The 72089-nt window shown below is 41.1% G+C and overlaps 7 protein-coding genes and 1 pseudogene across 7 annotated transcripts; 1 reads left to right on the top strand and 7 right to left on the bottom strand.

Annotated features, from left to right (window-relative positions):
- Nucleotides 1–7577: 7577 nt before the first annotated feature.
- LOC115800190 (olfactory receptor 2AT4-like) lies at nt 7578–8504 on the bottom strand. The gene is given in 1 exon segment (XM_030757440.1): nt 7578–8504. A coding segment is annotated over 1 exon segment (927 nt).
- A 2448-nt stretch (nt 8505–10952) lies between these two features.
- On the top strand, nt 10953–15253 carry LOC115800188 (uncharacterized). The gene is made up of 4 exons (XM_030757439.1): nt 10953–11176; nt 11702–11765; nt 12029–13198; nt 15152–15253. The coding sequence occupies exons 2-4, from the start codon at nt 11763–11765 to the stop codon at nt 15251–15253; spliced, it is 1275 nt and encodes a 424-aa protein (XP_030613299.1). The 5' UTR covers nt 10953–11176; nt 11702–11762.
- Nucleotides 15254–19799: 4546 nt separating this feature from the next.
- LOC115800187 (olfactory receptor 2T27-like) lies at nt 19800–20750 on the bottom strand. The gene has a single exon (XM_030757438.1). The coding sequence runs from the start codon at nt 20748–20750 to the stop codon at nt 19800–19802; it is 951 nt and encodes a 316-aa protein (XP_030613298.1).
- A 10002-nt stretch (nt 20751–30752) lies between these two features.
- LOC115801169 (olfactory receptor 13C2-like) lies at nt 30753–31697 on the bottom strand. The gene has a single exon (XM_030758900.1). It carries the CDS (start codon nt 31695–31697, stop codon nt 30753–30755), a length of 945 nt encoding a protein of 314 aa, XP_030614760.1.
- Nucleotides 31698–46156: 14459 nt separating this feature from the next.
- Nucleotides 46157–47104, bottom strand: LOC115801020 (olfactory receptor 4D6-like). Its single transcript, XM_030758709.1, has one exon. The coding sequence runs from the start codon at nt 47102–47104 to the stop codon at nt 46157–46159; it is 948 nt and encodes a 315-aa protein (XP_030614569.1).
- Nucleotides 47105–51360: 4256 nt separating this feature from the next.
- On the bottom strand, nt 51361–52308 carry LOC115800186 (olfactory receptor 13C2-like). The gene has a single exon (XM_030757437.1). It carries the CDS (start codon nt 52306–52308, stop codon nt 51361–51363), a length of 948 nt encoding a protein of 315 aa, XP_030613297.1.
- Nucleotides 52309–55361: 3053 nt separating this feature from the next.
- On the bottom strand, nt 55362–56281 carry LOC115800185 (olfactory receptor-like protein COR3; annotated as a pseudogene).
- Nucleotides 56282–64347: 8066 nt separating this feature from the next.
- On the bottom strand, nt 64348–65313 carry LOC115801037 (olfactory receptor 6N2-like). Its single transcript, XM_030758736.1, has one exon. It carries the CDS (start codon nt 65311–65313, stop codon nt 64348–64350), a length of 966 nt encoding a protein of 321 aa, XP_030614596.1.
- Nucleotides 65314–72089: the final 6776 nt, after the last annotated feature.

The raw sequence follows: 72089 nt of genomic DNA, 5'->3' as shown, positions 1-72089 counted from the left end.
TACTGACCAACAATAAATGGAAGAAGTCTAATTAGACACCAGTTCTCGTGTGCATTTCCCCCGATTGTGCCTTTTGTGAGGAAGCCTTTTGTAATAGGCTGTGGCTGGTCAGTTTTGTCAGTAAATGTGTATGCAAAGGTCCTAATAAGCTGATTGAGTGTTTCTAAATTAAAATATCCTTTGGAAATCAGATTTGAAAGGCACAGAGACAACTCAACTGGGACTATGCACTCCAGAAGATCATGCAGGAGGTCAGGAGGGTAACCTTTGATTACATGGAAGTACTCCAGTTTTGCAGTCAAAGGGCACTCTTTTCTCACACCATATTTTCTACCAAGTTCTGGGTCTTCCCTAACTTCCTGCACTTGTATGTCATGCCTGTCTTTGTCTCTGACCTCAAAGGCACTAGAGCGCACCTCTTGTTCTTGAATGTCACTCCTACTTGCCATGCACACTCTGCAGAATTTATCAACAGAGAAGCTCTCGCTGAATCCTGCCAGTGCGTGAGCCCCTAGGTTGTCAGCAGCTACATACAAAACAGTTCCTTTCACACTTGCACCTAAGGCCTCTATGTAGACACCATTTTTTTTCTAGTGACATTATATCATGAATAAGTGGGTCCAACACTTTAGCATAACCATATTCTTTTACAGTGGTTGTGTGGCATATAAGGGTAAGTTGAATACAGTTGAGTGATGCTCTATATTTTGCTGGCATATTGGCAATCACCCAATAGACAACACACATCTTGTGCTTCTTCTTTGATGTTCCTAATGGATTGGCCACTTCAAAGTCATCAATGTACAGCCCTTTTTCTGTTGTTTTATCCTCGTGAGTTATAGGGTGAACACGAGATATGTGTGCTTTAAGGCTGTTTAATGACTTAAATGTGCACAAACAGTCATGGTGCAAACAAGGAACTGGTATTGTTTGTGTGTAACTTCTGTGTTTTAACCGAAAGTGTTTAAATAGCTGCGCCCTCTTCCCACTAATGAAGCCACAATATTTACACTTCCACTCCATCTTCAGTTAGCTAAAGATACAATACATATACTGAGGAAACTGTATATGTATTGTAAACTTCTGGAAAGGACAATTTGACAGGACTGTTCAAATGTTGCTCCAGGTATCTGGCTCAGCTCAATTTCCATTAGGGGTCTGGGAGCAAATAAAAAAAAAAAACAAGAAGAAAAGCTTACTGTTGGTAGCTAGTGCTATATAACATTAGCAGTGAATATGGCTAACGTTTGCTAAGAAAGTGTTAGGCAAAGGTAGCTAGTTAAATATCTTGCTGACTTAATAATTACGCTAGTTACTTAACCTATCAGTTGACATACAACCAGCGTAGGTCTTAACTTACAGTTTTGTCACTGAATTCTGGTCATTCAACCAAGGCTTCAAATGTGGGTCGGACAACTTGTGTACTTCAGTGAATACTTCATCTTCGCTCCCTCCCGTCTCTGCTCTGTCACACGGTTCAAAGATCATCAGTCCAGTCTGTTGAAACTGGTATAAATTAGATCTTTGGTGGGCACAAAACCGGGTGATATTAAATTGTTTGAATTTAAACACATAATCACAATAAGATAGATCATTAAAAAAGTGGTCTACTCAGAATTATTGATTAATATTGTGAAATGGCAGATGTTTAAGTAATATGGACTCGGTTCATTTAAGTAGACGCTATTGATTGGACTTAAAAACACAATTACAATGGGAAAGGACACGAAACAGTTCAACTTACTCAGCATTGACAAGTAATGTTCACATTCTGGGCAATTTTAAGTAATATGCACTCAATATTTTTAAGTGGAATCCAAATCTGGGTTTACAGTGTATATTTATGTTCCATCCATCCATTCTCTTCCGCTTATGCTGTTCAGGGTTGCAGGGGGGCTGGAGCCCATCCTAGCTGACATAGGGTGAGAGGCAGGGTACACCCTGTACAGGTCATCAGCCTGTCGTGGGGCTAATACAGAGGGACAGACAACCATTCACACTCACATTCACACCCGTGGGCAATTTAGAATCACCAATTAACCCAACCCCAGTAACTGCATGTCTTTGGACTGTGGGAGGAAACCAGAGTACCCAAAGAGAACCCATGTGAACACTGGAAGAACATGCAAACTCCACAGAGAAAGATCCCAGCCAAGGTGGAATCAAACCCAGGACCTTCTTGCTGTGAGGCAGCAGTGCTAACCACCATTCTGCCCTATATTTATGTTATTATTTATATATATATATATTTTTTTTTTTTTTGTACTTCTGGCGCCGCGCGAGCAGGCAGCCAGTTTCAGCAGCTCCGCACTAATTCCGTGTTTTTTCTCATTTTGTTTAGTATTAGATGTGTTTTTGTGTTTCTGTATCTTCTGCTCTTTTTCCTCATGATGGAGCAGACTTTTTTCTGGAAAACTTTGTTTTTATTTACCCTTTTTATGGTGTTTATGTTTGGAGACTGCGAGAGTGGCCACGCTCCTATTGTTTACTCTCGGGACCAGCTGTTCTCCATCGGGCGCTCCGCTGTGCCTACTCCTGCAGAACGACCTGATATTCCCCGCGAACTGAGAAGGAAGAGACGCGGGAGACGTGCGGGCATAGGTCGTCGTTGCCAGGGGAGAAGGTACAGGCCCGTCATCCCGTCCATCATCATGGGAAACGTGAGATCTCTTCCCAACAAAGTGGACGAGCTGGCGGCGCTAACGCGACATCAAAGGAGCTACCGGGAGAGCAGCCTCATGTGCCTGACGGAGACGTGGCTAACCGAGCTAACCCCGGACTCACACATAAACATGGACGGCTTTCATTTGATCCGTGCCGACAGAACCAAGGAGAGTGGTAAGAAGAGGGGCGGGGGTCTGGCTGTGTTTGTAAACGATAGATGGTGCAACTCCAGACATCTAACCATCAAAGAGACGCTCTGCAGTAAGGACATTGAACTGCTCGCTGTTGGTATGAGACCGCACTATCTTCCTCGGGAGTTTTCACATGTTATTGTGATAACTGTGTATGTGCCGCCCTCTGCTAACGCTGCTGCAGCCTGCGATGTCCTCCATGCTACTACCAGCAGACTCCAAACACAGCACCCACAGGCCCTCTTTCTGATCTCAGGGGACTTTAACCACGTCTCCCTATCCTCCACTCTCCCCACCTTCACCCAGTATGTCACCTGCCACACCAGGAATACCAACACACTGGATCTACTGTATGCCAACATCAAGGAGGCATACAGCTCATCACCTCTGCCTCCCCTGGGGGGCTCAGATCACAACCTGGTTCATCTCCAGCCTGTGTACAAACCCTTGGTACACAGAGAACCAGTTGTGACACACACAGTGAAGAAATGGTCTGAGGAGACTGAAGAAGCTCTGAGAGACTGCTTTAGCTCCACTGTGTGGGAAGAGCTTTGTGCCCCTCATGGGGAGGACATCGACAGCATCACGGACTGCATCACTGATTACATCAATTTCTGCATGGAAAACACTGTGCCCACCAGGAGGGTACGGTGTTTTTCAAACAACAAACCCTGGATCAACTCTGAAATAAAGGCTCTCCTGAAGGAGAAGAAGAGAGCCTTTAGATCAGGAAATAAGGAGGAGCTGAGAGCCGTGCAGAAGGATCTGAGAAGGAAAATCAGGGATGGAAAAAACATCTACAGGAAGAAGATGGAGGACCAGCTACAGCAGAGCAACATCAGTGGGGTTTGGAGGAGTTTGAACTCAATTTCAGGCCACAAACCAAGCCCTAGGGTTGTGGGAGACTTAGAGTGGGTTAACAACCTGAACCAGTTCTTTAACAGGTTTGACCAGCCACCCACCCCTCCCCCAGCCCAGTCCCCCCTGCTGTCAGCCCCACCATCTTTAATGACTGCCAACCTTTCTTCTTCTTGGGACCTCACACCTCTCAGCTCTCAGCCATCACCCACCCCCTTCACTTCTGAGGACTCCATCTCACAACCCCCATCCCCCACCTCCATCTTGTCCCTCTCAACTCATCATGTGAGGAAGGAGCTACGTAAGATCAAGGTGCGAAAGGCTGCTGGTCCAGACGGCATCAGCTCCAGGCTCCTGAGGTGCTGCGCAGATCAGCTGTGTGGCATCATGGGATACATGTTCAACCTGAGCTTGAAGCTGGGGAAAGTACCACAACTGTGGAAGACCTCCTGTGTGGTACCGGTACCAAAGACCAAACATCCAAAGGACCTTAGCAGCTACAGGCCGGTAGCCCTGACATCGCATCTAATGAAGACCCTCGAGAGGCTGGTCCTCAACCATCTACGCCTCATGGTGTCGTCTTCGTTGGACCCGCTGCAGTTCGCCTACCGGCCTGGCATCGGGGTGGATGACGCCATCATCTACCTCCTGCACCGAGCTCTGACCCACCTGGAGAAGCCTGGAAGCACTGTGAGGATGATGTTCTTTGATTTCTCCAGTGCTTTTAACACCATCCAGCCAGGACTTCTGAGAGACAAGCTGGAACTGTCAGGAGTGGACCACCACATCTCCGAGTGGATACTGGACTACCTCACTGACCGCCCACAGTACGTGAGGACACAGGGCTGTGTCTCTGACAGGCTGGTCTGCAGTACGGGGGCCCCACAGGGAACTGTGCTGGCACCGTTCCTCTTCACCCTCTACACTGCAGACTTCTCCATCAACTCCCCACGCTGCCATCTGCAGAAGTTCTCTGACGACTCTGCCATAGTTGGCCTCATCACAGGTGAGGATGACTCAGAGTACAGACAGTGGACTCAGGACTTTGTGGACTGGTGCCAGCGGAACCACCTCCTGATCAACGCCGCTAAAACCAAGGAGCTGGTGGTGGATTTCCGCAGGCGCAGACCCACCACACGGACACCGGTGAACATCCAGGGAGTGGACATTGAGATAGTGGACTCTTATAAGTACCTGGGTGTTCACCTAAACAATAAACTGGACTGGACTCATAACACTGATGCGCTCTACAGGAAGGGTCAGAGCAGACTCTACCTGCTGAGAAGGCTGAGGTCTTTTGGAGTGCAGGGGACACTCCTGAAGACCTTCTATGACTCTGTGGTGGCATCAGCCATCTTCTATGCAGCAGTATGTTGGAGCAGCAGCTTGTCTACAGCTGAGAGGAAGAGGATAGACAAGCTCATCAGGAAAGCCAGCTCTGTCCTAGGATGTCCTCTCGACTCAGTGCAGGTGGTGGGAGACAGAAGGACTCTGACCAAAATAACATCACTGATGGACAAGGTCTCCCATCCCATGCATGAAACTGTTGCTGAGCTGGAGAGCTCCTTCAGTGACAGACTGCTGCATCCTAAATGCACAAAGGAGCGTTACCGCAGATCCTTCCTCCCAGCAGCTGTAAGACTTTATAACCATCACTGCTCCCAACAAAAACCACAATAGCCTACACAATGTAGGATAATATATAATATACTGTAAATAGTCCGGCCTGTTAAGGTTCAACACACAGGCACATCATGTACATTGTATATAGTGTTATTATTAGTAGTATTAAGGTTAATATTGTTTGTTGATTTTATATATATTCTTTTCTTAATAGTGTGAATTATTATATCTTTATTTATATTTATAATAACTGCGGCTGCTGTTACACCCAAATTTCCCCTCTGTGGGACAATAAAGGCTGTTTCTTCTTCTTCTTCATATTTTAAGGCTTCATAAACCCTTCCCAGACTTCTATAAACTTTCCCACACTCTTAGTGCAACTTTAATGATGAATTTGATTAATTATGTAGCTGTGCAGTACTGATGAAGTACTGGCGATGAAGGTGGTGCAGTATCTTTGCCCTTCGCCGTAACATCCATGTCCGCTAAAGTTGTAGGTGTAACATCTCTTCGTCCGAGTGATGAACATAGTTATGGGGTGTTAAATAAGGATATAATGCAATATCCTGCAATATAGTGAAAACTCTGTGAAACAGAATTAGTAATATCTTTTTAAAAAATCTGTGATGCAGTGAAGCTGCAATAAGTGAACCTGATATAGCGAGGGACGACTGTATATTGTTTGCAATAAAGCAGCTATTCTCTGCAGCTATTCTGGGCACCCTGGGCACAGACTTTTTGACCCTCTCCCCTCAGGCAGGAGGCTACGGTCCATATGGACCAGAACCTCCCGCCATAAGAACAGTTTCTTCCCCTCTGCTGTTGGACTCATGAACAATTACCCTAAGACTGTTACCACCACCCTCCACAAACGCTGATGACCCTATGTCTATGCACCTGTCTGACTGCACTGATGTACATATTAGTGGAATATAGTCTACATTCTTCTATCTTTTAATTAGTCTCTGCACTGTATATTTTGTAATTTTGTAATATTGTGCTATAGTTATAGCTCTAATATCTCTGTATATTTGCAATTTGTATACTTGTATATTGTCTTATAGTTTTTATACTTATTTGTTTTTTTTTCTGTAAGCACGAAGTACCGCAGCAATTTCCTAATGCTGTGAACCTGTTCACCCATATGGCAATAAAACCTTCTGATTCTGATTCTGATTCTGATTCTGATTCTGATTCTATTGGTGTTATATTCCTCTGTTAGTAAGTTCTCAAGTATTCACCTGACCTCTGCTGCTTTTCTGTGTCTGTTCTTTTCACGGAGCGTTAAAAGAACAGACACAGGTTCAGTCTGTGCACCACGGCTGAAAAAGCCAACTGAATATTAACTATAGAAAATAGATTGAAGATAACACGTTTATTACACAAGCATATTTTTATTTGAAAGTTACAACAGGAAGTGGGATTTGTATTTGATCTGTACTTTTAATAACATGTAAACAAGATTAAACTAGTTGAGTTGAATTTATTATATTAAGGTAATAATTAATGGTGACAGAAGCCCTTAATCCCAGATATTCTCACCACCAAACTGCACACCCTAGCACCCCCCCCCCCCCCCCCCCCCCACACACACACACACACACACATATGGTCCTGAATAAAGGACTTCTTAACCAAACAGCCCCAGACTGTGAGACTTGGCCCCCATCTCTCCTCCACCCGCACACTGAGCACTGGCTCCCCACAGGGCTGTGTGTTGAGCCCCCTCCTGTACTGCCTTTACACCCATGACTGCAGTCCAGCCCACAGTAACCACCTCATCATCAAATTTGCTGACCACACCACAGTGATTGGACTCATCTCAAGGGGAGATGAGGCAGTCTGCAGAGAGGAGGTCCTGAAGTTGACAGCCTCGTGTTCAGAGAACAACCTGACACTGAACACCATGAAAACCAAAGAAATTATCATCGACTTCAGGAAGCACAGGACTGTTTCATTTCATGTATATATTTTTTTTTATACATTCTGTTTTATTTTATATATATTTTAAGAAGTTCTATTTTATATTTAGAAAGTGTGACTTCCTACTACATGGCATTGAACAGGAGTGGGCCTCCAATCTCTTCGTACATTATGTATAATAACAATAAAGGCATTCTATTCTATTCTATTTGATAATTGTATAGAAAAAATGTTTTTAATATTTTTTAAAGCGGCATCAGATCTTTGAGTAAATAATACCAAGAAAATTAGAGTACTATCAGGAATGGTTTTGACACACTAGTTGAATTTGCTTTAACAAAACAACTTTTGGAGATGTTTAGAAATTTCATTCATTTTTAGGCCGTAAACAATTGGATTGCAGAGAGGATTATATATTATTATTTGCACTGTCATTACAAAACGTGCAGTTTTTGAAAAATCTGATTCCAGTCTGGCTATAATCATATCATAAGTTAGCAAACAAGAATAGTTGATTAAAACAAGCAGGTGCGGTAAACAGGTCTGTGCAGCTTTCTTCTTGACTTCTCCAGAATGCTGATAAACAGTTATAATTATCTTAGTGTATGTAAAAATTATGAATAGCATTGGGAAAAATCCAACATTCAATAAAACAAATGCACCGTATATAGAGAGTGCTCTCAACATCACACAGTAAAGCTGGATGACTGAATTATTACAAAAAATGCCTTTTAAAGTAAAATTACAGAGCTTGTTATCAATATTGAGTATGACTGGAACTGCAACATGACAAGCAGGCAACAACCAAGCTGAAACCAGCAGAAAAATGACAGTTCTTTTTCTCATTATGGTTGGATATTGCAGAGGTTTGCATATAGATACGTATCTGTCATAGGCCATGGCTGCCAACAATAAGAATTCTGAGCAGCTTAAAGAGTAAAACACAAAAATCTGAAAGAGACAGACTTTATAAGATATGATCTGTGTTTCAGACAAAAAGTCAATCAAAAGCTTTGGATAGATATTAGTGCTGAAAAGAAGAGAGTTCAGTAACAAAGCTGCAATGAAAACATACATGGGCTCATGGAGGTTTTTGTGTATAACAATAACGCATATGATAGATACATTAAAACAGATTAAGAGACTATATGCTGTAAACAGTATAAAAAAATAGAGATACCTGTATCTGTGCACTTCCACATGCCCACCAAGAATTAGATATGTCATATTTAATCCAGGATTCATTAAAAAAAGATTCTTTTAAAAAATTAAACCACAAAGAAGATTAAAAAACTATAACTTTGACAGATCTTTTTAATTGTGCACATTGACTTTGCTCTGAAATACACTTGATGTGTATTAATCTTCAGAATTCATAATGTGAACTGCTCAATGTTTGTACCATGGTTTTATCAGACTATATCATCCTCTATGGATCCTATTAATAATGAATGAGGATCCTAAAACTCTGGGGATTTCAAGTCACAGGTAGGAACAGTGGGCCCAAAACTCTTGCTCCTGAAAATGGAAAGAATCCGAATAGGGATGCATTTGATACTTGAAAATAGTGTTTTTTCAACAGCTATGTTTCTCTAAACAATTTGTCTTTAGACCTATTATAAGAGATACAAACATACCATATAAACACTTTAAAATTGGTGTCTCACGATATGCAAACACTAAATTTTGAGCACTTGTATTTCAGCTTACTGAAGCTGGATATGTTTTTGTTTCCACATGCCTTGTAGAAAATAATTCTCTTACACTGCTGCCAGGTTCAGTGTGTGCATAAGTGCAAATAGTAATATGTGTTTTGATATGGATGGGTTATTAATAATGCTAACGTATGGGAAGTGAGGGACAAGATTTTCTTCATTGCTGCTGATTAGCTAACATTTGACAGAACTTTGACAGGAGTCAGACAAAATGTGTTCATGCGTCCCTTAGGCAATGACATTTTCATTGTATGCAGATGATACCCAACTTTATCTATTCATAAGGCCAGATGATACACATCAGTTAGTTAAACTGCAGGAATGTCTTAAAGAGATAAAGGCCTGGATGATCTCTAATTTTCTGCTTCTAAATTCAAATAAAACTGAAGTTCTTGTGCTTGGCTCCATAAATCTTAGAAACATGGTGTCGAACCACATACTCATGCTGGATGACATTACCTTGGCCTCCAGTTACACTGTGAGTCATTTTAACCAGGATATGTCCTTCAATGCGCATATTAAACAGATTTGTAGGACTGCTTTTTTGCATATACGCAATATTTCTAAAATTAGAAACATCCTTTCTCAGAGTGATGCTGAAAAGCTAATTCATGCATTTATTACTTCTAGGCTGGTATATTGTAATTCATTATTATCTGTCATGGCTGGGGGCTAATGGCCCCAAGCAAGCAGAAATTCCAGGTTAGAGTTTGACAGTGTTTATTTTACAATGTGCAGAGGTTGGGGGGTCCACTCTGACCCTCTCCTGTGATGGTCCACGGTTCCAGAGCTCACGTCTCTTTATCTCATCTGGAATGTTCTTGACTCCTTTCACTCGACACCTGAGTATGAAAAATAAGAGGGCAAAGATTAGCAAGATGGTGAGTAATGTACCAGGAGAACTTGAAGGAGCGCTGTCCACACTGACTGTTAACGGCAACGATCCAGCAAAGACTAACTGCAACCGGCCAGCTTAAAAAGGAGACCCGACGAGCCAGAACAGGTGTGTCTGCTTATGGCAGATGACGAGGGTGACGAGAGAAAGAGACAGAGAGAGAGAGAGAGAGAGTGCACAGGAGGGTGGAGGGACCATGACATTATCAGGCTGTCCTAAAAGCTCCCTGGAAAGCCTTCAGCTGATTCAACATGCTGCAGCTAGAGTACTGACAGGGACTAGAAAGAGAGAGCATATGTCTCCCATATTGGCTTCTCCTCATTGGCTCCCTGTTAAATCTCCTCACATACAAGCTCTTGAATAATCAGGCCCCATCTTATCTTAAAGACCTTGTAGTACCATATCACCCCAATAGAACACTTCAGGATTTAGGAAACTGTCCTTTTTGATAAAGCTTATAGTTAGGGCTGGATCGGTTACCATCCCTTAGTTATGCTTATTTATGTTGCAATAGGCCTAGGCTGCGCGTTTCTTTTTATTCACCGCTTTCTACTCTGTTTATACACCACCATGCATTTAATCATTAGTTATTAATCTCCGTCTCTCTTCCACAGCTTGTCTTTTGTCCTGTCTCTCTCCTCTCTCCTCCAACCAGTCACAGCATATGACTGCCCCTCCCTGAGCCTGGCTCTGCTGGAGGTTTCTTCCTGTTAAAAGGGCCTAATCAAATGTTAGAAGCAAATTTATTTTGTCTCATATCCTCCAATCAGTCAACTTGGAATGAACATTTTCCATGGCACTGCTCTAACCCCTTTAGAGGCATCTTTTGGTTATCTATCACCTCTATTCCTAGCACAAGAAGAGGAACTAGCAGTTCCCTCAGTGTAGCATCATCTTCGTTGTTGTTGATTTGGAAGCAAACCAAAACAACACTTCTAAGAACAACAGATGGGAGCAAGCATCTGGCAGAGCAGTGGAGGTCCCCAGCCCTGACATCACTGAAAAAATGGGAAAAGGGGGTTGTTCATTTTGTAAAACAAATTTATGTTAAAGTATTATGTTTTTATTGTGCTGTTTCCCTAAACATGATTCAATCATGAAACATCCTTGTAAATAGTCTTGTTGTTAGATGGACATGTTTCAATCATGACCACATTACATGAAATAGTTGCAATGTATGGAAAAGCTCCTCCTACTTTTTTGATACTAAATTACCCCTCCCAATCCTTTGCCCGGGAAAAGCAATTATACTGCAGAAGAAGAAGGCCCGATTTTATCAGTGCTGCCTGGAACTTTAAGGAGGCAAGGTGAGTCTTGTTTTTTCATTGTTTTAATTTTATAGTTTATAGTATGTAGACTATTAAAGTCGATGCTGTGTTTACAGCGAAAGGTGCACCCCACCACACCACACGCTAACGAATAAACGTGTGGTGCACCCCACCACACGTTTATTCGTTAGCGTTAGCATGTAAGCTAGGCTATGGCTAGACTCTATATTAGCGTTACATGGCGCCTCACAATTAATTTCAAGAATGCCTAATTCACTTTTATCATTCCGCCCTGCTTTGACCCACCTTGTGTGTGTGTAAATCAGTTGTATCTGAATTTAAGCAGTGCTTTAAGTTGGTTGGTAATCACCATTACTATACCAGCACTTTAAATATGCCATACTGGGACTTTTTTCCCACCGTGGAGGTTGCACCCACACGTGCTCGCTCTGGCCCATCACGGTGTGCTCTTGTCGCATGAAGATGAACGATTAACACATGGTAGATTGCGCCCTCTTTTAATTTCCTATAGAATAAATAAGTGCAAATATTTTTTTCTTCCAGGTGCTCTGCTAGAATAATGCAATGAATGGCAAGCTTGCCTGTTTCAAAGGCTCTGTAGTCTATGGTACGTATGAGTAGCTGGTTTTAAAAAAGTCAAACACAATAATTTTCTTTAATGAATAGGAAAACAAATGGATTTATACTGGTTTGTGACTCAATTAGCTATCATTAACGCACATTTTAACTAGTTTTGTTCTGTTTATTAAAGAAGAAAGGTAAACACCACCTTAGATTAAACTTTAGTTTAGCCTCTTTTTGAGAACAATGTTAATTCGTAACAACAACAAGCCTTTAATGATTCTTCATTGTTTTTCTCTCTCTCCACAGTGGCAGTGTAAGGGGTGCCGGGTAGAAGTATCAAGTAGGTCTGAACTTCTAAGACACTACAAAGTTAAACATCCTCACTTTGGGCGCACTGCTAGATTTCCATGTACATACTTTTCTTGTCCATGCACATTTAAAACATGGAATGCATTAATTTGCCACCAAAGTAGACTACACAGAAATGTAACACAAAAAATTCACTCAACTTTTACCTGTCAACTTTGTGATTGTAAGAATTTGGCAAACGAAATAGAATATTTTAGTCACATCAACACATATTTAAAAAAACACGAAAATGTAAAATGTATGTTTAATGGTTGTAGTTTCCAAACATGCATTTATGGTACTTTTAAGTCTCACAAAAGTCGCCATCACACCCCACACACACTTGAGGATTTTATTCCAGGTGTTGTAAAAAGCACTCGTTTAGCTACACCTTCATTTCCAGAAATATCTGATTTCCAGGAGGAGGATCAATGTGTAGAAGGTGCTCAGTGTGTGGAAGTGGACACGTTTGACACACAAGAGGGAAAAAGGCTACCTAAAGACCACACTGAGCAGCAACTAGCCACAGCTTTATTACAGCTGGAGTTTTTGGTACAAGTGCCAGGTATTGCAGTTGATGAGTTTTTACAGGAACTTAATTATTTACTCAACTCTGCCTCAGTTCCCACTGGTGTTGTAAGAGATATACTTGAGCGTCATAAGGTCCAATTTACAGATGATTTAGTTAAGGATATTATATCAGCTCTTTGTGCATCCAATCCAGTTTGCAGAGCCATTGAAAAAGGGGGATCTCTTAGCACTGTGCATAGAAGGTTAAAATACTACAGAGAAAAATTTTGTGTTGTTGAACCAGTCACTTACCTTCTTGATAATAAAAAAGCAACCTTTCAGTATGTTCCAATATTAAAATTATTACAACAAATTTTAAATTGCCAAGCTATTCTAGATAAGGTTATTTCAAATCATAGAGGGAAGCGTGAGTTTATTGTTGACTCCTCCTATGAATTTAAATCTCCAGAGGATGGCAAATATTTAATTGAAAACGGGTTATTGAATGCAGATGAAATCAGGATTTCTATTCGCCTGTATGTGGATGAATTTGAGATTTGCAACCCTTTAGGCACTTCTAGAAAAAAGCAAAACTCTGTGGTGTTTATTGGGTTTTGGGTAACCTGCCACCAGGATCTCATTCAGCTTTGTCCTCTATTTATCTTGCTGTCCTTTTCAAAAGTGTTGACGCAAAAGTCTATGGTTTTGAGCAAGTGTTACAGCCGCTCCTGCAAGATCTTAAAACCTTGGAGACTTATGGTGTGTTTGTCCCTTTGTTGGGCACATCTTTTAAAGGTACAGTTCAGTGTATTGTTTCTGATAACTTAGGTGCGCACACTATCGCAGGCTTTGTTGAAAGTTTTTCAGGTGAGTTCTTTTGTCGATTTTGTACAGCTAAGAGATGTGATGTTGAATCTGACACAGTTGCTTGTGGTGCTTTTAATCTGCGGACTAAAGAACTGTACAATGAACATATAAAAATAGCTCTGGAAACAAATAATCATTGTTTCGGAGTTAAAAGAGAGTGCATTTTTACCAAACACCTCACACATTTCCACGTTCTGACCGGTTTTCCTCCTGATGTAGCTCATGATGCATTAGAGGGTGTTGTGCCAGTGGAGTTGGCTTACTGCTTGTCAGCATTAATTTCAAAAAAGTTTTTTACTATTGATAATCTAAATAAAGCAATATTGGCCTTTCCATACAAGTGGTCAGATAAGACAAATAAACCTCATATTGTGCCACAAAATTTGTCTGCTCGCAAAACTGTGGGGGGAAACGCCCACGAAAATTGGAGTTTGTTGAGGTTTCTCCCTTTTTTGATTGGACATTTAGTACCTGAAAATGAACCTTCATGGTTGGTGTTACTGGATTTAAAAGAGATTATTGAACTTCTTGTTGCCCCAACACATACTGATGAATCCATTTCATATCTTGAAAGCAAGATAACTGAACACAGGCAAAGATACAAAGACTTGTTTCCAGCTGCCAGACTTTTACCAAAGCACCACTTTCTTGAACACTACCCTTATTTAATAAAGTGTTTTGGTCCTTTGGTTACACTCTGGACACTTAGGTTTGAAGCTAAACATAGTTACTTTAAAAAAGTTGTGAAACATACTAGTTGTTTTAAAAACATTCCGCTGACTCTAGGCACCAATTCATGATAGCATTTCACCTTAACTCGCCCTCCTATGGTAAAACCTCTCTTGATGTACCTAGTGTGTCCTCATTTCCAGTGGATCTTTTGAATACAATTATTGCTTTGGCTTTAACATCAAAATATCCCGATATAACTGAAGTCAATCTGACTAAGAATGCATCTGTGAATGGCATACAGTACAGCACAGGCATGATAGTTGTTCAGGGGTCAACTAGCGGCATGCCAGACTTTGCTGAGATTGTGCACATGTGTGTCATTAAAAATGAATTGCTCCTTATTGTGAGAATGCTATGCGGATGGTACACTGACCATTACAGAGCCTTTGAAATAACCCCATCACCAACCAGAGAGACAAAGCTTGTGCATTTAACTGATCTGGGAGACATCTATCCACTGGCAGATTATATTGTTGGAGCAAGCCGAATGGTGACCTTGAAAAGACATATTGTTGTTAAAGGTTTGTTACATTGTATTTAACATGTAGGTATGTTATGATAATTACTACATCAAGGCTTAAGTCAAGGCATTGTTAACTCCTTGCACTTAGCACCATTGAAAACTTTAATCAAATACTATAAAATCTGCACAACTCTGTTCACTGCAGGCACACAGCAGTGACATGAATTGGATTGGTTCTTGGCATATTTTTCTCTCCAGATATGTTTTTGAGAATAATGTGAATTTATCAGCAGATCAGATCTTTTGAAAATCTCTAAACACTAAAAAAAAATTTATATAAAAATCCTGATATATATATATATATATATATATATATATATATATATATATATATATATATATATATATATATATATATATATTTTTTTTTTTTTTTTTTTTTTTTTTTCTCCCCTCCCTTTTTTTAAGATTGTATTTAACACTTTGTTTTATGGTTTGTGCTTTTTCAGACTGAGAATAATGGCTTCACCCTGCATACTCAAAGTCATATTGGTGGACAACACCTGCCAGAGGCTAACACTACCATGTGGACTTCCTCAATCTGTGAGTGAGCTTATGGAAGAAGTACAGCGCCAGTGTGGACTGACCTACACCTTCAACCTACAGTTTATGGATCCACTCTTTAATGATGACTTCATGAATCTGACCTCAGTATCTGAAATACAAAACAGAGGCACTATTAAGGTGGTAAATCTGTCAGATCCAACCATTTTACAGTCACCTGTTTCATCTGCTGGTTGTCGTTCACCGTCAACTTCAAGTTTTTCTGGTGTGAGTTGTCCTGATACAGACATTCTTTCTTCAACTGAGTCTCAGTCTGAGCCATCCACTTCAAGGTCATTGTGGCCAGACAAGTTTTGTGTTCCTCAGTTTTCCTTTGACTCTGAATTAAAACTTGACCGAGCCAATGCAGAATATAAAGAAAATGGGACACTTCTGACTCCAGATAACAAACTTTTGTCAAACATTCTCGATGGACTTGTGCAAGAAATTGTTCATTATGGACTTTATATAACCGACAACCAGTTCAACAGTGTGGGTGAGGCGCTCATACTAAAGCATCCCTGTCTGTCAGAGCGAGCCTCAGTAAGTGGGTATGCTGGTTGGAAACATCGCTTAAAAAACAAGCTTTCAATTTACCGAACTCAGTTACGAAAACTTGGTTGTCACGAAGTAACTGTCAATGCTTTGAGCCACAAGCCACAAGGCAAAGGCCCTGCTTTTGCCATTAAAAAGCCAAGGCGCTCTGAAGTGAACTATTGCCCCCCCTATCCCACAGGAGAGACTGAGGAAACTTTAGAAACACTTCGAGTGGAACTTATAATGGATGTAAAAAAGAGGAACGGCAAAGAAACAGTGCATCGAAAAATGGACAAGACGTTCTCATACAGAAGATTAGAGGTAGTTCGGTAAACACCCATGGTACAAGATTCCCAGGAACGGTGGCCTGCGCTCTTTGATGTGTTTGAGGTTTGTAAAATGGTGATGAAATGTACTGAATTGAAGTTGGTTCAGCCAAAAAAAATATTTGTTGTCTATTTTTTCAGATAAACGCTGAATTCAAGAGAATCACCACTCTGCCACTGCAGTCCCGGTTCCTCTCGCAGCTAGACATTCTGTCTTCCAAACTTATTGCTCTCTATAAAAAAAGAGGTGGACTAATAGGCAAACACCTAAAAAGTATAATGGACCAAATGACTGAAGTAAGATGAAAAAAAAAAAAGATTCATTCATTTTTTGATTAGGAAATGTAGTAATTTCAAATCTGTCCACACATCCTCTAGGAAGATGTCGACCATGGGCGTGAAAGTGTTCTGAAGGGCCTTTGTGTGTACCTCAATGAAGACCCCGAACATCTGATACGACAGCATGTAGTGAGTATTATGAAACTGCTAGAATTTTTTACATTTCTAATAGTTGCATGACATTTTTAATTATTTATTATACATATGATAATTATTATATCTGGCAACACTGATTACTGCTTCCTATAGACTGCATATATTGCCGAAAGGACGTTTATCTAATGTGAAAACGTAAATCTGTCAATATGTGTTTGATAACTCTGGCTTTCTCAAGAACCCGGATGTGTGGCACAAAAATCTGAATTTTGTAACTGAAGTTGAATTATTGAACGGAAAGTGAAAGTAGTCCATTAAATCGTTAAATTCAGTTTCAAACCAGTGCATTCAATTTCAAATTATGCACATGCAGATTTAATCTGAGCAATTCAAATTCAGTTTCTGCTGGCACAAGTTTTTGTGATTTATCATCTAGATCAATTTTAAGTAGTTTACATACTTTTAGCTTTTCTTAAAATTTGACTAATTATTGGATAAAGTAATTTTTATCAATGCCAACTAAATCTGAAAAAGTTAAATATTGCCTTTTAAGCTAGTAATGTTTATGTGAATGAGTGAATTTTGCATTTAGCTCATGGTCTGGAAGCTTTAAATTTATTTAAATCTTTTTTTTTTTTTTGTCAGGGAGTAAGTGATACAGCCTTTGAAGAATCAGTTGAGGAAACTACTGTGGGGATCTTCACGGTGAAACAACAGGAGGCGCAGCCTACTCCAGACGATGTAGGAATTATCCTGGAAGGCCAAATTGTTATCCAGGATTTAGACAATGTTCCTCTGGCTGTTGCACTACTGTTTGGCCTCCTGTATGCTCTAAATATGGATTATCCTCATCAACTCAGGTATACCTTTGAAGTGATCCAGAAACTGATCATGGAGCTAGATGGTGGCACACTTTCAAAGAAAGTCCAGGTCCTGAAGAATAGACTCAATGAGTAATGCTGGCCAGTGAGCATGACCAGCTTATTTGAGGACTTGTCCATTTAAGTTGCTTTTCATTGTTCTCATGTTGTTGTAAACAAACTTTTAAATATGCTTAGTTACTTAAAAAAAAAAGGCGTTCTGTAGAAAGAAGGATTTTCATTGTTTAAGATGTGTTTAGCTGCACTCGATATAATTTTCACATTTTACCAACTGAAAACGTTTGTAAGAAATTGTGCAGTAAGGGGTATGGTGTTCCATATAACACCCCAGAAAGTTGGCCCTTTATAAAAGATAGACATAACTTTGATTTGCGGGTCAATCGTTTGTGGAAGTCCATTTGAAATTTTTATTTATTTATTTTTGTCAGACTCACTTTTGTATCGGTATCTGAACAGAGAGGTTATGTGGCATGCACTTTGTTTTTCTACTTTATGTCAGTGATCCTTGGTTTGTCTGAAAACCCTGCTGTAAACTGTTAGGATGTAGACTCATCTGAATGTTGACTATTTTGTATTAAAATGTTTGGCTTATTGGAAAATGTTATCAGCTGTATTTGTTTTATTCTTGCTACAGTGTACTACTTTCAAAAGGTTTAGGCTATGTAAGATGGATTTGATAGATTAACACCAAATCTATATTGTGATACATTTTAGGTTGTTACCACATAACTACATTGTAAGTGAAACATTTAAATTAGTTGTAATGTCTAGATAAAAAACTACATAATATATTCAACATGAAGTAAATTTATGTTACAAGTATAAAAGATTCATATACATAAAATGTGACAGAAATGCATGATATAAACACACTTGGATTAGGATATTTCAACATGAAATGATTAAAAGTTTACAACATGAAATGATTAGAAGTTTTCAACATGAAATATTCACAGTCATTTAACATGTATATATTATGCTGGGATTATATAATGAAGTTATAAAATGAAAACATAATCTAATTGCGTGCAACCGATGTACATGTTTCAATTATATAAATCCAACAGACTTTTTTTTTCAGTGATATACACCAGATTAGAAAGTTTGGCTTTCCTCTAAAGATTTGCATTTAACTCTTTAATAAAGAGTGTATTGTTACCGATATGCTCAGAAAAATTCAGATGGATTGTGAAAGCCGAGAAATTGTGCTTTACAGCCAACATGTGGCTATTACTGTAATTTTACACGAAGCCTGCAAGAGGACATAACCCCCTTACACAGAGTGTGTCAGCACCGATATGATTCATGTTAAAGACTATAAGACCATATATATATATATATATATATATATATATATATATACATATATATATATATATATATATATATGGTCTTATAGTCTTTTCAGGAACTCCCACAGGCCACCATCTTTTAAACTAGGAAATTCTAACTTTTTCTTTTTGCGGTAACATCCTGTGGTAAAATTACATAATTTATGCTGTAATTCACTGGAAATGTATGTAATGTGCTCTTGTGCCAAGAGTTTCTTAAATGAGAACACTTTGTTACAGTGCTTATATTCTTTATTATTAGGTAATAGGTACACAGACAGTAAAGTTAACAACTTGAATTTACAGCCTTGCAGCAGCATGGAGTCAGGCCAAGAACAGATATATAAAAACAACAACAGCGAAAAACAAACAAAAACAAAAATGCATTAAAGAAAACAAAATGTGACACATTATAAATATTAGTCTTTTGTTTTTCAATTCACATCAATGGTCACTCAAGACAATTTCTATTGCAAGGTAAAGAGCCGACAGTATTAGAGAGAAAACCTCAGATGAGTAAGACTTATTGTGCCTGAAACTTGAACACTAATGAACTCTCTATATGTTATACCAGGAACAAGGCATTGTGGAGGGATTAAAGGTTACCGCTTGTATTTTGTGGGGAACAAAATAACATTGGAGCTTATGCCTTAGAGTGCCTAAATAATAGAGAAACTCACATAGCCATATGATAAGTATGTAAATAGGTGAGTATAATTAAAGAAATCTTAATAACAAATACACTAAAATCAGTATATAGCAAAAAATATAACAACCTCAAGCTGAAATTTGTATTTTGCATGCACTATAAAGAAGTTCTATAACTGTATATCAAAGACACAGAAAAGAATACATCAGCACTGTAAAACACAATACATACATGAAAATAATAGATAAAAAACCATGAATAACACAATATGATAATACAATATAACTCGTGAAAATTTAGAGTCCAGGACTGGTTTGACTGCAATCATAACACATTATTGATCTATATTACTTGTGAAGACTTTTTTTTGTACTGAAATGATTATACTTTAAACATTATTTTTGATATATGCTGAGTTTGCATTTACAGAATAACTTCTTGAGGTGTTTAGAGATTTCTCTCATTTTTAGTCCGTATATGATTGGATTAAAGAGTGGATGATACAAAACCAGTTGTAAGCTCATTATAAAACGTGCAGCTTTGGGCAAATTAATTTCCAGTCGAGCTATAATTATATCATATGAACACAAACCTGAAAAACTTACTAAAACAAGCAGGTGGGGTAAACAGGTCTGTGCAGCTTTTTTCCTGACTTCTCTGCAGCTTCGATAGCAAATTACAAATATCTTTGAGTATGTAAAAAGTATGAAAAGCAAAGGAAGAACTACAGTGTTAAGTAGTATAAACACACCATATATGATATATGTTGCTCTTGAGGTATCACAGTAAAGCTTGGAAATTGCATTATTACAAAAAATTCCATTCAAGGTAAAGTTGCAGATTTTATAACTGTGACTCATTACAACTGATGGGAAAAGCTGGCAAGCAGGTAGAAGCCAAGCTGAAACTAGCAAAACTGTGACAGTTGTTTTTTTCATGAGGGTTGGATATTGCAGGGGTTTGCATATAGACACATACCTGTCATAGGCCATAGCTGCCAACAGAAAGAACTCTGAACCAGTTAAAGAGTAATAAATAAATGCTTGAATGCTGCATAGTGAATGAGTTGTGATCTGCTTGTCAGATAAAAAGTCAATCAGAAGTTCTGGGTAGATGTTAGTGCTGAAGATAACAGAGTTCAGTAACAATCCTGCAATAAAAATATACATAGGCTCATGCAGGCTTTTCTTAATCCAGATGAGACATAATATAGTTGAATTGCTGCAAAGTATTAGAATATATACTATAAACATGATGGCAAAATACAGAAATCTGTATTTTTGCAAGTCAACATGCCCACCAAAAGTTATATATGTCACATTAAATTCATCATTCATTTGCTCCATAAAAATTAAAGCTCACTAAAGCAGGCTGGATAAAAAAGTCACTCTGTGAGCGCTCTTCAAAAATACAGCCTCTCTGAATCTTTAATTTATCTGAGCTGCTTATTGTCTCACCCTCAATGGATCTCATTAAACACTACATGTGAGAGAACAACTCTAAAAACACAGGAGACATGATGCTTGTATTTACAACAGCTGGTTTTCTATCTGTGTAATGTAAATTTTAATAACATTTCTAAACAACATTCAACATAAACAACATGTATGATGTATGAAGTGGTGGTAAACTCAATTCATTTTATGGTTAATTTGTGTCACTCAGTAATGGGATCCAGTTTACCCGAGTCCCTTCCTAACATAAGACTAATTAGGTTACATTTTATTTTATTAAAATTTCACACACCTCTGTCATGCTAATGATAGTCTGGGCTCTCTTCAGAGTGCACAATTTTAATTTACATAAAAAGACAAAGTGGTTTGTGGCAGGCAGTCTACTACATTTTAAAGCTATGGAGTTCTCATCATTGAGTTCATTGTTCCCTTGGGAGGCAGGAATGTCAACAGCATGAAGTCAAGCAGCTCACATATTCCGAACTAGTCGCAGTGTGCAGAGACCTGGGTTAGACCATTACCATCCACCCAGTGAAAATTGGATGCTGATGCTTCATGGGCAGTTTGGCAATCCAGCTTATTTGTGCAGCTGGAACAATAGGGGTAAATCTGCAGAAGGTTATCAAGGAGCTGGCAGAGCAAGAGGAGAAAGCAAGCTACTGGTTTTGGCTGCGGTGGAGGGATAGTTTTTGGGGTTCAGCACCTCAATCAGGGCAGCTGCACGTGGTCGCGGGGAGATGTCCCCTTTCAGCCACTGCCCCCCGCCAAATTAAAGGAGATGTACTGCATAGAGAATGAATGGTGGCACCAGCTGATGACAGCTGCAACTGATCCAATGTGCAAGCAGGAAGAATGCCATTTGTATAACATTCAGCCATATAATGAACACCAATGTATTTAAGTACCTTTTAATTGAAATATTTAACTTATTACTTACTAAAATGACTGACTGATTAAGTCTGTGAGCCCAGTTCAGCCAAATTACGTCACTCCAGGGTGTTTCTGTTGAGTCCGTCATTCACTTCATTCACCCACTAGAGTTGAATCACCCGAGTTAGGGGTGTTTTCAGTAAATCTGCTACACCGCTGTTCTCTCTTGCCTTTTGTACTTAACAGCAGCTAGTTAAAGGACTCAGAGGACCCATATTCACACTGGTGAGTGGACTTTTTCCTAGTGCCCAGCCAGTCCCCACACCTGTTCCTGTTCCCAGGGTGGGGTGGCTAGGGTTCAGCCTGCCCTTACACCCGTTCCAGTTCTTCGAGGAAGGGAATCCTTCACGTTTTCAAAGTAATCTGAGTCTTCATGCTGCCTAAAGCCCGGGAGCTCAGAGCCTGTGAGTCCTGAGCTGGAGGCTCCTGGGGCACCTGATTCAGAGTGTCTGGTGTCAGTGAGTCTCCTCCACAGTCAACCCCCAGAGAGGACTTGTCTTCATCAACAGTCTCCAACATGTCCAGCCTCTGGAGGGTATTTACTGCTGGTGGCATCCTGTCTGGCTCCCAGAAAAGCTCCTTACCAGTTGCCAACAGATGCCAGCCGGACCTCCTGAGAGGTCCTGTCGCCAGCGCTGGCCTCCAGCGAAGACAATAGAGAGCATTGTTGCCATCATTGCCCACGAGCAGTCAGGCCAGTCCTCTGAAATGCTTTAGTTTTTGTTTTTTCTTCTGGTTCCTCCTTCCTTCTCCAACTTTGAGGTATTCTTAACATGGTAGGGGTCGGGCGCCTGGTTGGCTTAGTGGTGAAGCCGGCGACCACATGCATATGCCGTGTTGCGGTGCAGGCGGCGCGGGTTCGCGTCCCGGCCTGTCGCCAATTTGCCCATGTGTCTTCCCCTGTATCTTCCCCCCCATTTCCTGTCTCTCTCCACTGCCAACAAAAGCCGCTGTGGCCAAAAACACATAAAAAAAAAAAAACATGGTAGTGTCTGCACAGAGAACAGGATATTTGGTAGAGCCAGAAACAGATCAAAGGCAAAGCAAGGAATAAAATAAGGAACCAGAACCCAGCTGTCTCAGGTCAGAAAGGTGGAGCCACATGGAGAAGAAACCACCTCTGAGCTCAGTAAGTAAAGCTGAGAAGAGAGGGAGCAATAGAGTGCAAAGAGGAGAGAAAGAAAAAAATACAGGCAGGCATGTGTGGACCAGGAGACAATGACAGTACCCCTCCTTAACAGGATGCTCTCAGCTTTCCGACAGGTTTCTTGAGTGTCTGTGGTGGAGGTCTTTGACCATGGAGGAATCCAGGATGGCAGATTGGGAACCCAGGACCTTTTTTCAGGGCCTCCCAATCTATGAGATTGGATGTGAGGCAGTGGGGCCATGGCTGGGAGATAGTATTTTTGATTCCATTTGAACTGGATATTTTTGGTAGACAACCAGACTTTCTAACCTGGGATGTATGTTAGTGCCGGCACTCAATGGCAGCCTCCTTGGTGCTTGTTTAGTTCCATAGTCTTTAAGCAAGGCTGCCCAACTGGTCCTCCACAGACAATGGCAGCTGCAGAAATGCTGACAGATGGAAGGAATGCTGACCTTCCTGAGATGGGAACAGTGGAGGTTGATAGCCCAGGGTGATCTCAAATGGAGAGAGACCTGTAGTGGCAGATGTCAGGGAGTTATAGACATACTCCACCCAGGCTACTTGGGAGATCCAGGTTGCTTGGTTTGAGGGTGCTACACATTAAAGAGCTGCCTCTAGTTCTTAGTTTGCCAGCTCTGTTTGCCTGTTGGTTTGCAGATGAAAACCAGATGACAAACTGACCTGAGTGCTGATGGCGGAGCACAACTCTTTCCAGACCTCTGATGAGAATTGTGAGCCTTGGTCATCTATTATGTTCTGGGGTATTCTATGGAGCTGGAAAACATGGAGGAGTTGGGCCACTGGGAGTTTCGGGAAGGTGGTGAATTGAGCTGCTGTATTTATTTACTTATTAGTTAAAAGATTAAGTGAAGCAAAGGAATCTTTTGGTGATTCGCAATGGAAATGTGTGAAAGGTCATACTGACAAAAGTTTTATGCATCTATTTGAGGTCTTCAAAACTTGCTACTTCACCAAGAAATGTAAACAAAACTCAACGTTTTTGTTAAGAAGGCTCCACCTTTTGGTGACAGTCTACAGTTGAGGGAAAGGGGTGTGTTCATGCTGGAAAGTAGATACGCCCAGGAGAAGGGGGGGGACTTCCAGCCCGATGACAGCCAGACGTCAGCCAGCTGTGGGCTGGACTTCAGCTGACCAACGTCTGGCTGGATGAGGCAACTTTAGGTGGCTGCATCTGTATGCAACATCATAAAAGATAAAAGGAAAATTTATTGAACACACAACGGAAATATGGGGGATGGCTCAGGATTATTATTATGCATAACTTTACTTATCTATTCCCATCTTTTATGCATCTGTTTGCTTTAATATTATTATTATCGTTACCTTTTCACAAGTGTCTTGCACATTATTTGCTACTGTATATATTACGATGTCTTAAGTTCAAGCTTTAAAAGACAAACATGATTAAGATTTAATTTCTTATTCCACAGTCCTTTTCCAAACATCATTTTACTATTCAGAAACATGTCAGGTGAACTGTGCTAACTCTGAAAGCTGGTAATATAAAGCAGAACTGCATGGCTGTGTATATTCATTCCACTGTGTTCATGTACTACAGACACACATAATTCATCCCTTCATACATAATATTTAGACTCTTAATTAAACTCCAACAACAATGTTTTTTTTTTAAATCCCAATTTATAATTTTTTTGTATAAATTGAAAGAAATGTTCCACAAAGAAATAGATAACACATACAGATGCACAAATCCTCATTCTTGCTTCAAACAGTTTAAACATATACATCCTTACTTCTTACTGAAATTGTTAAATGTTGTCAGCAGTTTTGGAGCTCATATTACAGACATATTTCAGACTTAAAATATTGAATCCCTCCATTGATTACTATTGTGGAAATTATCTTTACTGAGACATGAAAAGACTACTTTAATTACAATCACTGTTAGCAGAGTTCTACCAAATCTTGATGGAATACATGGGTTTGTAAAAGTCACATCTTTACTATCTCTCTATTACATGGGACATTATTAACATTTAGCTACACCTGAAACGACTGAATAACCTTCTGAGGTGTTTAGAGATTTCTCTCATTTTGAGACCATATATGAATGGATTACAGAGAGGGTTACACAAAACTACTTGTAAAGTCATTATTAACCGTGCAGTTTTTGGAAAATCAGATTCCAATCGAGCTATAATGACATCATATGCACACAAAGATGTAAAGATGATTAAAACAAACAGGTGAGGTAAGCAGGTCTCTGCTGCTTTTTTCTTGATATCTCTACTGCTTCTGTAGGATACTAGAAAAATCTTTGTGTAGGTAAAAAGTATGAAAAGCAGAGGAAAAATAACATTATTTACCATCATTATTACACCATATATTGATATTACTCTGGAGTTTACGCAGAAAAGATTCCACAATGAATTGTTGCAAACAATTCCTTTCAAAGTGAAATGACAGAGTTTATTGTTAAGAGCTAATGTATGTGTTACTGCAACTTGAAGGCCAGGCATAAACCAAGATAAAAACAGCAAAATATTGATGGTTGTTTGTCTCATGATGATGGTATACTTCAAAGGCTTACATATAGACACATATCTGTCATATGCCATGGCTGATAACAGTAAGAAATCAGAACAACCTAATGAGTAATACATAAAATGTTGAAACCGACAGGCTGAAAAAGAAATCATCTGTTTTTCAGACAAAACATCAACAAAGAGTTTTGGGTAGATTGCAGTGCTGAAGAGAAGAGAGTTCACTGACAAAGCTGCAATGAAAATGTACATAGGCTCATGAAGGTTTCTGTGACTCCAGATCAGGAACACAATAGTTGAATTACTGCAAATTATTAAAAGATAAAGTGCAAACATAGTTAAAAAATATAGATATCTGCATCTGTAGACTTCTATATAACCATCAAGGGTTATATATGTTTGATTTGATTCATCATCCATAATAATATTAAAAAATTTGACATCAATAATGAATACAACATGAAGAATATATAACAGACTTATAAAGACAAGAGAAGATTATCAGGATTTTACACAAACATGAGATACCAGACAGCGAGATCCACTTTCTCAGTGCACATCTGAGAAAATGAAATGTTGCAATCAGTTGAATGTCCTTATAAGTCTTTTTGTAATCTCTGTGGAACTTATTAGGGTAACTTGCATAACCAGCTGTCATGCAAACACATTCATCCAACTCTGTAGGTCTTGTTAGTGTTTGTGCATGTTTTCACTCATTAGTTTTCTGCAGACAGATTAAAAAATATTATTAAAATAAATACTCCATCTCTAGACTCAAACAAATAAAATTGTAGGTACAGAGGTGTCCTGATCCTGGGTCTAGGACCCAGTTTTTGTTTTTTTGTTTGTTTGTTTGTTTTCTGTTTTGTTTTTTCTGTTTTTTTTTGGTCTCTGTTTGTTTCTTAGTCTCTGGGTTTTCTGTTCTTGGTCATTATTTTGTATTTAGTTCATGTTTTCCCCATGTTTCCATATTCAGTCCCAGTCTTGTGTATTGTTTATGTTCTGCTTCTGTATCAAGTTCACATGTGCTACTCCTGGGTGTCTGTCATGTTTAGTCATTTTCTGTTTTACTTTGTTAGCTTGAATATTTGTATTCAATTGTGTTTCCTTGGGGCCCATTTAAAACGCTACTTGTGGCATGGCAGTGGGAACTACAGCATTTTTAATGTCTCACGATTCTGTGTAAATGGAGATTCTTTCTGAAACATTTTCGCCTGAATGCGCTACTTTTCGAAAACAAAACTGTCAAAACGACATAGTTTCCACTGAAAACGTTCCTGTGTAAATGGGGCCTTAGTGTTGTTAATCAAAGTTTGTTCAGCTAGTCTCCCTGATGTGTCTCCTTTCCTTTATTGCCCAAATAATCCTCGTCACATCCTTGTTGTTGCCAGCTGTGTGCTCTCCCTCTGTATTTCCCCAGTTTAAGTGAGATTTATCTTTTGCGCTGCTGGCTCCCGTCCAGCTCCGCAGCAGATAAGACCAGCCACATCATCGCGGCTGCTGATCAGCCCATTCACGTTGCCGCTACCACAGCTAGCTTCAGAGAGGAGGAAGCTTGAGCCCCAATAGCAAAATGAGCAGCCCCTCGTTGCCACTGGTATGAGCTCTGCACAGCTTGGCAATACTATTAGCCCTTTTCCACTGACATGATGCTGGTGCCAAGTGCTCAAATCATTCGGTGCTTTACCCACTGCAAACTCACTCAGTTCTCACCCAACAAATCTGTTCCAATCCGGCACCATAAACTAGCTGGTCTGGAACCAAGGAACATGTGAAAAAAATGGCAGAAGGGCGTGCCACTGCCATCTCGACATAAAGTTAACCCCTCCTTTCACTGTAAAGTGTGTTTTACACAAGAAAGGCAATGCGCCTAGCTCATCTGTGAATTAGGTTGGGCCCTAAGGCTGAACATGCTTCTTAGTGTCAGTTCATAACAGATAAAAGGAAGCAAAGCACATACTTGTCATCTTGCTCATAATTGCTGTCTATAACTATTCCACTGTGCTGCACACAGATGTTGAAGTAGTTTTGTATGGACAGTAAAATATGTTCTCAGCACAGGAAATAAAGTTTACAAATGGGAGCATGTTTTCCCACATTTGTGGCCTTCGGCCTTTGTTTCCAGAGGAGGAACCGCTCACACTCATACATAAAGGATAAGCTCGCAAAATAAATAAAAAAACAACCTAAAAATAAAAAAGGATCAGCTCACAAAGCCATGGAAATGCAGGCCTGTTCTTAGGGGGTTTGATGGTTACTTGGAACTGGCACCTTATCAGTGGAAACTTAGTATGTGTGTCCTGTGCAGCCTCAGCCCCCACCTGTCCTGTGAGCAGGTCTGACTTCTTCCATAAAACACCCAAAATGATTTTTTTTTTTGCTTCAGAAAAATTAAAGGACATTAGTAACTGTGATAAAAGTGTGATCAATGGCTTAAACAGCCCTGTGAGGGTTATAGGAAAGCTTTAGCACAAAGACGACATCAGCTGGTGTCTGATCATTATCTCTGGCTTCTGGATTATCTGCCTTAATTCATTAAAGACTTTATTATAGAAGTAATCCATTTGGATGCACCTGATTCTTCCTCTGGGGCTCCTGAAATGACTGTGAAAACAGGGACTGTGTTGTATGAGACTGTTGCTAATAAATTGGCCACAGAAAAGACTGATCTATGCTCTTGCGAGGCACCCAGCGCCCGTACCTGTCCTCTGGGTGGGGACAATCAGGTCTATACTACCATTTCAGCCTCAGGAAGCAACAGTTTGCCCAACAAAGCCCCAGTCACATAAAGAGGTGGCTGCGTGCCAAGCAGAGCCACCACACCCATCAATCATCTCAGCCTCAGCACCACCAGAAGATCGCTGGAACATGATCTCGGCACCTTTGCCTTGCCGGTTGTTCATCAGATACCAAGCTGGGATAATAAGTTGGCAAAAGAAGGAGATAGAAGCCACTGACATCAAGGCAGGAAATCTCCTTACCATGCACGGAGGGTTTCACTCTATGTCCAACACCCTGAGATGGAATGCTAAGTGGAAGGAAGGAGGCTGAAGACTAGTGAATGTCAGAATATTAGCCAACATGAAACAACAAAGATCCATGAGTATGTCAGGAAGATAGCCACAAATGATCATGTGATTAGTGAGTACCTCAGGCAGCAGAAACCTGAAGAGGAGCAGGAACGGGACCATCAGGGGAAGAAAAGTTCCTGCACAGTATTTGCCACCAGCAGACTGAAGAAGTGGTTATTAAAAATCCAATGGCTGGATAAAGCTGGACTGAAAGATGGCACAGATGCACTAATCATGGCAGTGCAGGAACAAGGTCTAAGGACAAGATCATTAGAGGCTAGGGTCTACCACACCAGACAAGTCCCCATGTGCAGGCAGCGCAGAGATGGCCTTGAGCTAATCGAACACACAACAGCAGGGTGCAAGATGCTAGCAAGCAGGACATACGTTGAATGCCATAAGCAAGTGGCCAGCAGGAGCATCTGTGTTGAGTATGACCTGGAATTCCCAGGGTTGAAATTAGACACGCCCCCAAAGGTGGTTGAGAATGACGGAGCTATGATCCTGTGGGACTTTGAGATACAGATACAGTCGGACAAACTGGCAATACTGCACAAAACACTGAAACTCCCAGGCCACTGGTAGAGGACCTGAGCTTGGAGGGCAAACAAAAGGCTGTCCTCAGGGTGAGTGGGGATTTTTTTTAAGGGCGTAGACCTTTTTTAAAAAAATTAATCTTTATGGATTTCTGAAGCACTTGAATAACACAAGTAGCACTACCTTTTTTTTTGTTTGTGATGTTTTTAACAAGACTGTTCAAGTAAATACAACTAAGGAATTATATGTTGCAGGAACTTTCACATTAATTGTTTAAAATAGTAATTCTTAATAGTCTTTTCTAAGACACGAGCACATCCGAGTTTGAAATTTTACTCAGTGCAGTTTTTTTCTTGTTAAACTTGAGTGTCTGTAAACTACACTTAAAAAATCTTGTTAGTACAACATACATTTATTATTCCACATTTTTCATACTTTTTTCTTGATATGAATAACTATCAGTGTAGTTTCTACACTTTCCAGTGTAGAAAATTTTAAGTGTATTTATTAGAATCATAGGTAATCCATTGGGTCCTCAAGTACTCTGCCTGGAGTGCACAATATAGACATACATGGTGCTGAAATATGGAGTTTGATGGTGAACATGGAAGGCTGTGTCACACGCAGAAGGAAGAATGTTTGAAACCCTGCAACCCTTTACTTCCACCAAGAATTTAACTGAGAGCATTTCCTTCAGACCATGGGCAGTATACATTCAAATACATTTTCAGAAACATTTTAACACACATTTTTCCTTTGATGGAAGCTAGTGCAAGCATTTTTTTCAGTGCAGGAATGTATGTGTGATGCTTTCAAATGCACTGAAAATGAAATATGAATCTACATTTTAAAGGTACCTGCTCACACAAAGCTGCCTCGGAGGTTGTTAAAAGACTGGGGCATGCAGAGTTTCCTTATTATTATTCCTCCACTGTTTAAAAAACAAAAAAAACAAAAACAAAAACTGTTTTAAAATTTGCTTTCAAAGTGAAGTGTCATCTGGGGCCAATGCATCAGAAAAGGCACAAGCAAAGCCAGGCTTAGGATGAATACATTTATCTTTTCTCCATTGGGCATTGCAAATGTTTACATAAATTATTAGTTTTGACTGGTACTGCATAGATACATAACTTTCAACATGGCACATTAAGGACAATAACTAAACTAATGAATGAAACAGGCTACATCAGATCTGTGTCTGGAAGCAGCACTCAAGTCAAACTAACAACTGAAAGAAACCTACTGTATGTAGTGTACATGAAGCTTCTGGTGAAACCAAATGAGTAAATATTAGAATTCCTGTAGATTAACATATATCCAGTCTGAACATGAGTAAAAAAATCTATCACATCTTAGAGAAGACTAGTTCCTCTAGTGGAGTTCATTAACATTCGATCTGCTCTTGCAGTATAAATACAACATGAACTTAGAATGTGTATCTTATCATCCATAAACACTTTATTAATAACCACAAAGAAAATAACACCAATGTAATATCTTAAAAGCGGTGTTATAGTTTACTAATTACATTGTTGGAAGCATCTTTTTTTTACATTTCATATTTTCTTGTACTTTCTTGTACAACATGAGAAATGTTCTGAATGAGAGTTGGGATTTGATTATGTGAGATGAAAAGTGTTTTGAATAACTGCAGCAAACTGATTACAGAAGAAATTAATGTAACTTAGCATTCAGTTTTAATACAAGAGCTCATGTTGCCCTGAGAAAGCAGCCTTTTTAGGTGTTTAGAAATTTCCTTCATCTTGAGCCCATATATGAATGGATTAAACAAAGGATGATAGAGCACTATTTGTAAATTCATTATTATACGTGCAGTTTTTGAAAAATCTGATTCCACTCGAGCTATACTGACATCATATATAAAAAAAACAGAGTAGCTGATTAAAACTAACAGGTGGGGTAAACAGGTCTCTGCAGCTTTCTTTCTAATTTCTTTGCAACTTTGATAAGAGACTATAAATATTTTTGTGTATGTGAAAACTACGAAGAGCATAGGAAGCATCGCAAGATCTAATAAAGAAACCACACCAAATATAGTAATAAATCTTGATCTTACACACTGAAGAGTGTAAACTGCATTGTTACAAAATATTCCTTTTACATTAAAGTCACACAGTTTAGCTTCAGCACTCGCTATTGCAAGGACTGCAATATGACAAGCAGGTGCGACCCAAGCTATGACCAGGAAAATGCACACAGTGTTTTTTCTCATTATAGTTTGATATTGCAGAGGTTTGCATATAGCCACATATCTGTCATAAGCCATGGCTGCCAAGAGAAGGAACTCTGAACAGCCTAAAGTGTAAAATATAAAAAACTGAAAGAGACAGGCTGAATATGATGTGACTTGTTTTTCAGATAAAAAGTCAATCAGAAGTTTGGGGTAAATATTTGTAGTGTAAAGAACACAGTTCAGGAGCAAAGCTGCAATGAAAATGTACATAGGCTCATGAAGGTTTTTATGAATACAGATGAGATAAACAATAGTAGAATTACTGCAGATTATTAGAATATATAATATACACATAATAAAGAAATAAACATATCTGTACTTAATTTCTACATACCAGGCTAGAGTTACATAAGTAACATTTAACTCTTTCTCCATTATTGTTGTCAAAGACAAAACATTCAATCATGAAACAAATTGCATAACAAGTATAACTGAAAACAACAAACAAACAGACTGATATCAATATATAACCTGTATTTGCCCAATTCATAAAGATATCTGAACTTGAAGTCTATCTTGGAGGACATTCATCAACCAAATGCAGGCAGTGAATCTGAGTCTGGAAGGTTTTTATCAGGTTGTATCTTCCATCAGGGAGGAGGAGGTCTGAAACAGCATTGTTCAGCCTCCTGTAACTGAGGCTCCAGGACTCTACAATTATTCATCCATTCACCATGTTTAGCCATAACTGTTTTATTTCAACAATGAAATTTTCAAAAAGGATAGATAGTTTTTGTGTGGTTTGACAATGTCTTCAGTGCATTCAGGTTTCTGTGTGTGGCCTTGTGCCTTGTGTACCTTATTTTTGAACTACACTGGTACATTTTATCCTCAAAGCATATGTATCCATTCAGAACATGTTTTGTGCTTTTTACTAGTGTTATTGCTTGCTGTGGAGTCAAGTTGCCATTTCTTATAATTTTGAAAATAACTTATGAATCTACTGTAAATATACCTTACTCAGATATTCCTAACTCAACTCCATATGGGAGACAATAAAATAATTTTATCTTTAAGGCTGGATGCTGTACTCTCTTAAATAAAAAATGTGCCAGCCTGCTGTGAATGAAGATACACACACACACACACACACACACACACACACACACACACACACACACACAGGTGCTGGTCATAAACTTAGAATATCGTGAAAAAGTTTATTTATTTCAGTAATTCCATTCAAAAAGTGAAACTTGTATATTATATTCATTCATTACACACAGACTGATATATTTCAAATGTTATTTCTTTTAATTTTGATGATTATAACTGACAACTAATGAAAACCCCCAAATTCAGTATCTCAGAAAATTAGAATATTGTGAAAAGGTTCAATATTGAAGACACCTGGTGCCACACTCTAATCAGCTAATTAGCTCAAAACCCCTGCAAAGGCCTTTAAATGGTCTCTCAGTCTAGTTCTGTAAGCTACACAATCATGGGGAAGACTGCTGACCTGACAGTTGTCCAAAAGATGACCTTTGACACCTTGCAAAAGGAGGGCAAGACACAAAAGGTCATTGCTAAAGAGGCTGGCTGTTCAAAGAGCTCTGTGTCCAAGCACATTAATAGAGAGGCGAAGGGAAGGAAAAGATGTGGTAGAAAAAAGTGTCCAAGCAATAGGGATAACTGCACCCTGGAGAGGATTGTGAAACAAAACCCATTCAAAAATGTGGGGAGATTCACAAAGAGTGGACTGCAGCTGGAGTCAGTGCTTCAAGAACTACCACGCACAGACGTATGCAGACATGGGTTTAAGCTGTCGTAGTCCTTTTGTCGAGCCACTGTTGAACAAGAGACGGCATCAGAAGTGTCTCGCCTGGGCTAAAGACAAAAAGGACTGGACTGCTGCTGAGTGCTCCAAAGTTATGTTCTCTGATCAAAGTCAATTTTGCATTTTCTTTGGAAATCAAGGTCCCAGAGTCTGGAGGAAGAGAGGAGAGGCACAGAATCCACGTTGGCTGAGGTCTAGTGTAAAGTTTCCACAGTCAGTGATGGTTTGGGGTGCCATGTCATCTGCTGGTGTTGGTCCACTGTGTTTTCTGAGGTCCAAGGTCAACGCAGCCGTCTACCAGGAAGTTTTAGAGCACTTCATGCTTCCTGCTGCTGACCAACTTTATGGAGGTGCAGATTTCATTTTCCAGCAGGACTTGGCACCTGCACACAGTGCCAAAGCTACCAGTACCTGCTTTAAGGACCATGGTATCCCTATTCTTAATTGGCCAACAAACCCACCTGACCTTAACCCCATAGAAAATCTATGGGCTATTGTGAAGAGGAAGATGCGATATGCCACACCCAACAATTCAGAAGGACTGAAGGACAATAACAAGCATCCTGTGCTCTCATAACACCTGAGAATCGCCACAGTCTGATCGACTCCATGCCACGACGCATTGCTGCAGTAATCCAGGCAAAAGGAGGCCCAACTAAGTATTGAGTGCTGTACTCGCTCATACTTTTCAGTTGGCCAACATTTCTAAAAATCCTCTTCTTGTATTGGTCTTAAGTAACATCCTAATTTCTGAGACACTGAATTTGGGGTTTTCATTAGTCGTCAGTTATAATCATCAAAATTAAAAGAAACAAACATTTGAAATACATTAGTCTGTGTGTAATCAATGAAAGTTTCACTTCTTGAATGGAATTACTGAACTTTTTCATGATATTCTATTTTCATGACCAGCTCCTGTACATACTTGATCAGTGTCTAAACTCAATACACTGCATCAGGAATACTGAAGATTTGTGAAAAACAAATATATTTTTGAGTGCATTACACAGAGCTTGCTTTGCAAAAAATATTAATCTCATCATCTTTATTTGGACTCATAATTGGTGCTTGCATGCCAACCTATTAATCACATCCCACCATAAATGTGTCTGAAACACACAGATGTAGTGTGTTCTCTGAAGCTTATGGTCACAATTAAAGCAACAATCTAGAGGTCAAGCTAAAATAAAAAACAAGAAAATACGGTAACACTTTATTTTACGCCCTGCCCTTAGGCCGTAACTACGCGTAATTCACAAGGATTTACCCTGTAAGTAAATTTAAGGTATGTGTAATTAGGCTGTACTATTTTTAATAAGGTTGTACTATGCCACACTGGTGCCGCCGGTACAATCAGCCCCCAGAAAAGGAAACAAACACACATCATGGGGTAGTTAGGTTAAAAAAAAGTCATCTTGAGCACCTTACCAGGGTCCAAAAAAACCCACCTTAGCGAGCATATTTGCACATTTAAAGCCAGGATAGCAATATGGTGGGGTAGGGAGGGTGGGAGGTGATGCAGACGGAGACGAGAGGGTCAGGGCATTGTGGAGCCAGATGCCAGCTCCTAGCCAAAACAGTTCACTGATAGTGATGGAAATTCATCAGCGGCCATGGGATGGGGTGGTATGGGATTTACTTACAGGGATTTACCCTGTAAGTAAATTTAAGCTATGTGTAATTAAGCTGTGCTATTTTGAACAAGGCCGTAATTATTTTGACTAAGGCCATACTATTTTGAATTAGGCTGTACTATTTTGATTAAGGCCGTCATTACTGTGACTAAGGTCGTACTACTCTGAATAAGGCTGAACTATTTTGACTAACGCTGTAACTACGCGTAATTTACAGGGATTTACCCTGTAAGTAAATTTAAGTTATGGGTAACTAGGCTATAGTATTTTGAACAAGGCTGTAATTATTTTGACTAAGGCTGTACTATTTTGAATAGGGCTGTACTATTTTGATTAAGGCCATAATTACTGTGACTACGGCCGTACTATTTAGACTAAGGCCGTAATATTTTGAATTAGGCTGTACTATTTTAATTAAGGCCGTAATTACTGTGACTAAGGCTGTACTATTTTGACTAAGGCCGTAACTACACGTAATTTACAGGGATTAACCATGTAAGTAAATTTAAGCTATTTGTAATTAGGCTGTACAATTTTCTATAAGGCCATAATTATTTTGACTAATGGCGTACTATTTTGACTAAGGCTGTAACTATGTGTAATTTACAGGGATTTAGCCTGTAAGTAAATTTAAGGTATGTGTAATTAGGCTGTACTATTTTGAATAAGGTCATAATTATTTGACTAAGGCCATACTATTTTGATATAGGCTGTATTATTTTAATTAAGGCTGTAACTACTGTGACTAAGGCCGTACTATTTTGAAAAAGGCTGTACTATTTTGACTAAGGCTGTAACTACGCATAATTTACAGGGATTTACCCTATAAGTAAATTTAAGCTATATGGAATTAGGCTGTACTGTTTTTAACCCTTTGATGCAAAACATGGGTCAAAAGTGACCCGGCTGAGTTTTTATCTTTTATATCTTTGCAATAATTTAATTTCATCATTCAGCATTCAAGTATTCCTCAATTAACTTGTTTTCATCATCATATATCCTTATTTTATTCTTTCCTTTCTTACTTTTTGAATAAACACCCTTTTTGTATCACTACCCTTCTAATGCACAATATGGGTCAAAAACGACCCGCATTCATTTTCCAGGTTACTTCATGTATGGCTGACTGTTTCTATGATATAGTTTTGAATAAATTAATTTTATCATTACTTTTAAAATTATGCAGTAAATATCTTGTTTTTGTTTAGCACAAATCACCACTTTTATTTTTCATTTTTTAAGTTATGAACAAGCACAGCTTTTCTAATTCTAGATCAAGTTTACACACATGGGTCAGAAATTACCTGCATCCATTTACTACAGCATTTAGTGGGAACTCTGAATTGTGCTTGTGTCAGATATTTCACAGCTCAGCACAGCACCCTTTGCCCATCTAATACATCTAAGTATTGTTTTTCAATTGTTCAGTTCGATTCATGGGAGCTTCATAGCTCGGAATTTGGATTCCATGGCAAAATGACCATGGTGAGCTATGTGCAGAAGAAGGGAAAGGCTGTTGTCCTACTGAGCACCATGCATGATGACAAATCAGTGGATAACAGCAGTCAGAAGAAGAAACCAGAAGTGATCCAGCACTACAATAAAACGAAATGAGGAGTGGACACAATGGTTCACATGGTTAGCAGCTACATATGTTTTTGGAGAACAAGGAGGTGGCCCATGGTTCTCTGGTACAATATGCTAGATGTTGCCACATTCAATGCCTACACTAACTTCAGTGCACAACACCCTGATCATATGAGTGATGCGAGTAATGCATGCTGGCTACTTATCAAGGAGGTGGGCAAAGAGCTTGTCATGCCACATATGAAGAGGCGCATGGAGGGCACACCTAAACTCCAGAAGCATATGATTGAGGCAATGGGAAGGTGTGGGTTAAAAAAATAAAACACAGCCACCACCCAGCTACAAAAGGACATCAGACAGGAGGGCCAAAGGAAGAGGAAGAGGTGTGCAATTTTGGATGACCCATGTGTAGTAATATAAAAAGTATTTTTGTTGATAAAGTAGTAAATGAAACAAAAAAAAATACTCATCTTGTCATGGCCGGGGAGGAAACGGACGAGGAAGGACTCACATGAAGGACTCCAGAAGCAAACATAACTAAAAAGGGGATTTATTTCAACGGGGAAACACAAATACAAAAACCTTGGAAGGGAGGCACAGGGAGACGAAGGGCAGGCACAGGGAACACAGGAACATGCGGGCACAAAACATCAACGACGCGACAAGGAACACATGGAAACTGAGGGCTTAAATACACACTGGGTAATCAGGGCAAGAGGAAACAGCAGGGAACAACAGGTGAGGCAAATGAAACTAATTACACAGGGGAAGCAAAGCTGAACACAAAGCACAGGAAACCAGACTGTCAAAATAAACAGGAAGTGACAAACCAAGGAACATACTGACTAAACACGGGGAACAGGCACAGACTCAGGACAGAGACGCAGACATATCACAACACTAGGAAACACAAGACAAACATACTGGGAGGAGAAGCTCAGGAAATAAACTAAACACAAAACGCTGGGCAAACGGCCCAGGACGTGACAGTACCCCCCCCTTAAAGGCCGGCTCCCGACGGCCAAAACCAGAAAACAAAACCAGACAAGGGCGGGAGGCGGGGGACCAGGAGGGAGGGCCCGAAACAAAAACAAAAGACAGGCCGCAAAACAGAAATCACCGGGCGTGAACAAAACAAATCAAACCCGTACAGGAAGAAAACAAAAACACAGGACCAGAACAAAAGGCGACGGCACAAGGCCGGAGACAGTCCAACAGGGGGCATCAAAATGAGGCAGAGCAGAGGCAACACAGTCCAAACAAGAACAAAACACGGGGACGAGAAGCAAAAAAAACAACCGGATGAAACAAAAAGCGACGGCACAAGGCCGGAGAGCTCCAATGTCCAAAACAGGGGGGCAAAACAAGGAACAGTTCAGGAGCTATGACAAAACAAAAAACAGCAGGGGAAAAAACAGTCCACAGTTCAGGGGAGTCAGTGGGAAATCCAAAAACAAAAAACACACAGTTCAGGAGGCCGCAGAGGCCAAGGGGCCACAAAGCAAAATCCCAACGAGGGAGGCCGACCGCGCTCCCAGCGGCGGCGGCGACGAGGACGAGAAGGAGTCACTGGAGGCCGACCGCGCTCCCAGCGGCGGCGGCGACGAGGACGAGAAGGAATCACTGGAGGCCGACCGCGCGCCCAGCGGCGGCGGCGACGACGAGCGGGAGTCACTGGAGGCCGACCGCGCTCCCAGCGGCGGCGGCGACGACGAGGAGGAGTCACTGGAGGCCGACCGCGCTCCCAGCGGCGGCGGCGACGACGAGGAGGAGTCACTGGAGGCCGACCGCGCTCCCAGCGGTGGCGGCGACGAGGAGGGGTCACTGGAGGCCGACCGCGGGGCGTGCGGCGGCGGCGACGGGAGCAGACACTGGAGGCCGACCGCGGGGCATGCGGTGGCGGAGAAGGGCGACCCCGGCTCTGGTGGGGAACCCTCGGGTGACGTGGAGCGCTCGGACTGAGCAGAGACCCCACCGCTCGGACTGAGCGGGACCCCCTGGCTCGGAGCGCTCGGACTGAGCGGAGACCCCCATCGGCTCGGACTGAGCGGGACCCTCGTGCGCGGAGCGCTCGGACTGAGCGGAGACCCCCATCGGCTCGGACTGAGCGGGACCCTCTGGCGCGGAGTGCTCGGACTGAGCGGGACCCCCTGGCTCGGACTGAGCGGAGACCCCCATCGGCTCGGACTGAGCGGGACCCTCTGGCGCGGAGCGCTCGGACTGAGCGGAGACCCCCATCGGCTCGGACTGAGCGGGACCTTCTGGCGCGGAGCGCTCGGACTGAGCGGGACCCTCTGGCGCGGAGCGCTCGGACTGAGCGGAGACCCCCATCGGCTCGGACTGAGCGGGACCCTCTGGCGCGGAGCGCTCGGACTGAGCGGGACCCTCTGGCGCGGAGCGCTCGGACTGAGCGGAGACCCCCATCGGCTTGGACTGAGCGGGACCCCCTGGCTCGGACTGAGCGGAGACCCCCATCGGCTCGGACTGAGCGGGGCCCTCTGGCGCGGAGTGCTCGGACTGAGCGGAGACCCCCATCGGCTCGGAATGAGCGGAGACCCCCATCGGCTTGGAGTGAGCTGAGCCCATGGGCTGAACGGGGCCTACATAGTGAGGCACCGGATGCGTAGGCTGGGACCGCGGAACAGGGCACACTGCTGCTTTATTGAGCAGCAGGGGCTGCTCGAGGAATAGCCGAGGTGCAGGGGACTGCGTGGAAGCAGGCCGGGAGACGACTGGCTGCGTGGAAGCAGGCCGGGAGACGACTGGCTGCGTGGAAGCAGGCCGGGAGACGACTGGCTGCGTGGAAGCAGGCCGGGAGACGACTGGCTGCGTGGAAGCAGGCCGGGAGACGACTGGCTGCGTGGAAGCAGGCCGGGAGACGACTGGCTGCGTGGAAGCAGGCCGGGAGACGACTGGCTGCGTGGAAACAGACTGCGAGCGAGAGAGAGCAGACTGCGTGGAAAAAGACTGAGAGCGAGAGAGAGCAGACTGCGTGGAAACAGACTGCGAGCGAGAGAGAGCAGACTGCGTGGAAACAGACCGAGAGCTAGGGAGATCTGGCTGCGTGGAAACAGACCGAGAGCTAGGGAGATCTGGCTGCGTGGAAACAGACCGAGAGCTAGGGAGATCTGGCTGCGTGGAAACAGACCGAGAGCTAGGGAGATCTGGCTGCGTGGAAACAGACCGAGAGCTAGCTGACACTGGGGCCTGAGAGGGAGCTGACACTACTGGAGCTACAGAAGGAGCAGGAGCTGAGGGAACTGGGACCAAAACCGAAGGAACTAAGACAGGGGCTGAGGGAACTGACTGAGAGGGCACTGAAACAGCTGACACTGGGGACCGAGGAAGAGTTACTGGAGCTGACTGAAGGCGAGGGAGAGCGACTGGAGCTAGAGCTGACTGAGACCCTGCTGCTGCAGCTAACACAGAAAACCGATGCGAAGGCTTGGACCTGGTTGCCCCCCCCGCGGAACAGGAACGGGTGCAGAGGTCAGCCCGGCCGTGGCTGCCCCCACCCGCGGAACAGGTACGGGTGCAGAGGTCAGCCCGTCCGTGGCTGCCCCCACCCGCGGAACAGGTACGGGTGCAGAGGTCAGCCCGTCCGTGGCTGCCCCCACCCGCGGAACAGGTACGGGTGCAGAGGTCAGCCCGTCCGTGGCTGCCCCCACCCGCGGAACAGGTACGGGTGCAGAGGTCAGCCCGTCCGTGGCTGCCCCCACCCGCGGAACAGGTACGGGTGCAGAGGTCAGCCCGTCCGTGGCTGCCCCCACCCGCGGAACAGGTACGGGTGCAGGGGGAGCTGGAGCCAAGGGAGCGGGAGCAGGGTGAGCAGAGGGAGCTGGAGCTAACTGAGGGGTCTGAGACTGCGACTGAGGAGGAGCTGGAGCTACAGCTGACTGGGAACACTGCCACTGAGGAGGAGCTGGAGCTACAGCTGACTGGGAACACTGCGACTGAGGAGGAGCTGGAGCTACAGCTGACTGGGAACACTGCGACTGAGGAGGAGCTGGAGCTACAGCTGACTGGGAACACTGCGACTGAGGAGGAGCTGGAGCTACAGCTGACTGGGAACACTGCGACTGAGGAGGAGCTGACACTGGAGGAACTGACACTGGAGGAACTGACAGAGTGCTAGGGTGAACAGACATTAGGGAAACCGACTGAAGGCTAGAGGGGCCTGAGTACGTCAAAACTGGCCGCGTGGAAGCAGGCCGGGAGACAGAAAGAGCAGACTGCGAGCTAGAGAGAGCAGGAGCTAAGGGCGTTAGAGCTAACTGCGAGCTAGGGGAGACTGACTGCGAGGAGACTGACTGCGAGGAGACTGACTGCGAGGAGACTGACTGCGAGGAGACTGACTGCGAGGAGACTGACTGCGAGGAAGCAGCCTGAGGCACAGCTGACTGGGGAGACTGAGACTGAGCCACAGCTGACACCGGGCACTGAGAATGCGCTGACACTGGGGACTGAGAATGAGCTGACACTGGGGACTGCTGTAGGTGAAGGGTGGAGGTTAAGAAATCCTGCACTAACCCATGCAGAGAGCCAAATAACCAAGGGTAATCATCGACTAGCCCTTGCAGCTGGGCCGTGAGCTGTTGCTGTTCCTGCTCACATGGGTCAGCCAGAAGGTCCATAACCAGTGAATCCACCCAACAGATAATGGTCTGCTTTGCCACCTCAGGGAGGGGAAAGGCAGGGGGGTGACGGGAATAACTGTCCGCAGGCATAGTAGCGTTGAAGCCAGTGTTACTCACGGAAACGGAGGATTGGGTGTGAAGTGGTGAAGCGGTCCGCGGCGTTATACCGCTCGGGTCTCGGGGTGCCTTCCGCCGTTGCTGCCGGGAACTCCCTCTCCTCCGCGGCTGCCGAGGAAGGGAGGGATCAGCGAAAGGGGAGGCAGGTGAGTGACGATGACGGGGACTGTTCAAAGACGCCGGGCCCCCCAGCGCTAGACGAGTGCCGTCGAAAAAATTGGAGCCGGAGGGGGTTTTGTAATGGTCGCGTCGTTCTGTCATGGCCGGGGAGGAAACGGACGAGGAAGGACTCACATGAAGGACTCCAGAAGCAAACATAACTAAAAACTGGATTTATTTCAACGGGGAAACACAAATACAAAAAACTTGGAAGGGAGGCACAGGGAGACGAAGGGCAGGCACAGGGAACACAGGAACATGCGGGCACAAAACATCAACGACGCGACAAGGAACACATGGAAACTGAGGGCTTAAATACACACTGGGTAATCAGGGCAAGAGGAAACAGCAGGGAACAACAGGTGAGGCAAATGAAACTAATTACACAGGGGAAGCAAAGCTGAACACAAAGCACAGGAAAACCAGACTGTCAAAATAAACAGGAAGTGACAAACCAAGGAACATACTGACTAAACACGGGGAACAGGCACAGACTCAGGACAGAGACGCAGACATATCACAACACTAGGAAACACAAGACAAACATACTGGGAGGAGAAGCTCAGGAAATAAACTAAACACAAAACGCTGGGCAAACGGCCCAGGACGTGACACATCTGTGGTAATTAAAAACAAGATATTTAAAGAATAAATTGATTTCAAAAGATAGAGCAAAGAAAAACTCAGTCAGCATGAAATAACCTGGTAAATGAATACGGGTCATTTTTGACCCATGTTGTGCATTAGAAGGGGTGTGCATATGTTATGCATCAAAGGGTTAATAAGGTCGTACTACTTTGAATAAGGCTGTACTATTTTGACTAAGGCCGTAACTACACGTAATTTACAAGGATTTACCCTATAAGTCAATTTAAGTTATGTGTAATTAGGTTGTACTATTTTGAACAAGGCCGTAATTATTTTGACTATGGCTGTACTATTTTGAATTAGGCTGTACTATTTTGATTAAGGCTTAATTACTGTGACTAAGGCCATACTATTTTGAATAAGGCTGTACTATTTTGACTAAGGCTGTAACTACGCGTAATTTACAGGGATTTACCCTATAAGTAAATTTAAGTTATGGGTAACTAGGCTATAGTATTTTGAACAAGGCTGTAATTATTTTGACCAAGGCTGTACTATTTTGAATAGGGCTGTACTATTTTGAATAAGGCCATATTTATTTTGACTAAGGCTGTACTATTTTGAATTAGGCTGTACTACACTGCTCAAAAAAATAAAGGGAACACTTCACAATATAACTCCAAGTAAACCAAACTTGTGTGAAATCAAACTTTCCATTTAGGAAGCAACACTGATTGACAATTACAGTAATTTCACATGCTGTTGTGCAAATGGAATAGACAACAGGTGGAAATTACTGGCAATTAGCAAGACACACTCAATAAAGGAGTGGTTCTTTCTGGCTGATATTTTGGTCAATTTTGAATGTTGGTGGTGGAATATTGGATTACTGAATGGGTTCCCCAGTGAGACTGAAGGCTGTTGAAAAAACAAGCAGCCTGTTCCAAAACACCATCTGCATTATCAGGAATTCGGCTCCCTGGCCGGCCTTGGGCTGGTAATCATATCTCTCCAGGACAATGTGTGATGGTCGCTCTTCCCCTCAGCCCTCTCTGTGATTTGTGTAGCTGGATCTGGTGTACCACGGCCGTTGATCAACTTCCATCATTATCAGCAAACTGTTTTGGCTAGGAGCTGGCATCTGGGCTCCACAATGCCCCCACCCTCTTGTCTCCGTCTGCATCCCCTCCTGACCCTGACCTTACCCACCATATTGCTATCCTGGCTTTAAATGTGCAAATATGCTTTTGCTGAGGTGTTTTTTTGGAACCTCATAAGGTGTTCATAATGAATACATTATGAGATGATTTTTTTGAACCTACCTATCCCAGTGTATCTTTTTCTGTTCTTCTGCTAAAGGTAGTGCCTGTAAAACGGCTGCATGACCTCAGACACCTGACCCCCCGTTTGTGTTGTGTTTGTTTGGATGGGTGCTCTGTTAACTGCAATTTCCCCATTGTGGGACTAATAAAGGCATTCTTGATTCTTGATTCTTGCTTTCACACTCGTGGTAGCATGAGACGGACTCTACAACCCACACAAGTGGCTCAGGTAGTGCAGCTCATCCAGGATGGCACATCAATGCGAGCTATGGCAAGAAGGTTTGCTGTGTCTGTCAGCGTAGTGTTCAGAGGCTGGAGGCGCTACCAGGAGACAGGCCAGTACACCAGGAGACATGGAGGAGGCCGTAGGAGGGCAACAACACATCAGCAGGACCACTACCTCCACCTTTGTGCAAGGAGGAACAGGAGGAGCACTGCCAGAGCCCTGCAAAATGACCTCCAGCAGGCCACAAATGTGTCTGCACAAACGGTTAGAAACCAACTCCATGAGGATGGTATGAGGGCCCGACGTCCACAGATGGGGGTTGTGCTCACAGCCCAACACTGTGCAGGATGCTTGGCCTTTGCCAGAGAACACCAGGATTGGCAAATTAGCTACTGGCGCCCTGTGCTCTTCACAGATGAAAGCAGGTTCGCACTGAGCACATGTGAGAGATGTGACAGAGTCTGGAGACGTCGTGGAGAGCGATCTGCTGCCTGCAACATCCTTCAGCATGACCGGTTTGGCAGTGGGTCAGTAATGGTGTGGGGTGGCATTTCATTGGAGGGCCGCACAGCCCTCCATGTGCTCGCCAGAGGTAGCATGACTGCCATTAGGTACAGAGATGAGATCCTCAGACCCCTTGTGAGACCATATGCTGGTGTGGTTGGCCCTGGGTTCCTCCTAATGCAGGACAATGCTAGACCTCATGTGGCTGGAGTGTGTCAGCAGTTCCTGCAAGATGAAGGCATTGAAGCTATGGACTGGCCTGCCCGTTCCCCAGACCTGAATTCGATTGAGCACATCTGGGACATCATGTCTTGCTCCATCCATCAACATCACGTTGCACCACAGACTGTCCAGGAGTTGGCGGATGCTTTAGTCCAGGTCTGGGAGGAGATCCCTCAGGAGACCATCCGCCACCTCATCAGGAGGATGCCCAGGCATTGTAGGGTGGTCATACAGGCACGTGGAGGCCACACACAATACTGAGCCTCATTTTGACTTGTGACTTGACTTTATGGACAGGCATAGCCAGGTGGCAGAAGGCTTCTTCCTTGGTAGCCTCAGAGTTTCATTTCTGCTGTTTGCAGATGATGCGGTCCTGTTGGCTTCATCAGGGGGTGGCCTCCAGCTTGCAGTGGAACGGTTCACAGCCGAGTGTGAAGTGGCCGGCTTGAGAATCAGCACCTCTAAGTCTGAGGCCATGGTCCTCAGCCGGAAAAGGGTGGAGTGCCCTCTCGGGCTCAGGAATGAGTTCTTGCCCCAAGTGGAGGAGTTCAAGTATCTCGGGGTCTTGTTCACGAATGATGGAAGAAGGGAGCGGGAGATCGACAGACGGATTGGGGCTGCTTCTGCAGTGATTTGGACGCTGCACCGGTCTGTCGTGGTGAAGAGGGAGCTTAGTGTAAAAGCGAAGTTCTCGATTTACTGGTCAATCTACGTTCCTACCCTCACCTATGGTCACGAGCTTTGGATAGTGACTGAAAGAATAAGATCGCAAATACAAGCGGCAGAAATGAGTTTCCTTCGAAGGGTGGCTGGCCTCTCCCTTAGAGATAAGGTGAGGAGTGCAGCCATCCGGGAGGGGCTCAGAGTAGAGCCGCTGCTCCTCCATATCGAAAGGAGCCAGTTGAGGTGGCTCGGGCATCTGATTAGGATGCCTCCTGGCCGCCTCTTAGGTGAGGTGTTCTGGGCATGTCCCACCGGGAGGAGGCCCCGTGGTAGACCCAGGACACGCTGGAGAGATTATATCTCTCGGCTGGCCTGGGAACGCCTTGGGGTCCCTCCGGATGAGCTTGAGGAGGTGGCTGGGTAGAGGGAAAGCTGGGCTTCTCTGCTTAGGCTCCTGCCCCCGCGACCCGGCCCCGGATAAGTGGAAGAAAATGGATGGATGGATGGATGGATGGATTTTGACTTGTTTTAAGGACATTACATCAAAGTTGGATCAGCCTGTAGTGTGTTTTTCCACTTTAATTTTGTGTGTGACTCCAAATCCAGGCCTCCGTTGATGATTTTTGTGATTTTGCTGTCAGCACATTCAACTTTGTACAGAGCAAAGTATTCAATTAGAATATATTTTATTCATTCAGATCTAGGATGTGTTATTTGAGCGTTCCCTTTATTTTTGAGCAGTATATATATATATATATATATATATATATAATGACATACTATCAAATTATCACTTCTGGCTAGGTATAGTAAATTATAAATTAATTCATAAAGACAATACCACAAGGGAAAATGTATTATGTACATATTATGCACATATGTATATTTCAGACTGTATAATCAAAAACAGATATATAGGATGAGCAAGTTAGGGGTAGGAATTAATAATAAGAAGGAGCATTTTTCTCCTACTCCTTTTAGAACAAAAAAGTCATTGATTGCATGTCAGCTTGTTTTTTATGTATATTAACTTACATGTTCGAAATAAAGATTGATTGATTTATTAAACCAGAGTTAAACTACAATAACTGAAGTATAAATACAACATGAACTTAAAATGTTTATTTTATCACCCAAAAACACTTCATTAATAACCAGAATGTAAATTAAAATGAATATTAATATCAATTCAATCTCCTAAAAATAGGGTTACAGTTTGTGAGTTAAATTAATGAAAGTTATATATATATTTTACACATTTTATATTTTCTTGTACTTCCAGAGACACAATGCACTAACATGAAAATGTTCTGAAGCTAAGAAAATTTGGTTATGTGAAATGAAGTGAAGTGTTTTGAATAATTTCAACAAACTGATTACAGAACAAATTACTACACTTTAGCATTCACTTTGAATACAGGAAAGGTTTTTGGCTTGAGAAAGAAGCCTTTTCAGGTGTTTAGAAATTTTCCTCATTTTGAGCCCATATATGAATGGATTAAACAAAGGATGATAGAGCACTATTTGTAAATTCATTATTATACGTGCAGTTTTTGGAAAATCTGATTCCACTCGAGCTATGATTATATCATATACAAAAAACAAAGTGAGACTGATTAAAACTAACAGGTGGGGTAAACAGGTCTCTGCAGCTTTCTTCTTAATTTCTTTACAACTTCGATAAGAAACTATAAATATTTTTGTGTACGTGAAAACTATGAAGAGCATAGGAAGTATTACAAGATCTAGTAACAAAACTAAACCAAATACAGTAATTAATCTTGGTCTTGCACACTGAAGAGTGTAAACTGCATTGTTACAAAATATTCCTTTTATATTAAAGTCACACAGTTTAGTTTCAGCACTCGCTATTGCTTGTACTGCAATATGACAAGCAGGTGCGACCCAAGCTAAAACCAGGAAAATACTCACAGTGGTTTTTCTCATGATAGTTTGATATTGCAGAGGTTTGCATATAGCCACATATCTGTCATAGGCCATGGCAGCCAAAAGAATGAATTCTGACATTCCTACAGTGTAAAACATAAAAAACTGAAAGAGACAGGATGAATATGACATGACTTGTTTTTCAGATAAAAAGTCAATCAGAATTTTGGGGTAAATAATTGTACTGTAAAGAACACAGTTCAGGAGCAAAGCTGCAATGAAAATGTACATAGGCTCATGAAGGTTTTTATGAATACAGATTAGATACACAATAGCAGAATTACTGCAGATTATTAGAATATATATTGTAAACATAATAAAAAAATAAACATATCTGTACTTGTTAACTTCTAAATACCAGGCTAGAGTTACATATGTAACATTTAACTCTTCATCCATTATTGTTTTTAAAGACAAAGTATAAAGACAAAAGTATAAATAAAAACAACAAACAAGCATACAGAATTATACTAACATACAACCTGTGTTGTGTCCTATTCATAAAGATATTTGAACTATCTTGGAATACATTCATCAATCAAATACACACATGAATCATCTGAGTCTGTGGAAGGTTTTTATCAGGTTGTTTCATCCTCTAGGGATTGTTTAGCTTCTTGTAACTGAGGTTTCAGGACTCCACAATTAATGCATCCTTTCATTTCACTGTGAACCCTCACCATGTTTTGCTATAAGTTCTGTTTTTTTTTTTCAACACTAAAATTTCAGTAGCCTTGGAAAATATATGTGGTTTGATATCTTCAGTGCATTCAGGTTTATACTTTTATTTCCACAAGGAGCTCTTCTCTTTGATTGTCAGAATGAATGTCAGAATGCATTTTATTGGCCATTACAAGTCGTATTCTAGTGCAAAATTTAAGTACATGTATCCATTCAGCACACACTTCCGCTTTTTAATAGTGCCATTGCTTGTTATAGAATCAATTTCTTTTTTTTCATAATTTTGAAAGCGATCTATGGATCTAACTGTAAATATCAGTTTTTGATGCAACAGTTCCCCGACCCAAGCTGATTTACTGACTTACTTTTGTTCATAAAGTAAAAAAAGAGTAAAACTAAGTCCCAACAATTAGATTGAAGGAGCAATAATTCTAGGGAAAATTCTAGTAATAATTCTTGTAGCTCAGGAGGTAGAGCAGTTCACCTACTAATTGGAAGGTTGGAGCTTCAATTCTTGGCTGTGCATGCCAAAGTATCCTTGGACAAGATACTTAACCCTAAGTTGCTCTTTGACATAAGTTTTGGAGTGTGAATGTTAGACACTTTAAAAGCGCTTATCTTCATATGGAAGTGCTTGTGTAAGTGCTTTGAGTGCTCAGACAGAGTAGAAAAGCGCTATATAAGTACTAATCCATTTTTCCATATAAACCAGAAGAGTTGCACTTCACCGTGTCCCAGAGCACCGTTTCCTTCCAATAATCGGTTTGCGGTTTGTAAAAAGCATACACAACAAAAACTTAGTAATCCAGTTGTTTTATTGATCTGATCAGCTGCTAATAACACTTCCTAAGTCTGAATTATCAGCATGAACAATCTTGTTTTTAATGCAAGTCACTAACTAGTCACTAACTATTAGTAAGTCACATAATTTTGCTGGGAACTGTAGTTTTTTTTTACCAAAGGCCTCTCACAGCTTCAGGGATTTTATATTTAATAAGTAGCCCAAAATTGTCATTTGAGCTCAGTTTTTCATCTTCTTCTCCCATGCTGGTCATTATTTTTCTTTCTGAAATCCAGAATCCAGAATCTCATTGGAAGCTATAGGAGGCATTTAGAGGCTGTTATTTCTGCAAAAGGAGGATCTACTAAATATTGTTTTATGTTGGGGTACCCAAACTTATGCCCCTGCCTAATTTTCTTTAAATAGTTATTACACACTTTCTGTAAATCCTATAAACTTCATTTCACTTCTCAAAGATCACTGTTTTTGTCTGCTATATGATTTATTTAACTGAAACTACTGATCCGAATAACCAATGATTTATAAAGGCCTTCCCAGGGAAGTTGATGAGTGTGGTCCCCCTGAAGTTGGAACACACCCTCCAGTACCTTCTCTTAAAAAGTGGGATAATGACCCCGGTTTATCAATCCAGAGGCATCATCTCACAACAGTCATCAGCACTCTTTCACCAATGTAACAATGTGGCCAGAAAACTGCTCCTCTTTCTGATCCAATGAACAGTTTTCTAGAATCTCTTTGAGGTCAGCCAAGTCTTGCTCTGTGGTCTTACCAGTCTCCTCCCACAGCCAATGATTCAGCCAATGCCATTATGCATGGCCTAAAAAGTAATTAAAAATCTAGGATGTTCAGTAGCAAAGCTGCAATGAAAACAATTTTGATTAGTGCAAATGAGGTATAGAGTAGTACAATTTCTGCAAATTAGTAGAACACAGGGCAGCACGGTGGCGCAGTGGTTAGCACTGCTGCCTCACAGTTAGAATAACATCTGGAAGGTTCGATTCCACCTTGGTCCAGGCCTCTCCCTCTCCCTGTGTAGAGTTTGCATGTTCTCCCCATGCTTGAGTGGGTTTCTTCCGGGTACTCCGGTTTCCTCCCACATTCCAAAGACATGCACTTACTGGGGTTAGGTTAATTGGCTACACTAAATTGCCCATAGGTGTGAATGTGAGTATGAAAGGTTGTTTGTCTCTCTGCGTTGGCCCTGTGACAGGCTGGCGACCTGTACAGGGTGTACCCTGCCTCTCGCCCTATGACAGCTGGGATAGCTGCCCCCTGCGACCCTGAACAGGATGAGTGGAAGCGAATGGATTAAAAAGTAAATTTAAAAAATTAAAAAGTATTTAATGGACAAAGGAGAAAGAAATTATAAAACAGATGAATGAAAACATTTAAGAGGTTTAATGCTGAGACTTGCATTAATGTAGAATATGTGTTTAATTATGATTGCAGATACCTGAACTTTGATTTTTATAAACTGTTAAAGTCAGACATGACATAGTTAATAACCTTTTTCACCCTCCATGGATTTCATTAATTTCTCAACACAAAACTACCACCATTTGAGGTGTGAACCTAAAGATGTTACACTTTGTTTGCATATGTGACAATAAAGATATACGTAATGGTACGTATCAACAGAACGTTTTTGGATGGGAGGGGTTATGTGGATTCCTAGCACTGCTCTAGGCAGTGTCACACAGAAGTTTTGTTTTTTCATACTGTTACATGTCCTGCAAAACAAACTGAGGTATACTAAATTTGAGATAGTTCAAGGCTGCATAAAAATACTGCAGTTAGTATAGGATAAAAAGTTAGCTGGCCCCAGTGTGGTGAAGTTATGGTAAAGTCTGTGTTGGACTGGTGCACAGTGGCTGCATTGTTCATGGTCAAGGTGTGGTTTCATCAAGTATAGCAGAGATGAATTTGAATTTAAGCAGATGATGATTTGAGTCATTCACTCAATTCCACCTTTATACTAACTGTATACTGTCTAGTATAAAGATAGTATAAACAGTATACTGCCAGTGTAAGGGAAGGAAATTTTCCGTATGCAGAGCCAGTACTGATCTTAGAGTCCCCCAACCTGCCAAATCCTCTTGCTGGAAAGAGGATCCAAGTGGCCAAATAGAAAACAGTACATTCTTTAAAAAATGCAAAAAACCAAACCGAAACAAAAAGCAGTCAAAAATTACTTTCATCCACAGTTATTTATTAGCACAGAAGTGTGAGACAAGGTAGACATGAGGGAATTTCACATTACAGATGTTACAAATGGATACATGCCTGTTAGATGCCAGGGCACAAAAAGAGTAGTAAATAAACCACTGAAAAAGACCACCTACTGTAAATAGAATATAATCTGAACTAATGTCAAAGTAACAGTGAAAACAAACCTAAGAACATGGTGGTTTTGGTGAGTCCAAAAATAGTAGTTTGTGCATATTATTAGAATAATGTTTCTGATACCTACCATAATTTATACATACTACATTTGCTGATAATCATATATCAGCACAAAGTAAACACAAATGAGTAAGCCAGGCCGTTAAGGATTTAAAGAGGATAAAAGAATAAACTGAAACAATTTGACATTATTGTGAAATATGTATCTGACTCCCTAAATACTTCAGATACTTCAACTAGGAGTGCACTGGGCGTGTTTATATTTTTGAAGTGTATCTGTATGAGAATTTTGTACATTTTGTTATCAGTTTTTCAGTGAGACAAAAGCTCTCAGCTTTTAACTTAAAAAAAAAAAAAAAGCTGGATGCCTGAACTCGTGTTTTAAACCTTGTTCAGAAAATAAGTCAAAAAGAAACATACCTGGAAGGCACACATAATAACTTGTGTGCATTATTAGACATTATATTCCTGAAATAAGCTTTGTTGGGAAATAACAACACAACCTTAACTTATAATGTATATCTTATTATCAATGCTCATTTTCTTAACACCCCCAGAGCAAGTGCTAAACACACTGTGACATTCTGCTAATTACTCTGATGGGAGAAAAGGGACATTTTTTAATGCTGTACATTTTCTTGTACATGTACAAACACCACAATATAGTAAAATGAAAAGATTATGAATGATTGTTGGGAGGATTTGATTATTAAATGATAAGCTTATTAAACAACTACAACGAAATGGCTGCAGAAGAGATGAGTCCACCTTAGCATTCAGTATTAGTATATGAAACAATTTTGGCCTGACAAAGCAACCTTTTTAAATGTTTGGAAATTTCCTTCATTTTGAGCCCATATATGAATGGATTAAACAAAGGATGATATAAAACTGCTTGTAATGTCATCATTAAGCGTGTAGTTTTTGAAAAATCTGATTCCACTCGAGCACCGATTACATCATAAAGACCTAAACAGGAAAAGCTGATTAAAACTGACAGGTGAGGTAAACAAGTCTCTGTAGCTTTCTTCCTAATTTCTTTACAACTTTGATAAGAGACTATAAATATTTTTGTATATGTGAAAACTATGAAGATCAGAGGAAGCATTACGAGATCTACTAAACCAACCAAACCAAATACAACAAAAAATTGTGATTTTAAGCACTGAAGAGTGTATATTGCATTGCTACAAAAGATTGCTTTTACATTAAAGTCACACAGTTTAGCTTCAGCAGTTAGTACTGCTGGCACTGCAATATGAGAAGCAGGTACAACCCAAGCTATAACTAGGAAAATACTCACAGTGGTTTTGCTCATGATGGTTGGATATTGCAGAGGTTTGCATATAGCCACATATCTGTCAAAGGCCATGACTGCCAAGAGAAAGAACTCTGAGCAAGCTAGAGTGTAAAATACAAAATACTGAAAAATACATGCTGAATATGATATAATCTGTTTTTCAGATAAAAAGTCAATCAGAAATTTAGGGAAAACACTTGTAGTGTAAAGAGCACAATTAACCAGCAAAGCTGCAATGAAAATGTACATAGGCTCATGAAGGTTTTTATGAATACAAATGAGATACACAATTGTAGAATTACTGCAGATTATTAGAATATATACTATAAACATACAATAAAAATAAACATATCTGTATTTATTAATTTCCACATAACCATCGATTGTTATATAGGTAACATTTAGCAACTCATCCATTTATGTCTTCAAAAGCAATGTTTTCAAATTGCATGACCAGTAGTGAAAAACAAACAAAAAACAAAACAAACAAACAAAATACTCAAAACTGTAACAACAAGCAACCTGTGTTGTATGTTGTTTTCATTCAAAGACACCTGAATGTGTAATGCACTCATTCAATATGTTCAGCAGTAAATGTGAACATTCAATGTCTCTGGAAGGTTTTTTATCAGGTGGCTTAAGCCTGCAAGGAGCTGAACTCTGGAGGTAGGTCACACCTTTGTTCAACCTCTTTTACTTGACAGTACAGTCTATTACTCAATCTTTCCAACTCACAATATCAGTTGTAGCATTTTACAATATGTAACCTGCCTGCTCTGTTTGAAATGAATGTTAGCAATTACTACAGATTTAAAGCACAGTGGTCACTGCCATGTTATACAGTAGTCAGTTATGTTCATAACATAACCCAGCTGAGCTAGAAAACAACATCCTCATCCTTGTGATCTTTGTTACCAAAGTGGTTTTTCCTTCTCTCAATTATCAGCAACTTTGGAAGGCCACATGTGCACTGGATTTGATGCTTTCACACTTTGTCAGGTGCACACTTTGTTAGGGCCCAAGCACAAAATGTGCCAAGGCCCTATTGTATCTGCTCCATTTCTTCTTATATTAATATTTTTGAACAAATGAATTGGCGGGTGGGCCTTAACATGGTCAAAACCCATGAAATTTTGCACATGCATCTGGTCTTGTGAAAATTTACGTACTTTAATGGTTTTGGGCACAGGCGTTCCCAAACTGGCTTGATAGCACCACCTATAATGTTCCAAAAGACAAACCCCACTGCTGAGTTTTACGTAGATTTATAAAATTTGGTGTGCCTATGTAACATGTCAAGATACACAAAAAATCCTCTTGAAACAACATGGTACACAAAACAGGAAGTCTGCCATTTTAAATTAATTAGGTGATTTTGGCCCAGTTCTAGCCCTCTGACCGTTTCAAACTGCTTGTAGGGTTTTCACAGGACCAGTCTAAACTACAGGCCTGGGTGAATGTAAATTGCAAACCTGGTTAGTTTTTGTTCAAGAGCATGGTCGTGGTGCATCATTCACCATAAAATTTTAATTGGCTATCATTCACTACATTATCCAGTCTGCTCCCAACTTCTCAAGTGTAATAAGGCTCTACCCTTGAATGCAACAATATGGATATATTTTACAGGTGTCTCAGTGCCACCTAGTGGGAACAGGAAATGTCATGTTTTACACTTTGAGGTACAGCTTTAAGGTGGTCGAGGAGAATCATCGCAAGTTTGCCCAGGAAAGCCTCAAGGAGTTGGTCTTACATTATTCTCTGGAGCTTGAAAAAAGGCGACTGGACTTCTTTTTGTTTCTTGAAAAAGAAGTCCAGTCGCCTTTTTTCAAGCTCCAGAGACTACTATGACCTGGATAACTGAGAATCTACACAGACATACGGTCTTACATTATCTTGAAAACTGTGAGTTTTGGTCAAAGGGTATGACCCAGGCAGCATGGCAAATTTTGATACAAATTCCTGTAACTCAAACATACATTCCCCACTCTGCACCAAACTTCACTGGTTTGATAAAAGTCCTGCCCTGAACAAATTGATATGCCAATAGAGAGACATTAGAGCATCACCTAGTGGGACATGATTTTATACTTTGATGTATTGCTCCTCCCAGTTTACCCTATCCACCTCAAAAATGGTCAGAATACACATCAGACCTGGCTGATGATTGTGAAAACTGTGATTTTTCATTTAATAGCACCCTCTGTAGTCATGCTAATTCACCATGGAAAATGGTGTGTTACCAGTGGCCAGTGTTACATGCTTGATGAGAGTGTGAGTCTGGACAGATCTATACTACCAACATTGGGTCACACTCTTAAAGCCACTTAGTGGGAACAGGAAGTCAGCAGTAGATTTATGGTCATCATCCCCCCTGTAGAGGTCTGTATGTTCTTCCATGAATATGCCTCCCCAGACCAACACTGACCTACCATTAGACTGGTCATGCTTCTCCAGAATCTTTCCCATCTGTCACATGTACTCAGGGTGAACCTGCTCTCATCTGTGAAAAGCAGATGGTGCCAGTTCTGGACCTGCCAATTCTGGTAAATTGGAAAATGCAAAATTGGCAAATATGTTCTTCATAGTGCTGAGCAGTGAGGACAGGGCCCACTAGAGGATATGTGGCTCGAGGCCACCCTCGTGAAGTCTGTTTCTGATTGTTTGGTCAGAGACATTCACACCAGTAGCCTGCTGGATGTAGTTTTGTGGGGCTTTGGCAGTGCTCATCCTGTTCATCCGTGCACAAAGGAGCATATACCAGTCCTGCTGATGGGTTAAGGACTTTCTAATGAGTAAGTGCCTGTCTCCTGGAATATCGTCCATTCTCTTGAGACTGCTGGGAGACACAGCAAACCTTGTGGCAATGACATGCATTGATGCGATAATGTGATAAATGTGCTAGTTTCTTAAAGCCTGGTTCTCGTGGCACTCCAATTTGTCCCTCTTTTAAATTTTCCCCAGCGAGTTTGCTTCTGCTATTGGATTTAATTTTAAAAATCAATAATAATGCTAGAGCAGTCATATTAGATGTAACTATGAACAAATTTATCATTCAGAAATATATATGAGGAAAGCGATATCAGGCATTTAACGTCTTAATATTTGTTCACTTTTCATTTGGGATTTTAAATAATAACCTGCTCTTAGCTACATTTGAAACAATAAAGAGAGAAATCGAAATCTTTGTGACAACATTTTCAAATTGCTCTAAACTCTATACTCAGAAACAATAGGAATATGACTATTGATAATATTTAATATTATTATTCTAGAAAGTGGAATGACTAAATAGAATAAAACATGTAGAATAGCTACATAAGTTTACATTGAAAAAAGTTACTTCTCTTTGTTGTGCTTCATTGTCAGAAATAAAATTTCACATTAAAGACTTACTAAGAATGAGACCTCTCAACATTTCTCCAATAAACAAAAGGAACATTTTAAAACAGGCTATAAATGACTGAATAAACTTATGTCAAACAACAGAACAATGATTTGAGTTTTTTAGAAATTTCTTTCATTTTTAGTCCATATATGATTGGATTGCAGAGAGGATTATATGTTACAAACTGCAATGTCATTACAAAGCGTGCAGTTTTTGGAAACTCTGACTCCAGTCTAACCATGACCATATCATATGTAAGCAAACAAGAATAGTTAATTAGAACTAGCACATGAGGCAAACAGGTTTGTAGAGCCTTTTTCTTTACATTTCCGCAACTCTGATAAGCAACTATAATGATCTTTGTGTATGTAAAAAGTATGAAAGGCATAGGAAAAATTGCACCATTAAATAGAACAATCAAACCATATACAGATAGTGCACTTGAAGTCACACAATAAAGATGGTTGACTGAATTGTTACAAAAATACCTTTCAAAATAAAGTTACAGAGTGGTGTAATTGCATTTCTTACTATTGGAACTGCAACCTGAACAGCAGGTAGAAACCAGGCCAAAACCAGGAAAATATTGACTGTTGTTCTTCTCATGATAGTTGGATATTGCAGAGGTTTACATATAGACACATATCTGTCATAAGCCATTGCTGTCAGCAGTAAGAATTCTGAACCGCTTAAAACATAAAACAGAAATACTTGAAAGAGACAGGCTTGATGTAAAATGATCTGTTTTTCAGATAAAAAGTCAATCAAAAGCTTTGGGTAGATCACAGTGCTCAAAAGAACAGAGTTCAGTAACAAAGCAGCAATGAAAATGTACATAGGCTCATGAAGGTTTTTGTGAATCATGATAATCCACACAATAGTGGAATTGCTGCAGATTATCAGAATATATACTGTAAACATGATCACAAAATAAAGATATCTGTATTTCTCTACTTCCACATGACCACCAAAAGTTATATATGTTAGATTCATTTCAGTATTCACAAAGATCAGAAAATAAAAACTAATATTTAAAACAGGCAGAATGTTTAACAAGCAACATACATAAAATTGATTTGATATGAAGATTGTCTTATTCATAAATACCTAAATGCGATGTGTCTTCATGTTAGAAAGTGAACTGTTCAAGTCAGACCAAATATATAATGAAACTTTGAACCTTCATGGATCTCATTAAGTCCTCCACAAAGATCTATTACCATTTTACTACAACCTCTTGAGACTTGAACTAGTTTTAGACCTTAATTACATGGCTGCACATTTTTTTTGCTCTTCCTTAACCATGCTTTGCACTTAGAAAAAAAATCAGGGTTGATTTGAGCTGCACTAAAAACACTAAACCATTAAAAATTTAATCACAAAACTTAAAAAAAAAATGCAATCTGAAATCCTGCACTTCTTCATAACCAAGATTATGTTACATAGTATTACAAAATAATGGTTCGATACCTACATTAAAAGGGATAAAAATTTGAAAAAGAAGCAAAAATTAGTTGAAAGGCAGAAGTTATAATAAAATAACACAGATAATATAGAGCTACATTTGAATATGTTATTTTTTCTTTAATGCTTCACACTAAAATAATTTGATGTAGAACGACTATGTTGTGTGTGGACGGGTGAACCCAAAATGCAGGACACGTGGCACACTGACTGAGTAGATGAAAAACAGACCTTTATTTATGGCTGAACCAGGTCTCAATCAACTAGGAGCAAGGAAGGCTCTTACAGAACCCACACTGGGCACAGTACAAACTAGGAATACTGGAGCTTGGGATATTATGTCCACGGACAGGTATGGACACCACCTCAGCGACTCTGACGTAGGACACAGGGAGACTCAGACAATAAATATGCAGGGGGATAATGGGGAAACAGGTAACAAATGGGAGTACAGCTGGAAGTAGTAAACAAACAAGACAAAGGAAGTAAACTAAATAAAAACACAGGAGACCAGGGATTATCAAAATACAACAGGAAGCAACAAACACTGATACACGAACTTACACAAGAAAACTTGACACAGTGACAAGATAAACAATATGGGGAAGAGTCTGATTTAATGAGGCAAACACAAAGGACCACAAACACAGAACTGGGGACAATGCTGTACCCAGATACAGTTATACAGTGTCATAATATAAACTGCATTGCAATGTGGGAAGAAAACATTGTTAATACACTTTAAGAATATCACATCAATTGCAGCAATTTGTTGTAGAGAGCAGAACATTTTGACAAGTTGACAGAAAAGTCTTGGCTCTAAATAATGATGATGATGATGATACTTTATTGATCCCACAATGGGGAAATTACAGTTGACAGAACACCCATCCAAGAAGACAAACAGAACAAACATGGGGAGATAGGTGAACTGTGGCCACGCTGCCCCCCCTTCTGGAGGCGCTGCCATTAAAAAGACAGAAACAATAGTGACAGGACAGCGGGGGCGTAGAGCATCTGTTTACAAACATCCCGGAGACAATTTAATAAGCGGCAGTCCAAGGCCGCCAGGGAGCCAAATTCCTGATTGTACGACTTGTTTTGGTACAGACTGTACTGATTAATTTGCTGACAGCCTTCAGTCTTTCTGGCACCTCTCTGTGGCGAAAAAATCCAATTCATCCAAATCTTCTTGGTTCGTTCCTTCGCCGTGCAGAAACAGATACATACATCTCCAAGATCTTACCCCTCCGAATCAGCTCCAGATATACAGAGTCTGAGTTTGAGTCTGTACCCTTCCTGCGTTCCCATCATAAGCAGCCTTACCAAGGCCAGACGAAACCCCAGTGTCAATAAGCCAAATGTGTGTGTATTCCATTGACAATACGGCCAGGCACGTCATCTTCCACACCACACAGGAATCCATAACGTAGCCAGTTGGAATGTCAATTGATAAGAGGGAATAGGGTTTTCCTTCCCCCAATCTCCTCATGGTGAAAATTTGATCAAAACAATGACGTTGAGAGACCAGCTGACCACATCCATAATTATAAATTCCAGTTCAGAAGTTGCATGAAGAAAGGCTCTAAAGCAGCAAAGCAGGGGAAAAAGGAAGGGCTGGGGAGAGAAGAAAAGTGCGACTGTCTCTGCTGAGAGCTGAAGAGAAAAAAATGTAACACTTCTGTCATCTGGTCTATGCTTCAAAATTACAACTGGCTCAACTTTTGTCACAGATGTTGGAAGTTATGAAGGTAACTATGAAATATGATTCTGTGAATTCCCAGGTGACTGCCAGTGGTGTTAAACAATGTGGATGTGTTGATATCTTAAGTAAACAAAGCCATGTGCATGACATGTCAGTTATATGCATGTGTATGCTATAAATATCACCTGGTGGCCTACATCCAGTCTCTAGGAATCTTCTTGCACTGAGAACCGGCATGATTGGCAGTCATTGGGGAATTTTAAAAACTACCTTTGTTACCTTTGTAACTTCTATATTGTTTTATTCCCTCCTGACTGCCAGTGGCAGTAAACATTATGGATGACTTCTAACAACTAACTGATCAGGCAATGGCAGAACAGGTGATGCTAGCATGGGCCCTGAGGAGGCCAGTAGAACCTAGTAAATGTGCAATTGGTGCCCAGGATGCTGTTGTTCAGATTTCCCCTAGTGGAATATCTGTAATTGCTGCCACACCCCTGGTAGAGAGACAACTAACATCTAACAGGACAGGTGCACCTGTTATTTTATACACCTTTTATACTGTGTCAACAAGCTAATGGGAAAGTCATCCTCCTGCTCCAATCAAAAGAGGGCTGGGTTGAATGCCTGTTCTATGGCATGTTCTATGGTTCTGTGGCTTCATTAGTATGGCCAGTTAACAGGACCTTGGGTAGAAAGGCCGTGGCAGGTCCCATGTTGCAATACATAACTGTGTCCAAATTCCTTCGAAGTCTGCATTTGTAGTCTGATTATGTCACAGCGAGGTGATGAAGGCTATCCAAATTCAAAGGCTCCTCCAAATACAGTCGGCGATTGCCAGAGGTGGGAAGTAACGAAGTACAAATACTTCGTTACTGTACTTAAGTAGATTTTTTAGGTATCTGTACTTTACTTGAGTATTTATTTTTCTGAGTACTTTTTACTTTTACTCCCTACATTTTTACACAAGTATCTGTACTTTCTACTTCTTACATTTTCAAAACAGCCTCGTTACTTTTTAACACGTCAGGGAGAAGTTTGCATTTCCGGTCAGTGCGCCGTCAGTCATCAAGCGATCTGAGCCTAAACGGAGGAATATTAACATTTAAGAGACAATCGTACTGGCGTATCCTCCATCACCGGGGCTTATCGGGTATAAAGGGATTAAATACACAAACCCATGTAATTAATGTCTCATTTATAGCGCTATAATCAGGGGTCACAGCGGGCCGGACCGAATCCGTAAGTTATGCTCGCAGGACATAAACAGCTTAGCTAGCGCTACTGAAGAGGAGCGAGCATGAAGGGAGTAACGTGTGGCAGGTAAATGCAACGTTTTTAAATGCTCAACAAATATCAGCAAACACACAAAGTGTGTGCAGTTTGTCACACAGTGTGTCTACTAGCTAAAAGAAGAGCTGCTGCATTTCAGGGAGAGCAAAGAGAGAGAAGCTCACTCAGAGATGGAGAAAGAGGACAGGAGAGGAAGAAGAGAGGCTAGAATTAAAGGTAAGGACTGGAAAATAAACTGAAGTATGCTGACTTTGTGTTATTCAAAGATTGGATGAAAATACTGCAGTTTAGTACGTAATAAACAGGTTATCTTGTTGTACTGTATTTACAGTAAAGCTCTGTGTTGGTGCACTTTGTGTTGATGGTCAGAGTTACAGGTTACATCAGTGCAGCAGAGATGAGTTTGAATCAAAGCTGCTGATGCTGAGATTCATTCACTGAGTCCAACATTTCTACAGCCTGTATGCTGTCAGTGTAGGGGATGGAGATCAGCTCAGATAGCTGTGAAATACTGGGTTACATCTTTGTGAGTTCAGTTCATCCACACAGAGCAGTAAACCTCAGAGCAGCAGCAGCAGGTCAGCTGATCACAGCCTGCACACCAACATCATTTACTGGAGCTCACAATAGAAAGTTGTGATTCTTCTCCCCATGCAGAACCACTACAGCTGATCTTAGGGTTCCTCCACCTTCTGAATCCCACTGTAACCCCTGAGTATCCTCATGTTGGTGTTTAGGTGGAGGCACAGTCACCCTCTACTATGGAGGACACAGAGAATAGAGCTGTGTTTAAATTCCCTTTCACAGTTTGTGTCCTACATAACAGATTCAAGCTGAGTGCATTCATTAGAATTAAAATTTAGATTGGAATAACGTTTGTATTCTCATGTAATATTATTTTATATTATTACAATAATATGTAATGAGGTTCGGTTAGTTTTACACAAAAATAGCTTGTAGAAACATCCTCCAAAGAACTACTTTTACTTTCTTACTTTGAGTACATTTCAGAGCCTGTACTTTTTTACTTTTACTTAAGTAGAGAAGTTGAACCAGTACTTCGACTTTTACTAAAGTATTTTTTAACATAAGTACTTGTACTTCTACTTAAGTACAGAATGTTAGTACTTTTGCCACCTCTGGCGATTGCATCCTTCTGTTCTCGAATTTGAAGGATGGGATCCTTCGTGGCCTACCATAACCCATGATTCATTGCGCATCAAAACTCAAAGACAAAAATGTCAGAGGATAGCGGCTAAAATACAGCACAACACAACAGAAACTTTTAAGATGTTTTCAGTCGAGAATGTAAATGTGTAAACCTCAAATATCAGCTCGTTTTATCAAGATAACGCTTAATTGCAAAAAGTGCTCCGCCGTTTTCGGAGCTGTCCGTTGCCGCTGCGCTACCAGCAGCTTGCCTCGCTAGCTGTCAGCTGACCAGGCTATCAAGGTTCGCTTTAGCCGGTGAGAATGCACGACTGCCGGCACATCCTTTTCAAACCCTTGCTGGCTTTCGCCATTGAGTGGAAGTTAAAAACAGTTATAATTCACTCAGATGATCTCTAACGGCTGATGTTTGGTTTATTTCAGTGTTTAATTTGTTCCTGAGCAAATTGGTTTGGATAAGAATAAAGTTAAGCATCATAACTGTATAGTTTTATTCAACATTAATGTCTCACTTAATATAGTTGGAAATTAATCATTTGCCCAACTGTATTCCTTGATGTTGAAATGCATTATGCTTGTTTTAACAGCTTATTTGGAGTTAAAGACTTAAATTTAAACCACAAAAAGTAGTAAAAGTTTGTTTTCCATTTAACCAGCCACTTTTCCACAGCTGTGTTTTGCACTGTCACAGTTGCTAGGTGACATGAGCTATGCTGAGGTGTGGGCAGGTGACACTGATATGAAGGCTAGACCGTCCAATTTCACAGCCCCTCACTTCCGACCTTTGCGGTCTTCATGGGCTGCGAAGGACCCAGTCTATGTAGGACGGGTACTTTGAAGGATGGAGCCCCTGAACCTGGACACAGCACATTTCACTTTGAGGGACCAGAGCCTCCTGACACAGACCAGAAACTTGAAACCCAAAAATGGGCACAATTGGCCTGCCTTCGATTTGGCCATGGTATTACAATATAGCTGCCACATGAACCTTCAGAGTTTAAGTGGCCCAGCCAGCTTCAAAGTACCACAGCATGTCCTGCAATGGACAGATGACTAGGTCCAAACCCCTGTCCCTGCACCATGAAGAAAAAAACAACCCAATGTGATCTGTGATCCCAGTTTAATGGACCATTACATTCTGCAAGGTATCACAAATCAAGGATTCAAGGTCAGCCAAGAATAATTAATTCCCTTCAGTGGCCATATCCAAAGGTGGAAAAGGCCTGGGGATGAATGCTTTCGTCACGCGTTCTTGGTTCCAGACCAGCTAGTTTGCGGGGCTGGAATTGAACCCGTTTTTCGGCCGAGCACCGAGTGTTTCGGCGGTGGAAAACCCACCTAACGGTTCAAATTACGGCACAGGCTCCGGAACCCTGTTGGTGGGAAAGAGGCCTGAGAGCTCCCCATGGTCTGACTGTCTCACTTTGTGAAGCAAGGCCATTATTATTGTTATTGCTGTTATTGTTATTGACATTTTTTTTCTCACAGCGATTTTGTAGTTCAATTTAAGTTGCAAGTAGACAAGTGAAAATGTTCAGTTGTTGGGAGTATTAACCCACACCATTCCTTACATCACCCCCAAGCATCAGAGGCTCTTCGAAGTGCCTGTTTCTCTGCCGGTAGATAATCGCTGCTATCAAACTGCAAAAATGGCTGAATGGGGTGGAGTGGAATGCTCCCCAAACTGGAGGGGGTGGGGCGTGAAATGTCTCATTCACATTTAAAGAGACTGCACCAAAAACAGCTGCTCTAAGATGCGCCTCAGAAAAGGGGCTAAAGAGGGGTCTGTGGAGCTACAATAATGAGGAATTCAGACAAAAGCATTGCAGTTCTACTTATATAGACCAAAAGTGAATGATTTAAATATGAAAAGGAAGGATTTATAAGGATGACACATGCCCTATAAGTTAGGGTACTGTAATTTTTGTTCAGGCCAGTTTCATTATTTTGTTTTTTAAACTAAATTTACTAAATATACAAAAGTGGAATAAAACACATTGTTCTCTATATCTGGTTGCACTACTGTAATGGCCTTTTTGTCCAGTAGTGCAGTTATTTTGTGTGACAAAAAAAAAAGTGGGAGCTGGTTGTGAAACTGAAGCCTGTAACCCAGAGACATTTTTTTTAATGGTTTCCCCAGTATTCAGGTTGCTGTTGTGAAAATCTGCCCACCGGTGGCTGAACACACTCAGTCTGCACCAAGAGGCTTGTTATGTTGCTGGTTGAGTCCCTGTGGTCACTGGGTATGACAGGGTGGAAGTTGTTTCCCACTAGGATGACATCAACCTCCTCCTGCACCCTTTATATACCACCTGGGGTGCTGAGCCCAGTTAATGCGAGAACTGTGGTTCCCAAGCACCATGTCACCTTGGTCACTGAGCAGGGGCTCACATGCCCCTACGTTAATGGCCCCAGCCTTCCAAAGCCTGGCTTGATTGGGTCCTGTGTTCTAACACCCACCCTGCATCTGGCCCAAACAACTGTAATGTCAGCTTCCATATTTGGATTAATGGATTAATAGTAACACTTTATAATATGGTCAATGACTAAGGCCGTGAGTACAAGTATTTTATAGGGCTGTACCCTTTATGTAAATTTAAGTTTGCATAATTTCTGGGACTAGGGTATTATTAAGTGTTACCAGAATTTCTTTGATAATCTTCTTTTTCCTTTTTACGCTGCTCCTTATAGGGGTCGCCACATTGGATCATCTGCTTCCATCTCACCCTATCCTTAGCATCCTCCTCTGTCACACTATCCAAGTTATTATAAAGTGTTTTCATGTATTCCTTTAGTGGAGAATCAATGATGTACTTATTGCATATTGTAAGCAAGAATCACCAAAAATGTGAAAACGAAAGTACAATAAATGTATTAAATTGCCTGTGCTTTCACCTGAAGTGTAACTTAGCTGTCTATGTTCAGAGAAAGGCATATGTATAAGTTATTCAATAAATGCTTCACTAATAATCATAATAATTAAACTCTGTAGTGCCAAAACCATAGGTGTTACACTCTATTTACATGAATGCTTTACTGAGCAAAAGAAATACAACTTCAAAAGATAAGTTGAAAAACAATGTGCAGAAGACAGGAATGAGAACATCGCTACATTAATATTGATTATATTACTGGAATGCTGTCTATGAAAGGACAAATTATTCTACTCAATTTGGAATTAATGTAAATTACAGAACATTTCAGTCCACTCTCATCATACAGCAGATTAACTACAAAATACATTTAGAATATCTGTCTTATCAAGCACTTTATTAATGAAACCACAGCAAATAATATTACTTTTATCTTCTTATAAATGAAGTTGCAGTTTGCTTTACAAATAAGATGAAAATTTAATTTCTATGTTTTACTTTCTTTGAACTTGCACACTGTGGTTTTGGTAAGTGTAGTAAACTGATTACAGAACAAGTACTGCACCTTAGCATTCAGTGTTAATGCATGAAATGATTTTGGCCTGAGAAAGCAATCTCTTTAGGTGTTTAGAAATTTCCTTCATTTTGAGCCCATAAATAAATGGATTAAACAAAGGATGATAGAGCACTATTTGTAATGTTATTATTAAATGTGCAGTTTTTGGAAAATCAGATTCCACGCGAGCTATACTGACATCATAGATACCTAAACAGGAAATGCTGATTAAAACTAACAGGTGGGGTAAACAAGTCTCTGTAGCTTTCTTCCTGACTTCTTTACAACTTTGATAAGAGACTATAAAAATGTTCATGTATGTGAAGACTATGAAGAGCATAGGAAGTATTACAAGATCTAATAAACAAACCACTCCAAATACAGTAATTAATCTTGACCTTACACACAGAAGACTGTAAACTGCATTGTTACAAAATATTCCTTTTAAGTTAAAGTCACACAGTTTAGCTTCAGCACTCCCGATTGCTTGGACTGCAATATGGCAAGAAGGAACCAGCCAAGCTATGACCAGGAAAATACTCACAGTGGTTTTTGTCATGATGGTTGGATATTGCAGAGGTTTGCAAATAGCTACATATCTGTCATAGGCCATGGCTGCTAAGAGAAAAAACTCTGAACTGCCTAGAGTGTAAAACATAAAAAACTGAAAGAGACAGGCTGAATATGATGTGACTTGTTTTTCAGATAAAAAGTCAATTAGAAGTTTCAGGTAAATATTTGTACTGTAAAAAACACAGTTCAGTAGCAAAGCTGCAATGAAAATGTACATAGGCTCATGAAGGTTTTTATGAATCCAAATGAGATTCACAATAATAGCATTACTGCAGATTATTAGAATATATAATGTAAACATAATAAAAAAATAAAGATATCTGTACTTGTTGACTTCAACATACCCATCCAGAGTTATATAGGTAACATTTAACTCCTCATTCACTGTTGTGAAAAAATACATTTTTAATTATAAAACTGATTTACAGCATAACCAAAATATCTAAGATTCAAATTTATCTTGAGTACCTTCACCAATCAAATACATACAATGACTCTCTGAATGAGTCTGTGGAAGGTTTTTATGAGGTTGCTTCATCCTCCGGGGAGGAGGAAATCTGAAACATTATTGTGCCGCCTCTTTTTCTTGATGCTTTAGCTACAACTAACGTGCCATCTCTGTTCAGTGTGAACACAATGGTCGACAATGGTCGTATGCCTAATTTCAACACTGAGATTTCAGTGGCCTTGGCAGATTATACTGTGTGAATCTGGTTTGACATCTTGAATGCATCACAGCTTTTGTATAATCAGATTTATACAATCAGCATGGTGGTGCAGTGGTTAGCACTGCTGCCTCACAGCTAGAATAACATCTAGAAGGCCTTCGTTCAATTCCACCTTGGCCCAGACATTGCTGTGTGGAGTTTGCATGTTCTCCCCATGTCTGCGTGTGTTTCCTCCCACAGTCCAAAGACATGCAGTTACTGGAGTTGGATTAATTGGTCACTCTAAATTGCCCATAGATGTGAATGCTTGTCTGTGTTGGCCCTGCCACAGGCTGGCAACCTGTACAGGGTGTACGTGCCTCTCACTGTAGCTGCAAAAGAATTACCTGATGCTCTCATTCCTGTGTGTCAGAGTGGACAAACATGTTCAGGACTATCCACAGCACTACAATTTCCAGGTATCTTCGGAGCAAGTGGGCAGAGCCACCGGATTCAATTTTCAAGTTATGAAGCAAGTGTCAAGGCGGCGGAGCCAATGCAACTGGGGCGGACTGACCTTACCCCTTTAGAGAGACAAAAGAGGTTTTTGGCGGGTGAGCGTCTATATTTTTTTCACAAGGGACATTTTTATCAAGAACTGCTGTAAGCCAAAGCATTAGGCCCGGCAGTAAAAGTGGGAGTACCCAGACTATTACTTTCAGCTAGATTAACCACCCAGTCCACTTCTCACTCCCTTCAAGCCCTAGTGGATTCGGGGGCTGAACAGAGCTTCATGAAGAGGATTGTCATCTCCAACTAGAACCGCTACAAGAACCACTCCAGGTGTCTGCTTTGGATGGATCCCGGCTACTGGATATTTTGCACCAGACACTCCCCGTCTCTCTCTCAATCTGGTAACAACTCTGAATTAATACAATTGTATGTTTTCAAGACTCCCAGCACTTCTCTGGTTCTTGGGTAGCTCAGTCAGCACAATCCTGACATTGATTGGAATCAGAACTGTATCACTCTTTGGAGTGTTTTTTGCCACCAAAATTGTTTAAATGCAACTTCACCAGTCTGTAAGCTCAAGTCAAACCCTGAAACAGTGGAAAACCCTGTTCTATCCAGGATACCTGAAGCTTATTAATGTCTCTCTGAGGTGTTTAGTAAGGATCTGGCCTCATCGCTCCCCCAACACTGTCCCTATGATTGTGCATTCAACCTTTTACCCGACGTACCTCTTCCAACCAGCCGACTGTACAGCCTCACCCAACCAGAATGTGATGCTGTGGAAAGGTACATTACAAAATCTCTGGACGCATGCATAATTCGGCTTTTTTCCTCTCCCCTGGGTGTGGGCTTCTTCTTTGTTGAGGAGGAAGACAAAACCCTCAGACCATGTATAGACTTTCGAGGATTAAACTCAATCACTCTTAAGAAGAAATACCCTCTGCCACTGTTATCTGAGTTGTTACAGGGAGCTACAATTTTAAGCAAACTGGACCTACGCAACGCCTACCATCTGGTCCAAATTAGAGAAGGAGACGAATGGAAAACAGCATTCAACTGACATCTAGGACATTTTGAACATCTGGTAATGCCATTTGGTCTCACCCGCTGTCTTCCAAGCCCTGGTTGATGATGTCCTTCGGGACTTTGTCTTTGTCTTTGTTTATTTGGATGACATTCTGATCTTCTCCAAATCTATTTTGCAACATAAGCTCTATGTCCAGCAGGTTCTTCAGAGACTGTTGGTGAATAAACTGTTTAAAGGTGAAAAATGTGATTTCCATGTGGACTCTGTTTTGTTGCTAGGATACATCATTCAAAAGGATCAGATTAAGGCAGATCCATCCAAGGTGCAAGCAGTTTTGGATTGGCCCGTCCCCACCACCCGGAAAGAACTCCAACGCTTCTTAGGATTTTCCAACTTCTACCGCAGGTTCATCCGCAATTTCAGCAAGGTAACCTTACCACTCACTAAACTAAACTCTCCTAAGATTCCATTTAAGTGGGACAGTGCTACCCAGGAGGCTTTCACAACACTCAAAAGACTGTTTGCTTCAGTACCCATCCTTATCCAGCCAGACACCTCTCAACAGTTTATTGTGGAAGTAGATGCCTCTGACACTGGAGTGGGTGCTATTCTGTCTCAGAAGAAGGAAGGTAAGCTGCATGACTTTGATTACTATTCTTGTCGTCTCTCTTCAACAGAGAAGAATTATGACATTGGGGATCGGGAGCTCTTGGCTGTCAAACTGGTCCTGGAGGAATGGAGACACTGGCTGGAGTGAGCAGAACATCCGTTTATTGTCTGGACAGATCATAAAAATCTTGCATATCTCATAAATGGTTAAATGCATGTCAGACAAGGTAGGCCTTATTTTACTCTAGCTTTAACTTTGTAATGACTTACAGGCCATGCTCCCGTAATACTAAACCAGATGCCCTCTCTCAGCAATACGCTACATCTGAATCAGTTTCCGAAAACACTCCCATCTTGCCTCCTGTGTTCATCGTCGGCTCTCTCACGTGTGAGATTGAATCTGCCATCCATAACGCACAGCGGAATGAAACAGACCCTGGGGGAGGGCCGCCTAACCGCCTGTTCATCCCTTCCAGCGTCAGGTCTCAGGTAATTCATTGGGCACGTTCAGCTAAGTTTTCCTGCCACCCTCGAATAAACCGTACTATAACCCTTCTGCAATGATTGTTTTGGTGGCCAACCCTTGACAAAGATATGTGTGACTATGTTTCTGCATGTCCCATCTGTGCCTAAAACAAGTCTGTTTGTGACCAGCCTACCTCCGTCATCAGGTAACACTGTTATCCTAACCATTGCTGATCGCTTTTCTAAATCAGCTCATTTTGTTGCCTTGCATGAGCTTCCTGCCTGTTAACAGAACACGTTTTTTGGCTACACGGTATACACCAGGACATAGTCTCAGATTGTGGTCCGCAGTTTACATTGCATGTTTGGAAGGAGTTCTGCACCTCCATGGGAGCCCAGGTTACCAACCAAGAGATGGAAGCCGCACTCCGATGCATGCCCTCCTCCGATCCATCCACCTGGAGCTCGCATCTCTCCTGGGTTGAGTATGCGCACAATCCTATGACTTCGTCCACAACAGGCTTGATACCTTTCAAATCTTCTCTCGGCTACCACCTGCCTCCGTTTCCTTCAGAGAAGAAGGAATTGTCCGTACCATCCATTCAACAGCACACAGGTGCCAGCGTGTCAGGAGGATGCGGTCGGCTTTGCTGGGGACTAAGGAAGGGTGTAAACGCTCCACTGATCGTCAATGGATTCCTTCTCCTAACTACATACCAGGTCAGAAAGTTTGGCTCTTGACACGAAGTTTGCCTTTACAAATTGACTCTGAGAAACTCTCCCCTCGTTACATCAGCCTGTTTGAGGCATTGATTAACCCAGTTTCTGTCCACCTCATGCTCCCTGGCAACATGAGGGTTCATGACGTTTTTCATGTTTCTCAGCTTTGACTGGCTAGGTCCAGTCCACTAGTCACATTAGTAAATCGGCTCCTGAATTACTGCCTGCACTGTTGAATGCTGTATCTGTCATGCTGGACAGTGTGACAGGCAGAGATGGACCCAGATGCAGGACTCCGGAAACAGGCATAACTTAAAAGATGCTTATTGCCGAACAAAAACCAAAATACAATAATCCTTGTGGGTGCCAGAAGTGGAGCACAAACAAAAACAAAGCGAGGCAAAACCAGAACACACACGCATTCCAACATAACCTAATCAATGATGCAACAACAAGCAGAAAAAACACAGGACTTAAATACACAGGAGGGCTAATGAGGGAAGTGGAAACAGGAGGGAACACAGGTGAACCAAATTACACTGCCAAAGACAAGGAAGAAAAATTGAACACACTCCACACAGAACTAGACACTACCAAAATAAGACAGGAAGTAACCCGACGCTTACACACAGAAACATAGCAAAACAGAACTATAAAAAAGGAACAAAAAACACTGGGTCCCAGGCCCAAGACCATGACAGTATCATTCACCTGCTTCTTCTCTGTCTGCACAGATGTACCATTGCCTACCTGATTGCGGGTTTTTGTTTATTTTCTTTTTTTTCCTGAGCTAGGCGAGAGAGGAGTGACCTCGGAGAATCCTTCTTGGAAACCTGAACCCACAATGGATCTGGAGATTCCTGGTTCAGTCCCCCAATTCAGTATTGGAAAATAAACTTGTGAACATTTCATCAGAGTCCTGCGTTTTGAGTCCCACCCGTTCACTAAATATGACAATATATCTGCTTGCACTATGGCCTTTTGTCCAGTAGTGCAGTTATTTTGTGTGACAAGCAAAAGTGTTTTACTTTGGCCTTACAGGGGTCAAAGTAACAGAAGTCACTTGGACCCCCCCAAAAGGTGGGTACTGGTGGTGAAACTGAAGCCTGTAACCCAGAGACATTTTTTGAATGGTCTCCCCAGTACTCAGGCTGTTATTGTGAAAATCTGCCCACCGATGGCTGTGCACACTCAGTCTGCACCAAGAAGCTTGTTATGTTTTTTGGAGGTTGTTGGTTGTGTCCCTGCTACCTGGGGTGTTGAGCCCAGTTAATGTACCAAGAGGCTTGTTTTGTTGTTTGGAGGGCGCTGGTTGTGGCCCTGTGGTCACTGGGTATGGCAGGGTGAAAGTTGTTCCCCTCTAGGATGACACCAACCTCCTCTTACACCATGTTTAGTACATGGGGTGGCAAGCCCAGTTAATGTGGGCACTGTTGTTCCCAAGCACCATGTCTCCTTGTGCATTGAGCAGGGGATCACATGCCCCTACGTCAGTGGTCCCAGCCCTCCAAAGCCTGGCCTCTCCTGTGCTTCAGCACCCCTGCTGAAGGCAGTATTTTACTTCCGCTTGCACTGTTGTTTATGGTTGTTTACACATTTTGACATTGCAGTTTCTTTTACCTGGCATAAATGGTACCACATTGGAGGTGGATACATTGCAGGGATGTTCTAAAAGTTCATGTATTTGAAGACTATGAAGAGCATAGGAAGTATTACAAGATCTAATAAAGCAACCACCCCAAATACAGTAATCAATCTTGCCCTTACACACTGAAGAGTGTAAACTGCATTTTTACAAAATATTCCTTTTAAGTTAAATACCTCGCTGAGCAGATAACTCACAGGTGTGAACTTCAGCTGCCAAGAAGGTGAACAGACTGATGAAAAACCCCTATGCCAGCCCGGCAGCATGATATGAGGGCCACATTGTCATAAAAATCTCAGGTTATGTTGTTCATCAGATTTCAAAAAAGCTGTTTTGTGGTGTATGCTGTGATAATTTGGTGATTAATGCAGTACCTGCATCATTTGATAAGTGCTATCACTTGTTTACGTTAAAAAACAAAAGGTGATCAGATCACCTGACCATTTTATTCAAAGTGCCCTTAATCAGTCAGTTTGTCCAGCCTGACATTGGTTCAGAGGATGTTTTTTCTCAATTCAGGAAACCCAGTTTGGAATCTATATCCACATTTTATGCATGTTCACTAGTTGTGTCTGTCTTTTAGAAACTGAGGCTGCACCACATTGTCAACTGAAGACTCTTCAGTAAAGAGCGGCAACACACAAAGAAAAGTTGTGCAAGACTATTCAGTTGAACAGGTTTTTAGCTCTTTCTTTTCTCCTGTTGACTTGTCACGATTGGGTGCCATACAAATAAAGATCGATTGAATTATTGATTTTCCAGACCTTCTGTTTGCCCATTGTCTGCTCATTAGTCTAGTCTTACATTTATGCTTCTTGCCCCCATTGTTTTTATCAATTAATAATAATAATGTATTTATAAAGCACTTTAAATTTACAGAGCAAAAGTTGGAAATAGCTGTCTTGTTTTACCTTTAAAACATGAAATATTATTTATACAATGAAACAAAGATATAAAACTGTAGTGTACAGTTTCAGTGCTAAAAGAAAATGAAGGAGATCACTGCCAATTGCAGTGTCTCTGTATCAGCAGCTTATTTAAACCATATAAACCTTCACAGGCTACTGTGTAGTGTCTGTAATTGGTCAGTCTATGTCTTTAACTCTGCTGTCTACGACCGTCGACTGTCAGTGGAGCTCAACCAACACCAAGCCGTCTTTCTGTTAAGTTCACTACTCTGCAGTCATTTATATTTGAAATCTTCTGAAATGTGACACAAATACTGTTTTAAATTTTTGTTTTTTAAATTTTAAACATTCTTTTTTTTCACATTTTTGAAGATAAATACTTCAATGACTACTTTGCTTATTGGCTGAATCTTTTGAAACTTGCTACAACTATTCATTGGGCAAGTCTATACAAAATACTGCAAATGAATTTTAGATTTCTTCTTACAATTTTTTACTTTTTCAAGAAATACTGTAGATTGATGTCTAGCTTCAATCACTACCCCTCCCTTGATATTATTGACAATCTATCAATTTTTGAGCATGCTGACCCTGTTTTATTTTGAGCTAAATTGATAGAAATATGTTAGCATTGCTGCCTCACAG

Source organism: Archocentrus centrarchus, chromosome 21, assembly GCF_007364275.1.
Source record: "Archocentrus centrarchus isolate MPI-CPG fArcCen1 chromosome 21, fArcCen1, whole genome shotgun sequence".
NCBI lineage: Eukaryota > Metazoa > Chordata > Actinopteri > Cichliformes > Cichlidae > Archocentrus > Archocentrus centrarchus.
This window is presented reverse-complemented; position numbering and strand designations above follow the sequence as displayed.

Bases quoted from the DNA above. Each gene is read 5' to 3' on its own strand.
- LOC115800188 (XM_030757439.1), top strand. The intron at 13,199-15,151 runs GTAACCTGCCAC...GTGCTTTTTCAG, and splicing joins TGGTGTTTATTGGGTTTTGG to ACTGAGAATAATGGCTTCAC.
- LOC115800187 (XM_030757438.1), bottom strand. From the start codon at position 20,750: ATGGAGCAAATGAATGATGAATTTAATGTGACATATATAACTTTTGGT.
- LOC115801169 (XM_030758900.1), bottom strand. From the start codon at position 31,697: ATGGAGAAAGAGTTAAATGTTACTTATGTAACTCTAGCCTGGTATGTA.
- LOC115801020 (XM_030758709.1), bottom strand. From the start codon at position 47,104: ATGGATGAAGAGTTAAATGTTACATATGTAACTCTAGCCTGGTATTTA.
- LOC115800186 (XM_030757437.1), bottom strand. From the start codon at position 52,308: ATGGATGAGTTGCTAAATGTTACCTATATAACAATCGATGGTTATGTG.
- LOC115801037 (XM_030758736.1), bottom strand. From the start codon at position 65,313: ATGTATTTTTTCACAACAGTGAATGAGGAGTTAAATGTTACCTATATA.